Genomic DNA, 61,387 nt, shown 5'->3' on the forward strand with positions numbered 1-61,387 from the left:
GAGGAGAGGGGGCCTAGCTTTTATATATAGAAAATAATTTGAGCCGTCCCATTACGACTAGAATTCTAATTAGAGTTTATTTCCGGCCCACACACTTTAAACTACTACATAAAATTAATTACAACCCGTAACGGGTAAAAGGCCCAATTGATCACTTAATAAATTTGGCCCAAACACAAATATCATTATGAGCTATACATCTAACCCGTAAAATTTGCAATCTAATGTGAAGCCCACATATGAAATAATTAATTATTCCAACAAACTATTCTTGGATTGAGACCTACTTTATTTGTCTCCAGCTAACCTAAAGTGAATTATCCTTCGGGATCAACACTGTCCCAAGGTATATTTGGCAACAGCCCAACAGTAGTTATCAGATTTGATTTGACTCGAACATGTGATGGGTTATTGGTATAGTATTGGTAACGAATGGATGGGAATTTAACTCTGGCTGTTAGGATGGCTTGTCTGATGCCTCAGGGATTACATTTGAAAGATTGTTAAACAACTCTACTCTCACAATTAATTTGATCAACTCATGATCTACACACGACATTCAACCACTCACACCAAATTTAGTGTATTTTATAACCTTGTCACGTTTCACAATATGAAACAAATTATTTCTCATTCTTCTTGTTTTTGGCATGCACCGAGTTGGAAATTTTATGTTGAAAATGGTTTTAGTTAGTGAATTGGGTCAAATTTGAGCTCCAATTTTATTGGGATCCATACTCCAATTTTAACTGGACCAAGCATATTCACATTCTACTCCACGAGGTGATTAATGTGATGTATTTATTTATTGAAAACCACTTAGAATTACATGAAATATTTTATTTTAATGTAACTCACTTGAAACTATAAACTAGTGAGGAATTTGATTTATTGAAAATTGCTAAACATTTATCTTACATAGGAATATTAGGGAAACTTTAATGTGATTTATATAATGGAAGTTTGGCAATCGCATAGGAATATTAGGGAAACTTTAATGTGGTTTATATAATGAAAGTTTGGCAATTGGGTTTGCGCCCCAAAATGCACCAATAGTCTTTGAAAATTGGAGATCTATATCTTATTGGGTTTAACGTCGTCGCCATCCTTCTGGTTCGAACACCACTGCAAAAGTGCCCGTGTTCGAGTCCGAGTCTAGTTAGATTTGTGTTCGGGTGCTGTGGGCCCTTATACCATATATTTTTTGGACAAAATTTATTTAAATTTTGGGCCAAACTGTAAATAATCGAATTCTTGGGTGCTTAATTGAATTAATGACAAATGATAATTTTTTATTTTATTTCTTACAATGGGCTTTTCCCGGGTATTTTTTGGTTTGAGACGACTGTTAACTGACTTAACAGATGCATTGTTTCGTTCTGTACATTGTTGTCTGTACGGGTTTAGAGAGATGTCTAAATAGTGACAATTGTTTTGAAAAGATTTGAAAGATGTTTGAATAGCTACGAATGAATCTACAAATAGCATGCTCTGTTGCAAGAATAATTATACCTTTTTTATTGCAAAAACTTTCTCTACTTTGAATCTCCTTTTTTCTCTCATTTTGGTGTTGTTCTCGAAGTGAAAGTACTTCATGGAGTTTGTTTGAATTCTTGCAGATTGCTATACTATTTCCTTAGGAGACAAAATTTGTTTTACCATGGAAAATGATTGTTGCATCCCTTTAGTATTTTTTAAGGCAGCAAATTCATTTTAAGAAAATATTGTAAAGTTGGTGCCCTCGAATTAACATTCTGAACTTGTTGATAATCTTGTTTAGCTGTTTAAATTACAGTAGGTAATTCTATCATTATATTATTTTCAAATTGTTCGAAGGAGGAACTTATACTCCAAAAACAACAATTTAAACATTATTTTGCATAGAATTAATTCCATTTTAGAAGAGAAATAATAGGAAAAAAAATTAACACTACTTTATTAGTTGGTATTGCTTTATTCCATGTTTGGTTGCCTTTCATTTGAAAAATTATGTTTTGAATAGTATTTGTTGAAGAATGTGAAGTTAAAAAGTATGAAAAAAATTTTAGGTTCAAGTGTAGAATCTCATATTCTATGAATGTGTGGTTAAAAATAAGTATGAGAAATAAATTAAAGTATACCAAACCAAACAAAGACTTAGTTGTTTTGAATCTTCCAACTCATTTCAAAATTTCAAAGTCAAGTCAAAAAAATAATTTATTGGGGTGCCAAAATGTTATGTTTTGAGTCATCCAACCGAAGGACAACCGTCCACTCATATGACTCGGGTATGCAACACCTAGCCCCTTTTCACAATCATTACATAATAGTTTTTTTTTCTTTATTTTTTTTGGGGGAATATGAATTTTAGAATAGTAAAATTTTAGAAGATGTGTAATTAAAAAATAGAAAAAAATTATTAGATTTATATGTAGAATATTTTATTAGGTGAATTTGTGATTGAAAATGAGTTTGAGAAAAAATTAGTTTTGATAGTTGTCAAACAGGGGCTTAATTTGAGGATCCACAATAGGGATGACAATTCGAACTGTCAAAACTGAAAATCGCGGTTAACCGAAACGATGGTGCAATGGGATGGATATAGTATTTAACACTAACAAGCTTCAGACACAGATTTTTCGTTCCTAAAACCTCGATATCCTTTGCTATTATCCTTTACCAACGGAATATTTACAACCACAAATTCGCTGTTAATTTGAGGGTCGCTGATAGTTATCAACGGATCCTACCTTAGGTAAAGAGTAAATATTTTACCAATGAAAAACGCTGATAGTTACCAACGGATCCTACCTTAGGTAAAGAGTAAATATTTTACCAACGAATTTTTCGTTAGTAAAGCGTGAATCTTTTACTAACAAAATTTTCGTTGGTAAAAATTTTAATCAATACTAACAGACTTTTCGTTGGTAAATGTCTACCATTATAATTGGTAAAAATCAATGCTGTAAATAGACACATAGGTGTGAGGCATAGTAAAAAAAATATTTTTTTTTTTATTATTGTTATTATTATTATTTATTTAATAATTCTAAATTTTTAAACTTTTAGTCAACCAAATTAAAATGTCAAAATATTGTTTAACCACTTATTGGACCACGAATTAATTTATAGAGGGCACCTCCAAAGACTTTGTTGTAAACTTTCGATATGGGATAAGTGAATTACTTTTACCAACGGAATATCCGTAGGTAAAATATCAAAATGTTAAACGATTACATGAGGTACGGATTATCAGTTGGTAAAGAGATATCATCGTTATCAATAAAAAATTCGTTGCTAATTATCGTAGTTGAAAGTGAATTACTTTTACCAACGGATAATTCGTTTCTAATTACCAACGAATTGCATCTATTGGTAATATTCGGTACGTCACCTTCGAAATATCTGTAGGTGAAAGATCTAAATGTTAAACAATTACATGAGACACGGAATATCCGTTGGTAAAGAGATATCATTGTTACCAACGAAAAGTTCGTTGCTAGTGATTGTAGCTGAAAGTGAATAATGTTTACCAATGGATAATCCGTTTCTAATTACCAACGGATGCTATTTTTTAGTGGTATAATTTTAATGACCCGGTTCGTGACCAGGAGAAGTGGGTATGGTATATGCCATCGACCCTTCTCGAACCAATTATATTTTTTTATAAGTACTTATTAAAGAAAAAATTAATTGGGCAAACTTTCCATTATTCTTTTTATGAATTAAGATTGTACCTGAGTTGAGGTTGGAGCTTTTGAGTTATTAAGTAAGAATCAAGTTCGATGCATAAGAATCAAAGGACAATGATATTGTTTCATATTGTTATGTTGATAATATTATTTGTTAAATTCTAATTTTGCATTTTGGAATTGGGATATTATTTGCTAAATTAGCTTAGTATTGTGGGTTTTTTTTCATCCACTTTTTTTTTTCATAATTTATTTTTTTCAATTTGACGGATAGACCTATAAAAAATAATTTATTTTCGTGGTCAGGGGTAGAGCTAACACATGACGAGGTGGCGCGATCATGCATGCTAACTCCGTTGGAGTTGAATTTTCAGTGGAGTTTGAGAAGCTGTCGACGCTACGGACAGTTTTGAAGAAAGAGTCACCGAGGAAGACAATCCAGAGAGGAAGAAAGTAAAATGTTTAATTTTGTTAGGCCATTTTTATTTAAAGTTGGGCTTTTCATTTTTCAATTGAATTTGGGCACGTAAAAAAAAAAAATCTAATACAAATTATACATTTGCATCGACAAAATCACTAAAAAATCAAAATAACCCCCAACCCCACACTCAAGTCTCAACCCTTGCCTCCAATCGCAACGTGACTCCCTTGGCTGCTACAGCAGCTTGTATCGACAATGGCTAGTCGTCCTCCGACCCCTTTGCCTTCAATTCTGTCGCCTTCTACCGACAAAACTCTAGGTGAGTCAGCAACTATTTTTTTTAGGTTAGTTTTTGTTGTTTTAAGTATTTAATGCTTTAATAATTTATGAGATATGACTTATGAGTATTGAATTTTTATCTATGTGTTATATGAGAATTTGAGAATATATCAACTGGGAATTATGATATTAAAAATTAATTTGAGTATTGTGAAATGTGATTATGTGATTTGTGAAAATTGAAAATGAGAAATTGGGGAATTTACAATTTGTGATGAATTGGTGTTGGGAATTGAAATTTGAAACTTTAATTATATGTTAAAATAATATTAATTCTAATATAGATTATGAAATTATTTTTTTAATCGATGTGCCAACCTAGTTCTTGTAGTGGTGCATCTAATCCCATAACTACTTCTATTCGAGCAAAGGATTTATTGAGCATTAATAATACAAAGATGTCTCAGGTATCATTTATTTTATATTATTTCTGATTGTATTATATTGTAATTTGATATAAATATATGATTTTTACGTTTTAGTGTATTTACATATAGATAGAATAATTTTTAATATTATTTAATTTGATATTCATAAATGACATCGCTATACGGTAATTGACTATTGATGGTCAAGGATAGCCCTAGTTGGATCGAAGTCCTGAATTTGCCTCTATTTGTGGTTATAAACCGTCCAAATCGAACCGAATCAAACTGACCTACTTGGTTATGGTATGGCCAAAAAATTGGTGGTTCAATGATGGTTTTGAACAAACCAATCCTGAACCGAACCGTTGCCAATCTTAATCCACAATCCGCTCAAGTGTTGAAAGCCTATTTTTAAAGGAAAGTGGTTTAGGTAAAAAAAAAAAAAAAACAAAAACAAAAAAACAAAAACAAAGAAGTAAAAATCCACATGTTGAGTGCAATTTGTGTTGAAAATTTGAGCTAGTTTTAGATTCACTTAGATACAGTGAGGAACCAACCCAAAAGAAGAGTATGCTGATTTTTATTTAATATGAATTCGTGTGTTAGCTCCCATTAAATTAAAATTCATTTTTTCACTTCTTCTTATCAACCACACATTTTTTAATGAAATAATATTACATGTAGATCTAAAAAATGAGGAAATTATAGAAAATCAAGTACTAAAACTTTCAAATTCAAAATTCAGGGGTGAAATTTATTTATGAAAAAATCAGGTATTATATATAATTAACCCACTCAATTCAATTAAAAACCCTAATCACTTTCCCTCTCTCTTCATTTCACTTTCACTCTCCATCTTCCTCTCGTCACTGACTCCTTCTCTTCATCTCCCTGACTCCATCTCATGTCTCTTCTCCGTTAAACGTCGCTACATCGGAGCATGTCGTTGCTGGAGTACCCATCGCTGGTGCTATTGTAATGAAGAAGCACCACGCCGTTGCAATGTTCTCTTCGCGAATCACTACAAGCTGAGGTAGTGAAATGAAATCACGAAGCAGATCTACCACTACGATGGTGAAATGAAATCGTCGGAACACTGTAGCAACCCACGCGAAGTCGAAGTAGTTTGGGTTGGTGGCTATTTTGTAGGTTTGGACGGTGTTTTGTGAGATGGTGGTGATAGTGATTTTATGGTGATAGATCTGGTGGTTTGGGTGGGGTTTAGATGGTGTTTTGTGTGCTGATGGTGATAGTGTTTGTGTGGTAGATGTTTTGTGCTGGTATGTGACTACTAATTGACGTATGTAATCAATCATTTAGTTATCTGTGACCAATTGTTTAAGTGTGACCTAAGAATTTGACAATCTGTTACTAATTAATTTGACTTTGAAATAATATGAGACCTGTAAATTTTGGATCTGTGATATTGAAATAATTTGTGACCTATAAAATTTTAGATTTGTGACCTCAAAATAATCCGTGACCAATTAATTTGATGATATGTGACCAGAAAATAAATCTGGGACCTATAATTATGAATTTGTGACCATTAATCGTATAGTTGTGACTTTATTATATTTAATTAATAAATATTTTCAATTAATTGAATTGGTGTAAACAATACACATGAACTATGAATTTTTCCCAAAAAATATCCTTTGTTTTTAACCTCTCAATTTTCAAATAATTTACTATTCCCTTCATTATAATTTGAAATAATGAAGCCCTAACATGGGCTTAATTTCCGATATGTGTATTTTACATGCTTATCTAGAACTTTAAAATATTTTGATTGTGACACTTTGTATTGTATTTGATGTTTTTAGGAGAATCTCTAAAGGGTTTTGCTGTTTGTGAAAAACAGTCAGAAGAGGTGATCGAAATGATGTGGAATTAAAATATAGAATGAAAAAGTTGATTTTGTTTTAAATTCACAAATGATAGAGTGTCATGTGACATTATGTAAGCATTGATGTGCACGTAACATTGTCCAACTCTAAATTTTAAGATGATTGATGCTTAAGGAAAGAAGTTTCAGCATAAAACGATTGAAACAAGCCAAACAAGGAATTTATGACCAAAGTGTGAGGAAATTAGAGCATAAAGTATAGTACAAAGACCTCCAAAATAAAAATAATATAACAAAGATAATTGAATTTGTAGTTAAAAAAAAAAATGATCACAGTTCGAAGTTATGAATAAAAATTAATGCACATTCACAATCCTGATTTCCTATTTCCAATGGACTGGATAAAAAAAAATTTCGTTGACGTGACAAGAGAATCTTAATTATAGTTCTTTGAAATGGTTATATATTCAGAGAACCACAACTAAGGTTAGCAATGAGTATTTTATCCTATCAACTAGGGGACACACAATCAATTTTATGCACTTAGGTCACTAAAATTGGGAAAAATTGAAGGTTGCAACCTCTTCAAATTCCATTTCAGTTTGAGATTTTGATTTTTTGACTTAAAATTGTGAAAATTTTGTACTTTCAATGCACGACTTCTAAGTCTGGTAATCTGTTGATAAAAATTAATGAAATATGTGGTTAAAAAGTTATGGACCCCATGAAATATGTGATTAAAATTTATTGTTAACTTTAATGTAAATCAAAATATAAATTTTAATTATCACCAAATAGAGGTTATTGGGAGCAAAATTACAAGATTTTTTTCGAGGCTTAGACAATTTTATTTTACTTTTTATGAAGGGGCAATATATAATCTTGCAATTTAAGATTGAGGGCTACCCTTTTTTTAAAAAAAAAAATAATAAAATTATCCAGTTTATGTATTCATTATTTATCTTGTATTTTTGTAATTTAAACATTATAATAGGCTAAACTTTTTGTTGGGAGGTTTTTGATGAAACATTGTTCATTCTTTAATTCAATAAATTACTTATTTTTTTATTTAAATTATTGTTGGTTGATTGGTTACAATTGGAATAATTATCATACTATCATTTGACCAGTATTATGAGTATTTTTTGAATTTGTAATTATATCAAGAGTTATACACACAAACGAGCTTGGTGCCATAGTTATCGAAATCCACTTGAGCGTGGACTCAGACAAATCAGGGGATCATCAGTTCAATCAGTGGGTCGGTGCTAGATTGTAATTCTAATTAGAAATTATTTTTTCAAATAAAGAGTAATACTATTTGCAGTCACTCACTATCGCAGTCGTTTTACGTAGCATACATATGACAGTTAGTGATTTGATATATGAGGTAAAAAAAACTACCATATTAATACATTAAATCACAAAGAATTATGTAAAATGCCATTACTCAAAAGTAAAATATATATATATATATATATATTTTTTGCTCACATAACTTGTAATGGTTTACAAGTGTTATAGTGGTCAAAGTTTGAACCTTCCATGCAAGCTGCAAGGGTTTGAATCTCTCCCTGTGCAAATTTGAAATAAAACTTTTACAGGGACCAATTTCGTAAAAACCAGTTCACATTAAACCAATTCCAATTTCTATGAACATTAAACATTTGAGCGGCTTATTTTTTTAGTAAATTTTGAAATAATTTGATAAAGTGTGTGGTTGACAAGTTGTTGGATCCATAAAATATATAGCTCTCATTTGATAGCAATTTTTCACCCCAAAAATTAATTTTTTGATCGTTATTTCATTATTCGAATCGTCATTTTGACTTATTCACTCACAAGTAGGACTCACTTTTCTCTCTAACGATCAAAAAATCAATTCTCATAATCACTATTTGTTATGTGTGTATGTAACGTAGTAATTGTCTTTTTTTATGGCTATTCACTACTGCAAATTCTCAAATAAACTTCGTCTGGACAATGCCAGACTCTCCTTGCAGAGGAATGGACTGCATTCAAACTAAAGGAATAATTTCAGTCTTATTCTGTAAATATGGCAGGTATCGGCTTCGAAGGTCTTGCAGGAGACTTGTAACTATATTAAGAGCTTACACAGAGAGGTCGATGATCTGAGTAATCGACTATCGTCGCTTTTGGAGTCGACCGACAGCGATAGTGCTCAAGCAGCCATAATTAGAAGCTTGCTAATGTGATAGCAAACTTTAACGTCCCCGAATTTTGTTTCATTCTTGTCTAGGGTTTGGTCACTAGAATAGGCCAGCTTAAGAGTTTTGGGTTGGATCCTTGTTTTATCCTTGCGTATATGTATCATTTCAGGGACTTTGCATTGGCTAAGTCATATCTAATATAAGTATAAACTAAATGAACTTTTCTACCTATAATTAAGCTATAGCTTTGTTGTTTCCAGTTCCATACACATGATATGACTTTGCATTGAGCCACTGTTTGGTTTAAATTAATTGTTGATTTTTATTTTCAGTAATATTATTTGTAATCGCTCACTGTCGTAGTTGTCCTACTTGACATACATGTGACAGCTAGTGATTTAATACATTAATGTGGTAGTTTTTTATTGTCTTATGCATTAAATCGCTAACCACCACATGTTTGCTATGTAGGACGATTGAGTTAAGCCCCTGTTTGGGTTTCATTAATTTCAAAACGTATTTTTTTTTTCAACCAGATATTTTTCAATAAATAATATTATATGTAAACACAAAATTTTTCATTTTTTTAATCACACATTCTTCCAAAAACCACTTTTATAAAATACATTTTTTTTTCCCAAAAAGTAATCATAATGGAGCTCAAACAGGCTGAATGCATTGATAAAAATTTAAGTCAAAATTAACAATTAATTTTAACTATACTCTTAATATTGGACCAACAACTTTTATCAATTTTCAACCCCACATTTCGTAAAAGTTTATCAATATCTACCTAAAATATGATTTTTAGCAAAATAAAAAAATAAGTGATTTATCGATTTGCCATCGTACCTTGAGAAGTAGAAAAAAGTACAAATTTCATCCTAAATCTTTTAGAAATTCTTCGCGTGGGTATTTTATCACAATGCGGGATTTTTTCTTTTCCAGACAGTGAGAAAACGTTCTTATGCGAGCGATTTATCTCTGCAGAACATGTTTTCACTATTGTTTGGTGTCTATTTATTTCTTTTGATATTATAATGACATCAATTTTTGGGATGCGAAGAAAATCAAAATTCTAAGTCTGTTATCATTATTATACTTCGAGAAGTCCACTAAATATTTTTTGTATGACTTTGTATCACCCACAACATTATTTCGTCAGGCTATCCCTCGTTGATCTTGCCTTTTTAACGGGAGGTTCTGTTCTTTTCTCTTGGTCAAAAAGTCAAACTTTAGCAATTATCCTTTTTCATGGATTGAGGCTTTGAACTTTGGATTCTTTTCCAGGAAGCAAATATATTAATGCATGTAGTAACCTAGCCCTGTCCAAAATATATGGTAAACACCCATTTTACCAAAAGTATATTACAAAGCAAGAAGAAAAGATAAAACAAGTTTATGTTTGGCCCTCAACTTTTGTTGTTCAAAATCAAGTGTATGGATGAATTAAAAGAATGAAAAATAAAATAAAATAAGACAAAGGAAGATAGGCCATAAGAATGGCAAGTTTATGTTTGGCCCTCAACTTTTATTTAAAATTTGTTGTTCAAAATCAAGTGTACGGATGAATTAAAAAAACGAATAAAAAGGAGAGCTAGGCCATGAGAATGGCCTATGTGACCGCATAGGCCCTTAAGGCTCGCGGTTGCATAAGGCCATTTAGAGCCAATTGTGGCAACCAGAGCTATAATCATGCGACTGCATGGATATAGTCTATGTGGTCACATGTTTATAGAAACTAGCCGTTGGCCAAGTTCAATTCGAATTTTCTGGTGGTTTTCCTATGAATCTATGCACCTATTCTAATGAGTTGGAATTATTTCGTGTAGGGATGATTGAAAGCTATACATACATGATGTTGTTCTTCCCCAAAAGTATGAGGGATGATTGAAAGCTATATATACATGATGTTGTTCATCCCCAAAAGTATGAAAATTCATTATAAATTTTATCCAATTTCTGAAGAAAATTTTGTTCCTTACATAGTCAAATTCTCCATTGTTTTTCACTTGTTCATTAAGAAGACCACTTTTGCTTTTGGTGCTCTTCTTCAAGGTTTGATCAATCCTACAAACTGTTTGCCATTTTTAATCTTTAAAAGCAAATCGGGAAGAGGCAAATATCGTTTGAGGAAAATGATGTATTCTTCGTGTTTAAGCCTTTGCCGGATTTCCTCATTATCGTCTTCTTGCTTTTTCTATTTTCTACATTGCTGTATTTTCTTAACAATCTTAAACAATAGTTCTCATTTACTACGATGGAGATGGAATCTATGCTCGCTACTATCAAAATGATGAATCAAGACTTAGGCGCCGTTTGATTCCTATTTTTATCAAAATACATTTTTCTCTCTCTTCTTTTTAACTACACATTCTTTATCAAAATAATATTACACGTCAACTAAAAATTTTTCCTTATTTTTCATCCATATATTCTTCATCAATCTACTACTCTAAAATTCATTTTTTTCATAAAAATGGGAATCAAACACCCTTTTAGTATGTTTGGACAGATTTGATGGTGCTAACTTTACAAGATGGCAAGAGAAACTAAAATTCCTCCTAACGGCATTAAAGATCTTCTACACACTTAATCCAAAATTGGAGTCAATTCCCGATGCAACGGACAAGGATACTAATGAAGTCCATGCCAAAAGAAAGAAACAAGAAGAAGACGAATTAATATGTCGTGGACACATCCTAAATATGTTATCGGATCGACTTTATGATCTCTACTCCAACACCACATGAGTAAAAGAGATCTAGTACGCATTTGGAAGTAAATATAAAACTGAGGAGGAAGGCACCAAAAAGTTTCAAATTTCTAAATATTTTTATTTCAAGTTTCTGGATAATATTCTCTTATTACTTCAAGTGCATGAATTACAAATAATTGTAAATAAATTGAAAGCGGTGAAGATTGAACTTTTCGAAACCTTTCAAGTGCGAGCAATTATTGTCAAACTCCCGGGATTTTGGAAAGGATATAGGATAAAGATTCTTTACAATTTTGAAGACTTTTCAAAAACACCTTCGTATAGACAAAGAGTCAAGGGCAAGAGATAAGACAGAAAGTTCTTATGATGGCTCTTCGAAAGCCAATACGGTGGATAATGTGGACAACTTCAACAAATACAAATCAAAGGGAAATATCTTAGTCCTAAAATAGATCAAGGGAAGTTCAATAACAAATCCAAGGGACCTTGATATATTTGTGGAAAATCAAGATACTATGTTAGAGATTGCAGGCATAGGAAACAACAAAAGAAGGAACTACAAATGAATTCTATTGATGAGATAGTGGTATGACACCATGCTACAATCCACATCGGCTTCGAAGGTCTTGCAGGAGACTTGTAACTATATTAAGAGCTTACACAGAGAGGTCGATGATCTGAGTAATCGACTATCGACGCTTTTGGAGTCGACCGACAGCGATAGTGCTCAAGCAGCCATAATTAGAAGCTTGCTAATGTGATAGCAAACCTTAACGTCCCCGAATTTTGTTTCATTCTTGTCTAGGGTTTGGTCACTAGAATAGGCCAGCTTAAGAGTTTTGGGTTGGATCCTTGTTTTATCCTAGCGTATATGTATCATTTCAGGGACTTTGCATTGGCTAAGTCATATCTAATATAAGTATAAACTAAATGAACTTTTCTACCTATAATTAAGCTATAGCTTTGTTGTTTCCAGTTCCATACACATGATATGACTTTGCATTGAGCCACTGTTTGGTTTAGTTAAGCCCCTGTTTGGGTTTCATTAATTTCAAAACGTATTTTTTTTTTCAACCAGATATTTTTCAATAAATAATATTATATGCAAACACAAAATTTTTCATTTTTTTAATCACACATTCTTCCAAAAACCACTTTTATAAAATACATTTTTTTTCCCAAAAAGTAATCATAATGGAGCTCAAACAGGCTGAATGCATTGATAAAAATTTAAGTCAAAATTAACAATTAATTTTAACTATACTCTTAATATTGGACCAACAACTTTTATCAATTTTCAACCCCACATTTCGTAAAAGTTTATCAATATCTACCTAAAATATGATTTTTAGCAAAATAAAAAAATAAGTGATTTATCGATTTGCCATCGTACCTTGAGAAGTAGAAAAAAGTACAAATTTCATCCTAAATCTTTTAGAAATTCTTCGCGTGGGTATTTTATCACAATGCGGGATTTTTTCTTTTCCAGACAGTGAGAAAACGTTCTTATGCGAGCGATTTATCTCTGCAGAACATGTTTTCACTATTGTTTGGTGTCTATTTATTTCTTTTGATATTATAATGACATCAATTTTTGGGATGCGAAGAAAATCAAAATTCTAAGTCTGTTATCATTATTATACTTCGAGAAGTCCACTAAATATTTTTTGTATGACTTTGTATCACCCACAACATTATTTCGTCAGGCTATCCCTCGTTGATCTTGCCTTTTTAACGGGAGGTTCTGTTCTTTTCTCTTGGTCAAAAAGTCAAACTTTAGCAATTATCCTTTTTCATGGATTGAGGCTTTGAACTTTGGATTCTTTTCCAGGAAGCAAATATATTAATGCATGTAGTAACCTAGCCCTGTCCAAAATATATGGTAAACACCCATTTTACCAAAAGTATATTACAAAGCAAGAAGAAAAGATAAAACAAGTTTATGTTTGGCCCTCAACTTTTGTTGTTCAAAATCAAGTGTATGGATGAATTAAAAGAATGAAAAATAAAATAAAATAAGACAAAGGAAGATAGGCCATAAGAATGGCAAGTTTATGTTTGGCCCTCAACTTTTGTTGTTCAAAATCAAGTGTATGGATGAATTAAAAGAATGAAAAATAAAATAAAATAAGACAAAGGAAGATAGGCCATAAGAATGGCAAGTTTATGTTTGGCCCTCAACTTTTATTTAAAATTTGTTGTTCAAAATCAAGTGTACGGATGAATTAAAAAAACGAATAAAAAGGAGAGCTAGGCCATGAGAATGGCCTATGTGACCGCATAGGCCCTTAAGGCTCGCGGTTGCATAAGGCCATTTAGAGCCAATTGTGGCAACCAGAGCTATAATCATGCGACTGCATGGATATAGTCTATGTGGTCACATGTTTATAGAAACTAGCCGTTGGCCAAGTTCAATTCGAATTTTCTGGTGGTTTTCCTATGAATCTATGCACCTATTCTAATGAGTTGGAATTATTTCGTGTAGGGATGATTGAAAGCTATACATACATGATGTTGTTCTTCCCCAAAAGTATGAGGGATGATTGAAAGCTATATATACATGATGTTGTTCATCCCCAAAAGTATGAAAATTCATTATAAATTTTATCCAATTTCTGAAGAAAATTTTGTTCCTTACATAGTCAAATTCTCCATTGTTTTTCACTTGTTCATTAAGAAGACCACTTTTGCTTTTGGTGCTCTTCTTCAAGGTTTGATCAATCCTACAAACTGTTTGCCATTTTTAATCTTTAAAAGCAAATCGGGAAGAGGCAAATATCGTTTGAGGAAAATGATGTATTCTTCGTGTTTAAGCCTTTGCCGGATTTCCTCATTATCGTCTTCTTGCTTTTTCTATTTTCTACATTGCTGTATTTTCTTAACAATCTTAAACAATAGTTCTCATTTACTACGATGGAGATGGAATCTATGCTCGCTACTATCAAAATGATGAATCAAGACTTAGGCGCCGTTTGATTCCTATTTTTATCAAAATACATTTTTCTCTCTCTTCTTTTTAACTACACATTCTTTATCAAAATAATATTACACGTCAACTAAAAATTTTTCCTTATTTTTCATCCATATATTCTTCATCAATCTACTACTCTAAAATTCATTTTTTTCATAAAAATGGGAATCAAACACCCTTTTAGTATGTTTGGACAGATTTGATGGTGCTAACTTTACAAGATGGCAAGAGAAACTAAAATTCCTCCTAACGGCATTAAAGATCTTCTACACACTTAATCCAAAATTGGAGTCAATTCCCTTTTTCCTTATTTTTCATCCATATATTCTTCATCAATCTACTACTCTAAAATTCATTTTTTTCATAAAAATGGGAATCAAACACCCTTTTAGTATGTTTGGACAGATTTGATGGTGCTAACTTTACAAGATGGCAAGAGAAACTAAAATTCCTCCTAACGGCATTAAAGATCTTCTACACACTTAATCCAAAATTGGAGTCAATTCCCGATGCAACGGACAAGGATACTAATGAAGTCCATGCCAAAAGAAAGAAACAAGAAGAAGACGAATTAATATGTCGTGGACACATCCTAAATATGTTATCGGATCGACTTTATGATCTCTACTCCAACACCACATGAGTAAAAGAGATCTAGTACGCATTTGGAAGTAAATATAAAACTGAGGAGGAAGGCACCAAAAAGTTTCAAATTTCTAAATATTTTTATTTCAAGTTTCTGGATAATATTCTCTTATTACTTCAAGTGCATGAATTACAAATAATTGTAAATAAATTGAAAGCGATGAAGATTGAACTTTTCGAAACCTTTCAAGTGCGAGCAATTATTGTCAAACTCCCGGGATTTTGGAAAGGATATAGGATAAAGATTCTTTACAATTTTGAAGACTTTTCAAAAACACCTTCGTATAGACAAAGAGTCAAGGGCAAGAGATAAGACAGAAAGTTCTTATGATGGCTCTTCGAAAGCCAATACGGTGGATAATGTGGACAACTTCAACAAATACAAATCAAAGGGAAATATCTTAGTCCTAAAATAGATCAAGGGAAGTTCAATAACAAATCCAAGGGACCTAGATATATTTGTGGAAAATCAAGATACTATGTTAGAGATTGCAGGCATAGGAAACAACAAAAGAAGGAACTACAAATGAATTCTATTGATGAGATAGTGGTATGACACCATGCTACAATCCACGTTTTATGATAAGACTTTTTTCAAAACTTATCATGACATTGAAGATGTTCAAAAAATCCAAAAGGGAAATGAAGGAAGATCTAAAGTGATTGGCAAAGGCAATGTGGAAATCATTTTCACTTCGGGTAAGAAGATCACTTTGACAAATGTCCTACATGTACCAGAAATTAATAGAAACCTAGTAAGTGGAGTTCTATTCGAACAACCTGGAATTAAATCTGTTTTTGAATCAAAAAAACTTGTACTAACCTATAATGAGCACTTTGTTGGAAATGGCTATTCCTGAAGGATGGTAAAATTATGTACTCTTGAGGACACTTTTAATAAAAACAAATCATTTGCCTATATTGTTGTTTCATTTAATTTATGGCATGGTAGATTAGCATGCATAGGAGTTAGCACTATGAAAAGAATAGTTAAACTTGGATTGATACAATGTGAAATTGATAACTTAAAAAACTGTGAAACATGCATTAAATAAAAAAATGATTAAAAAGCAATTTCATAGTGTAGTAAGATCAACGAACTTACTTAGCCCCCGTTTGGCCTCCATTTTTTGAAAGTGAAAATGGGTGGAATAATTTTTTTTTAATAAAATGAGTGGTTGAAAAAAAAGAATTTTTTTTGGATTTACGTGTAATATTATTTTATGAAAGATTTTATGGTTAAAAATAGGAGAGAGAAAAATGGAATATAATGAAATTTAATGTAATGAGATTCAAACGGGGCCTTAAACTTGTTAATATATGTGAATTGAATGACATGCCAACGAGAGGTGGTGATAGATATTTTGTTACTTTCATCGATGATTGTTCTAGGTATACTTATGTATATTTGTTAAAATATAAGGATGAAACTTTTAGTGCCTTTAAAATGTATAAATTTGAAGTTGAAAATCAATTAGGAAGGAAAATAAAAACTCTAAGAAGTGATAGAGGTGGAGAATATTTCTCTAATGAATTCAATATGTTTTGTGAACAAAATGGAATAATACATCAATGATCTGCACCACGAACCCCGAACAAAATGGTTTAGCAGAAAAAAAAAAGAATAGGGCATTCTTAGAGAGGATAAATATCATATTATTAAATTTTGAATTGCCTTTTAATTTGTGGGGGTGAAGTCTTACTTAGTGCTTGTCATATAGTAAATAGGATTCCTATGAAAAAGAATAAGATCTCCCCATATGAAATATGGAAAGGTAGGAAACCAAATATTAATTATTTCAAGGTGTGGGGGGTCTTGCTTATTATAAGAACACGAATCCCAAGATAACCAAGTTAGGTCCTAGAGGTATCAAATATGCCTTTGTAAGATATTCTCTTAATAGCAAGGCCTATAAGTTATTAAATCTTGAATCTGATGTTATAATAAAATCAAGGGAAGTGGAATTCTTCGAGAATGTATTAGTAATAAGGAAATCTCAAAATAATGAAGTTATTTTGAATCCTAAAAAGCTACATGAAGGGAATCTACTAGAAATGTTGAAAGTGATCCTCGAAGAAGTAAGAGAACTTGAAAAGAAAAAGGTCTAGGATCGGATGAGATAAATTCCCAACTTATTTCTTTTTACTTAGTAGAGGGAGATAGGAAGGATGTTATGAGAACAATATCTTTTGTGCTTAAAGTGGAATGTGATCCTAAAACCTATAAGGTAGCAATGTCATCGAGAGATTGTATATTTTTGAAAGACGCAATAAATAATGAAATGTATTATATTATTTCGAATAATATTTGGAAAATAGTTGATTTACTAGAAGGTTTTAAGGCCATTGGTTGCAAATGGGTACTTGAAAGAAGTATAATTCCGATGAAACACTTAATATCTACAAAGCTAGATTAGTAGCTAAAGGGTATCATCAAAATGAAGGAATAGATTTCTTTGACACGTGCATATGTGGCTAGGATGACCTCGATAAGGATCCTGTCTGTACTAGCATCATTTTATGATTTACATGTTCATCAAATGGATGTCGAGACGACATTCTTAAATGTAGATCTTGAAGAGGAGGTCTATATGAAAAAAATAAGAAGAGTTTGTTCTATCGAGAAATGAACACAAGGTGTGCAAACTAATCAAATCTTTATATGGATTAAAACAAGCGACTAAAAAGTGGCATGAAAATTTTGACTCTAAAATAATATCGAATTGTTTTAATCATAATTCCATAGACAAATGTCTTTACACTAAAGTAAATGATAGTGTAATTACTTTAATATGTCTAGACGTTGATGATATGTTGATTATCAGCAACAATGTAGAAGGGATCAAAGAAACGAAGAGGCTCTATCCTTCAGGTTCAAAATAAAAGATATTGGACGAGTGGATACTATCATTGGTATTAAAGTTAAAAAGGACAATGGGGGGTTTTATGTTGAAACAATCACGTTATATTGAAAATATGATAAATAAGTACAAATAACTGAACATCAAGGAGGCTAATACGCCGTTAGATCCAAGTATCAAGCTGATAAAAAATGATGGAAGAGCAATAGCTCAAATAGAATATGGAAGTGCAATTGGAAGTCTTATGTATGTGGTATAATGTACAAGACTTAATGTAGCATTTGCCGTGAGTAAATTTAGTAGGTTTACTAGCAATCCAAGTTCTGAACATTGGAAAGCCATTGGAAGGATTCTTGGTTGCATAAAGAAAACTAAAAAACTTGGACTACAATATACAAAGTTCTCTAAAATCTTGAAAGGATATACTGACGCCAATTGGATATCGAGTGAGGATAAAAATAAGTTCACTTCAGGTTGGGTATTTATTCTTAGAGGAGGTGCAGTTTTTTGGAAGTCTAAGAAATAAACATGCATTACTCACTCAACAATGGAGTTAGAGATTGTAGCATTGGTCAAAACTGGAAAAGAAGTTGAGTGGATAAGCGATCTATTATATAAAATGCCTTTTGTATAAAGACATCTCTTCAATACCCATGATAATCATGCAACTCTAGCTTGAGCATATAACAAAATATATAATGGAAAGTCTAGACATGAGTATGTAAGGAAATTAATAAAGCATGAAATAATTTCTCTTACACGTATTAAGTCAAGGAGGATGGGGTTGAAACTCTTTAAATACATCTACCAACGATATCAACACTACCAAAAGTATACTGAACGAGTATATTTAAGTTCAAAGGATAATAACAAATCATTTGATAAGTGATAGATTTCAATATTATTAAATTATTAAACCCAATCTTTGGTAAATAGTGTTGGTTGTTACTTTTAGAGGGATGAGTTAAAATTATGAAACTTTTAATGAAATTCAGTATAGGGTACAAGTATCTCTAAAAGTAACAAAAATATTAGAGAAACTTCATTAATGTGAACTTCGAGGTGGTGCCATCTCATTAGAGAGTTGGAGTTTTCTTTCTTTAAAAGTTCAATGAAAAAGGATAAGTGCAAAATCATATTAGCACTAAGAGACTTAGAAGAACTTGTGAAATTTAACATTTGTGTGTGTGATTTTGTCGGAATAACTGGTTCAAATCTTTCTAGCTATCTAGAGTTTCGATAATGTTTTATGAGATTTACATTATGGTTAGATTCAAATCAAAATATATATAATCCTTATGCATAGGTGTTGATATTTAATTATATGATGAACATTGATTTTGAACAAGTGAGAAATTGTTGAAAATTTTGTTGTTCAAAATTAAGTGTATGGATGAATTTAAAAAACGAAAAAAAAGGAGAGTTAGGCCATAAGAATGGCCTATGCGACCGCATAGCCCTTTAAGGCTCGCGGTCACATTAGGCCATTTAGAGCTCATTGTGGTGACCGGTACTATAACCATGTGACTGCATGGATATAGCTATGCGGTCGCACGGTTATAGAAACTAGTCATTGGCCAAGTTTAATTCAAATTTTCTGGTGGTTTTCCTATGAATCTATGCACCTATTCAAAATGAGTTGGAACCATTTTGTGTAAGGATGATTTAAAGCTATATATACATGATGTTGTTCATCCCCAAAAATATGAAAATTCATTATAAAGTTCATCTAATTTCTAAAGAAAATTGTGTTCCTTGCAAAGTCAAATTCTACATTGTTTTTCACTCGTTCATTAATAAAATCACTTTTTCTTTTGGTGCTCTTCTTCAAGGCTTGATTAATCCTAAAAATTATTTACCATTTTTTATCCTTAAAAGCAAATCAGGATGAGACAAATATCGTTTGAGGACAATGATATATTCTACGTGTTTAAGTCTTTGCCGGATTTCCTTATCATCATCCTCTCCATTTTTTGTTCTCCATTGCTACATTGTATATAACAACTTTTCCACGATATATTTCACCAACATTTTATCAAAACGTGCTAGTAATCTAATTTTTTTATCCAAAATTCAAACTAAATATGTCTCTGTTTGATGGGAATTAAATTCATTGTTATCAAACTCGAGTCGGACCGACAGGTTGAGCCAGGAACCTGTGAAGTAGTGAAATATCCCGTTCAATTTAATCATAAAACCCACTCAATTTGAAACTAGTAAAAAATCGATCAACTGGACAATTTGTCCACTAACCGAAAGACTCGATAAGTAAAAAGTCTCAGCAGGATGCTTATTAAGATATTGGCCCACCCCTTTCATACAATGACTTTCCTATAGTTTTTTAATGGGTAATTAGCACAAATCGTTTTTATCTTTCAATGTTATTGTGCAAAACATTCATATCTTATTTTTTTTCATTTTTTGACATTTTCACTCCTATTTTCACACTTCATTGTAAAAAAGGTTATTTTCATCCAATTTCTCAATAAAAATATAAAATGATAAATATACTCTCATATTTAAATAAAACAAAAAAAGAAATGAAAAATTAAAGAATAAATTGCAATTACACTCCTAAACTTTAAAAAAATTACAAATAAATCCAAATAAATTATTAAAAAGGTAATTAGTACAAAACGTTCATATTTTTCAATATTATTATGTAAAACATCTCTATCTTCTATTTTTTTAAAATTTTCACTCTTAATTTCCCATTTCATTGCGAAAATTATCATTTTCATCCTTTTTTTTAGTTAAAAGTGTAAAATAACAAATATACCCTCCTATTTAAATAAAACAAAAATAAAGAAAAGAAAAATAAAGAACAAGTTAAATTTTTCAAAAAAGTACAAATAAATTTCTAGTAGATAATTAAAAATTAAAATAAAATAAATTTCTTTTCTTAATTATTTATTTGAATTTTTGTTTTTACTTTTTGAAAATCTTGGGAGTATAGTCACAATTTGTTCTTTATTTTTCATTTCTTTATTTTTTTTATTTAAATAGGATCGTATATCCGTCATTTTATAGCTTTTAATTGAGAAAATGGATGAAAATAATAATTTTCATAATATAATGTGAAAATGTCAAAAAAAAATGAAAGATAGGAATGTTTTGTACAATAATATTGAAAGGTAGAAAATTTTGTGCTAATTACCCTTTTAATAATTTATGTGGACTCATTTACAGTTTATTAAAAAGCCTGTGAATATAATTGCAATTTTTTCTTTCTTTTTTCTTTTCTTTTTTCGTTTTATTTAAATAAGAGGATATATTTATCATTTTACATTTTTTTTAATGAAAAAATGGACGAAAATGACCTTTTTCCTCAATGAAATGTGAAAAAGGGGATGGAATGTCAAAAAATATAAGGTAAGAATATTTTGTGCAATAATATTAAATGTAAGGACGTTCTGTGTTAATTATCCTTTTCTAATGTGCATTTGATGTGGGTCAAGCCAAACCAATTTATAAAATGACTTTTCGATGGCTATCAGTACAATTTCGATGTGGGATAAATCAAGTAGCACATGCCTTCGGCTTTGGCTACAGACAAATCTCACTTTATTTTTTATTTTTATTTTTATTTTTGTAATCATTAACTTTATTTTATTATTTATTTTATTGAGTTAGTTAATTATTTTTCTATCTTATTTTAATTAATGAAATTAGAGACTTCTTCAAATATTTTAATTAACAATATTTTACTATTATTATTTTTCATTTGAAAATATATTTATCTATCAATTTTAGCTTCCGGTTCAACCCTAGTTCAACTTCAATTTGACTATTTAACCCTTGACCCTTTCACTTTTTCGGGTATTAATACCCTGTCTAGGTTTTAAAACATTGTTAAAATCAGATTTTATTAAATTTTGATAAAAGTTGATGAAATGTGCAGTTGAAAGTTGTGAGTTCCATAAAATATGTGATTAAAATTAATTATGACTTTGACTTAAATTAAAATAAAAATTTTAATTCATACCAAACAAGGGTTATATATGACATGAACGCTACACGTATTCATATCAAACATGATAGCTACGAGTCACTAACAAATGGTTTGACATCAATATCTCAAGTAGTTAGTAGACAAATCCACTATTTTAGCCTTTTAACTTGTAGAAGAATGAACTCCATGAACACGTGAATACTTTAAGTTTTTAAGTAATGTAGTTTAAAAAAAATATATGAAAAGAACTTTAAAAATGAATAAAAGATTTGATTGTAACATTATGGTACATTTATTCTTATTTATAATAGAATAAGCTCAACAACTCTCCATTATTATTGTAGCTAGTGTTTATCCAAAAAATAAATGAGAACTATCAAATAACAAATTAACAACTTTGTATTTATCATTTGGTTTGAATTTAACAATCGTATCACTCCAAAATTTTCTGGGCTCCTTATCATTCCTTTGGTTCTCATCATTTTTGCTACCAAGTTGTATGACATTTCTAACATCCTCTTGCAAATTGTGTTGGGCTGAAGGCACAATTTGGTTTAAAAAATTGAGAGCTGCTATGGACATTGGGTTAATGAAGAAGCCAACAATGATTTTTATCATCATTCTTACAAAGATATTTCACCTGTATATATGAGCATTTGAAGTGTTTACCATACTGTATGAGTTGTGTCTAAGCCTATAATGAGTTCAAGGATTTCTTCAAACTGTTGTGATGATTCAATCATGAATGAGAGGATTGGACTTTAACCAAGCAATAAATTCACTTGTTAATTTTGGTGTGACCTTTTTTTTCTTTTTCTTTTTTTTTGTGTGTATTGTTTAGTTTTGATGTGATGTATTTGGTGGGGGACAAGGTCTTAATTGGTGAAATGAACAACCTGATCTTGAACTCATTTGTTAATTTTGGTATGAAATTTTTTATTTAGGTTGTTTGTTTGAATTTAGCTGGATGTATTTAATGGACGAGAATTAATGTGAGATGGGTATAAAGAAGTTGTCAACATTTATGAATTGTAAAATGACAGTGTAAGAGAAGACTTGTGGTATGTTGAGTGCACATAATGGCTTTGATACCAAAAAGAAAATATTAGAAAAACATTGAAAATGAATAAAAGACTTGATTATAACATTATTAACTGATGACCATAAGCCATGAGCATCTACCACACATTTATTTTTATTTATAATAATATAAGTTTAACAACTCTCCATTATTATTGTAGATAGTGTTTATTCAAAAATATATAACAACTATCAAATAACAAATTAAAAACTTTGCATTTATCATTTGGTTTGAATTTGACAATCTTATCACTCCAAGATTTTCTGGTCTCTTAATAATTCCTTTGATCCTTATCATTTCTATTGTCAAGTTGTGTGACATTTCTAACAATTTAATTACAATGTCACTAATATAGGTTTAACATCTTTTTATCTATGTTACTTATAGTGCTTGTGGATCAAATATGCTTTTTATTCACATATTTCTTATAGCTCACAACTACTACTTATAATTCATACATCTTTTAGGATTCACAATTTATAAATGCTTAAAAACACTTTTAGGAAACTAGATTCAATGATGCCGTTAGTATTGCTAAAGAAAAATTGCCATTGAAATGAAAATTGAATGCGTGTATCAGTAAAATGAATAACTCGTAGGAAGAAACATTATGATTAAAATGCCATCAGACATACAATTTCCTCAATATTCTTTTAGAGCCAATTATTCCATTTATATGGTAGATCAAGCAATTGGATCGCTCGAGTGAATGTTTGATTAATTCTTTGTGCGTGTATGTGTATATAAACTTTAGGTCTCTATTTTGTTTTGCAAAATTAAATTTATTGGATGATATTAATTTGAAAACATATTGAGATATTATTGAGATGGTTCTAAATCATGGAATTTTTTGTGATCTTGATGGCCGAGATTTGTTTGGAGAGCAAAAACTTTTATGATTTTTTTTGAAAAAAAAAAATAATAATAATAATAATAATAATAATAACTCTTAAGATATTGACTTATTTGCAAAGATTTCATTGTCTTACAAATTTCATTTATTGCTTATAGGATATTGTTGACAATACATGCTATAACTTCATCAGCTCAAAGAAGGCTTTTTAACCTGAAGTTAAAATATTACTTGCGATCAATCATGTCATAAAGCTAAGTTTGATATTTTATTGATCATGATTTCCAAGAAAATATTGATTGCAAAAGTTTAATTAGTGCTTTTGCTTCTAGAAATGCAAGAAGTATTTTGAATGATTTGATGCCTTTCAATATTTACTCATGGTAGCTTCAGGTACTTTATTTTTTATTTTTTTTGGACGTGCTCATATCGAATTTTTTGAAGATGTTACCAGTTTAAGAAATGATATTACTTTATGTAGAATATGAGAGTTTTTGGATGTTTTAAAAGGTGCTTTCAAGCATAAATAAGCATTTTTTATTGTACTTTTTCTTTTATGATATAAAAAAACAAATAGTAAATAGCACAAAATGTCCCTACCTTTTAATGTCAATGTGCAAAACATCCCTACTTTATATATATATATATATATATATAAACAAAAAGAAATGAAATGAAAGGATAAAAAACTAATTGCAACAATGGTCCCAAATTTTTAAAAAATTACAAATTAATCACAAATATATAATTAAAAATCAAAACTAAAAAAAAAAAAACAAAAAACAAAACAAAAATCATTCATCTTCTTCCTTGTATGTTGCAAAAATCCCTCTCATTCTCTTTCAAATCCTTTATAAACAAACAAGAACACAATCAATCATTCCCAAATTAACTTCAGACACTAAACAATGGGTTATTTATAATATCAAAATGAATTCTAAGAGTATTTGATAATGATTCTGGATCTATTATTCTTATTTTGAATAGTGAAGTTAGTGTCACCATATTTTGAATAGTAAAGTTAGTGTCACCATAATCTATCCATCGAAAAGTTGGGGATAATTAGAGAAGAAGGAAATTGGGGTCGCCTAAAAGTTGTGCTAGCATCCTGGGAAAGACAAAGCTTATTAGACACGGGCATTTGCTCAACGGTGAATTGTGTAAGATTAGAGAGTGAATCGAATATCGACTGAATGGTGCTCTTTTTAGGTATGAAAATAAATTTGTCCACATCAAGGAATAGCTCCATTTGGTTGCAAATCTGTATCTATGCAAGCAATCATTAACTATGAGGAATTGATTGTGATAGTACTCGTCAAATCTCTCTTGCTCCCTAATATCTTGTAGTGTCATGAACCATTTTTTCCACCCATGGTTTCAGAACTTCTGTTACTCGACGATGTACATCATTAGTGTCGTGTATCATAAAATGGGACTTGCTTCTGAGGAGTTTTTCATGATAAGCCAGCCACTCTCGTTCTCTATGAGGACTCAAGTTCTCGTATAGAGATGACCCACAATATAGATAATCATACTTGGGTTGTGAATTGAATTATAACGTGAAGTTTATGAATTCTTCGACAGTTTTGTTCAGCACCACAATAGTGTAGATGGTGTTGAAACTACCGTTACCATTGTCGTTGGTGGTGGCGTAGATGAGCAGCTTCTCATCTTTACCTTGTATCTGACCTGGGTTGGGAAAGTGCAGTTCACAACAATGAAGGTATAAATACGGCCATAGCCCCAATCAAGGAGGATCTTCTGGCCAACGTCAGTGATGGTAGAATTGGGATCCTAATCCAAGATCCACTGGCATTGGTAGCTAGGCTTGCCGAGGACGTGTAGGAACTCGAAACAAGAAGATGGAGGAAGAAGATGAGTGATTTTTTTTTTTCTGATTTTGATTTTTAATTATATATTTTTTATTAATTTGTAATTTTTTTAAAAATTAGGGACTATTGTTGTAATTAGTTTTTTCATCATTTCATTTCATTCATTTCTATTTTATTTGAATAGGAGGGTAAAATCATCTTTTTATTGGAAAAATGAATGAAAATGACATTTTGTGCAATCGAAAGTGGAAATAGGGGTGAAAATACAAAAAAAGAAAAGAAAAGAAAGGTATGAACATTTTGTACAGTGACATTGAAAGGTAATGATATGATCCAAGAGTTAAGCTCGAAGATGACAAGTGTGGAGCAAGACCCGTTGATAATCGAAGGCGGGCTGATGACGCGATCGAGGGCAAAACGAGTAAAACAAGCGATGAGATTATTCGTTCAAGAAACAATTGACAAAATATTGTTCGAGATGCAAAACGAGGCAACTTTCATGTTGGGGTCGAAAGTCGAAGTGAATTGAATCAAATGATACAAGCAACAAAAGTCGAAGACCAAAATGACAACTATGCGGTCGTATAGTTGCTCCAAATTTTCCTTTTTTGCGCGAACTTTCCTTATTTCATTAGAATTCTATTATAGACAATATTCTTGTAATCTTTAGTTCCGTTTTAAGTTAGGATTAGAGTTTTATTCCTTTTAGAATTAGTTTCTAGATTTTCATTAGAGTTTTATTTCTATTAGAATTAGTTTCTAGATTTTCTACATATAAATAGGTTTAATTTCATTGTAAAACATTACACAACATTATTTGGAGAGAAGTAATAAAGAGAGGCAATTTGCTTTCTTCACATCGTTCTTCATCGAACAATTGGAACTTATCAAGAATTACAATCTTGTAGTGTTCTACAATCTGAGTGTGGGTCTTTAATTTTGTAATCAAAGGGTCTTTCAAATTTTGATCTTGTTAGGTTTTTTGGTTAATTGATTTTGGGTTCAAACTCTTAAACCTCTTAATTGGCTTTTTGGGTTTCTAACATTCTAGTTATAAGTTTCGTAGTCAACGTTGCTACGGGATTTGCATCAATTGGTATCAAAGCACAGGGTCCAATTTAACAGGTTATATCCTTAGTTTTCTTCGTTGAGTCTTTGTTCTTTGTTTTTCTGTGTTTTTGTTCCTTTCCATTCTTGTGTTCTTCATTTCTTCGTTGTTCAAGTCTTCAATCCGTCAAACTATCATCAAATTTTGTCAAAGTTGTTTTTGGAGCTATTCTAGCATCCAATACCATCTTATTTATTTTGTTGGTAGTTTAATTCATTAATTTTTGTTTCAAAAAAATTAAAAGGTAAAAAAAAAAGTTACTGTTCACGTATAGTTAAGAAGAAGGAGAAAAAAGGGGAGAAAAAGGGTTATTGTTCACTGTACTGTTAAAGCAAAATTTAATATTGCTATTTTTATTGTTCAAGTTACTACCAGCAATCATTTTTTCGTTTATTTTAAAGTCTATCGAGTCATACTAGTTTCTTTCATTCAATCAAAGTCCGGGTTTACTCCATCAAAATTTCTTCGCGTCCTTTTGTTTCACCATCTTTGGTTCACATTCGATTGGGAGTTCCATGGGTTTAAAATTCTTTGAGTTCACTTTGTTCTTTGAAGCGCTTGGAAGAAAGCACTGAGTGGTAAAAGGCAGAGTGGTGAAATTAATGGAGGGAAAAAGCCAGATTGCGTGATATTCGAGTGAATATCGATGAGGCAGATAAAATTTCTAGTTTTAGGATGTCTGAACGAGAATATTCTAATTCAAGCCGACACGGAAATCATAACAATGCATCGGAAAATTTGATACAGCGGTTTGAAAGTGTGTTTGGGGATGTGGAACTTATAGAGAAATTAAATTTAATGCGGTTGAGGCACCCTAGGCCATATAAATTGCAATGGTTAAACAAAAGTGGAGAAGTTAGGATTAATCGAAGGCTGTAAATTAATCTTTCAATTAGAAGTTACCGGGATGAGATAGTGTGTGATATAGTACCAATGCAAGTGAGACATATTTTGTTTGGGAGACCTTGTCAATATGATAGGAAGGTAATACATTAAGAATCACTACAGTTTCGTCAAGAAAAGGAAGACCATTACCCTTGTGCCATTAACATCGGCATAAGTATATGAGGACCAAATCAAGTTGAGGAATGAGGAAGAGAGAAGAGTAAAAGACTTAGAGAAGAGGAGAGAAAATAGTGAGGTAGTGAATAAGAGAGAACGGTGAGGTGGCTACCAGAGAGAAAAAGAGAGAGGAGCCACAAGAGAGAAAAGAAAGAGAGTTCTCCGAGAAAAAAAGAAAAATCACGAGCGAATTTCTTTGCAAAAGGGAGTGAAGTGAAGAGGTGGTAGTTGAGAGAAAATAAATGATCTTGTAATTGTATAAGGAATCACTCCTTAATTTTGAGGAAATTAACTCACCCCTCCCTAGTTTGGCTAAGTCTTTATTGCAGAAATTCGAAAATATATTTTCAGAGGACATGCCTTGTGAGTTACCACCCATTCGAGGTATTGAATATCAGATTGACTTTATACCTGGAGCTGTCATTCCAAATCGACCAACTTACCGAAACAATCCTGAGAAGATAAAGGAACTTCAGAGGCAGGTAGAGGAGTTGACGAACAAGGGTTATGTAAGGGAGAGCATGAGTCCATGTGTAGTACCAGTATTACTTGTGTCAAAGAAAGATGGGTCATGGAGAATGTGCGTGAATTGTAGAGCCATCATAACATAACGATAAAGTATCGTCACCCAATTCCTAGGTTAGATGACATGTTGGATGAATTGCACGGTGCATGTATTTTTAGCAAAATTGATCTTACAATGGGCTCCATCAAATTCGCATGAGAAAAGGTGATGAGTGGAAAACTGCATTCAAAACTAAATATGGATTATATGAACGGTTGGTTATGTCGTTTGGACTCACTAATACACCAAGCACTTTTATACGTCTAATGAATCATGTTTTGCGTGCTTTTATATGAAAATTTGTTGTGGTTTATTTTGATGATATTTTAATCTATAGCAAAAACTTTAATGAGCATATGGAACACTTGAGATGTATGCTTGTAGTGTTAAAGAAAGAAAAACTGTATGCCAATTTCAAGAAATGTACGTTTTGTAAGGAAAATGTTGTCTTTCTAGATTTTGTATTTAGTGTTAACGGGGTAGAAATAGATGAAGAAAAGATTAAAGCTATTAAAGATTGGCTTATACCTAAAACTATAATAGATGTTAGGCGTTTTCAAGGTTTGGCTAGTTTTTATAGTCGATTTGTAAAAGATTTTAAAACAATCGCTACATCCCTTACTGAAGTCGTTAAGAAAAGTGTGGGTTTTCCTTAGGGCGATGAACAGGAGCATGCTTTTAATACTATTAAGGATAATTTGTGTAAAGCGCTTGTTTTAGCATTACCTGATTTTAACAAAATTTTCGAGATTGAGTGTGATGCATCACGAATGGGTATTGGAGCAGTTTTAATACAGGAAAGAAGACGAATAGCCTATTTCAGTGAAAAGCTGGGTGGGGCTGCACTAAACTACCCAACATATGACAAAGAGTTATACTCTCTTGTTTAGGCGTTGGAGACATGGCATCACTACTTGTGGTTGAAGGAGTTCGTTATTCATATCGATCATGAATCATTGAAGTACTTGCGAGATCAAGGAAAGTTGAAGAAGAGACATGCCAGATGGATGGAATTCATTGAGACATTTTCCTACGTCATCAAGTACAAGCAAGGTAAAGAAAATATAGTGGCGGATGCGTTATCTCGAAGGTATGCCTTGATAACTTCTTTAAGTGCTAGATTGCTTGCTTTTGAACATATTAAGAGCATGTATGAAACTGACTTAGATTTTTTCGATATTTAAAATCTTTTGAAAAATGGGGGTTGTTGATAAGTTCTTTAGGCATGATGATTATTTATTTCGGGAAAATAGGTTATGTGTTCCTAATTATTCAATGCGAGAGTTGTTGGTGAGAGAAGCACATAGTGGTGGACTGATTAGACATTTTAGGGGTAGAAAAGACTTTGGAGTTGTTATGGGAGCATTTTTATTGGCCTAAGATGAAAGTTGATGTTGGGAGAATTTGTAGTTGATGCATAACTTGTAAAAAGGCTAAGTCTAAAGTTTTACTTCAAAGATTATACACGCCATTACCTACATCTAGTGAACCATGGGTTGACATTTCAATGGATTTTATTTTGAGTTTACCTAAGACTAAGAAAGGATGGGATTAAATTTTTGTGATGGTAGATAGGTTTAGTAAAATGACACACTTTATACCATGTCACAAAATCGATGATGTCACACATATAGCTTATTTGTTCTTTAAAGAGGTTGTGTGTTTGCATGGAGTTCCAAAGAGTATAGTGTCAGATAGGGACGTGAAGTTCTTGAGTCATTTTTGGCGAGTTTTGAGGGCTAAGTTAGGAACAAAATTGTTATTTTTCACAACTTGTCACCTCCAAACCAATGGACAAACTAAGGTAGTCAATAGGACTATAATTCAACTCTTGTGCACAATGATCAATAAAAACTTGAAAAATTGGGAGGAGTGTTTACCTTTCATTGAATTTGCTTACAATCGTGTTGTTCATTCTACTATTTCATTTTTACCTTTCGGAGTTGTTTATGGCTTTAATCCATTAACCCTTTTGGATTTAATTTCGTTATCTGTGAATGGGCATAGCAGTTCACATGGTAAAAGAAAAGCAGAGTTGATAAAATTACTCTATGAAAGGGTTAAGTTGCAGATCGAAAATAAAAGCAAACTTATTGCAACACGGGCAAATAAAGTCAGAAAAATGGTAACCTTCGAACTCAGAGATTGGGTTTGGGTTCATTTCAGAAAGGAACGCTTTCCAGAGAAAAGGAAGTTAAAATTGCAAACGTGGGAAGACGGTCCATTTCAAGTCATCGAGAAGATCAACGACAATGCATATAACTTGGACCTTCCAGGTGAATATAATGTTTCAGAAACTTTTAATATGTGATCTAAGAGTTAAGCTCGAAGAAGACAAGTGTGGAGCGAGACCTGTTGATAATCGAAGGTGGGCTGATGACGTGATCAAGGGCAAAACGAGTAAAAGAAGCGAAGAGATTGTTCCTTCAAGAAACAATTGACAAAACATTGTTCTGAATGTAAAGCGAGGCAACTTTCATGTTGAGGTCGAGAGTCGAAGTGAATTGGATTAACATGATACAAGCAACAAAATTCGAAGACCAAAATAACAACTATGCGGTCGCATAGTTGCTTAGAATTTTCCTTTTTCGCGCGAACTTTCCTTATTTCATTAGAATTCTATTATAGACAATATTCTTGTAATCTTTAATTTCGTTTTAAGCTAGGATTAGAGTTTTATTCCTATTAGAATTAGTTTCTAGATTTTCCAAATATAAATATGTTTAATTTCATTGTAAAACATTATACAACATTATTTGAAGAGAATTCAATAAAAAGAGTCAATTTGCTTTCTTCACATCGTTTTTCATTGAACAATTAGAACTTATCAAGAATCACAATCTTGTGGCGTTCTACAATCCGGGTGCGGGTCTTTAATCGTGTAATCAAGGGGTCTTTCAAACTTTGATCTTGTCGGATTTTTTGGTTCATTAATTTTGTGTTCAAACTATCAAACCTCTTAATTGGCTTTTCTGGTGTTCTAATAATCTAGTTGTGAATTTCGTAGTCAATGTTGCTACGGGATTTGAATCAGGTAGAGATATTTTGTGCTATTTACCCAAAAACAAACATTAAAAGGTAATATTTTGACCATATGATAGTTTAATAGATACCTTGGTGGTGAAATGGTAAATACATGAGACTTAAAATCTCGTGCTAAAGAGCGTGGAGATACACTCTGACAAATACGGATACGCTCCCATGAGCTTTGACAATATTGTTAATAAATTCTTTTTCAATTGAGATGGGGTAATACTTTGTATCAAAGAATGATCAATAATATTAAGGTACATTGTTTCTTGCTTAGACCATTCAATTTATTATCGTATAACTTTATTTTTTTTCTTCGTGCATTTTTGTAAAATTAAAGATGGGCACTCTTTTAAATTTTGTATCGAGCATTCAAAATCTCACAGCAGACCGCTACGAATTACAGGTTGAAGTATTTTTCGAATTGTTAGATATTTAACAAATAGCCCCATTTAGACTAGAGGAAGTAGTGGAGGTGGCCGATTGACCCGGCCATCTTTCGAAAAATGCCTTTGACTATTTTGTACCTATCGAATGGCAATTTATGCCCTCACATCATTTTGAAGATAGAGACGTCTAGAAAATAATGTAGAATAACCACCGACCCATACTACTGAGAAATCGATGTCAAAGACCGGAAATCGCCATTTCTCTGAAGAAAGTGAGTTTTGAAACTTTAGATACCATTAACTGAATAAATAATGGATGTTGTATATTTATTTGTTGAACAATCTTTGTAGGAATTATTGTTATTGCATAAAAATTGAGGATGTTGCATTGAAAAAAGTGAACTTTAGGAGATCTCCACAAATGGCGATCTCTGCCATTAGCACCCCAGACGTCTGGATCCAATCGTTTGACTCCAGGCGGCCCAGTCTAATTTTTTTAAAATTACTTATCTTATTTATTTAAATATTTAGTTATGTTTTTTCTTTAATTTTTAATTTTGTTTACCAAAAAATTTAATTATTTACTGAACATATAATTATTTATTTAATAAGTAATTACTTTTGTGATTATTTATTTTAATTATTTATTATAATTGTTTATTTAATTTTTAATTGTTTTCATAATTATTTATTTTAATTTTTTTATTTAATATGTAATTGTTATTGTAGTAATTGTTTATTTAAATTATTTATTTAATATTTAATGATTTATTTCAAATTTTTATCTAATATTTAATTGTTTTTGTAATTATTTATTTTAATTGTCTCCTTAATAGTTAATGAATTTTTCAATTATTTATTTAATATTTAATTATTTAATATGTAATTGTTTTTGTCATTATTTATTTTAATTTTTTATTTAATATTTTTGAATTGATTACTTAATATGTAATTTTTTATGTTAATTTTCGTTTAATTGTTTATTTAATATGAAATTGATTTTTTAATTATTTATTAAAATATCTATTTAATATTTAAATTTTTATCTTAATTACTTATTCAAATTATTTATTTAATTTGTAATTATTTATTTTAATTGTTTATTTAGTATGTAATTGTTGTTGTAATTATTTATTTAATTTTTAATTGTTTTTTAATCATTTATTTTAATTTTTTAATATGCAATTGTTTTTGTAATTATTTATTTCAATTATTTATTTGTTATTTAATTGTTGACAATGATTTTTTATTTAAATTATTTATTTAATATTTAATTATTTATTTTAATTATTTAGTATTTAATTTTTTGTGTTTATTTATTTTAATGGTTTATTTTATATTTTTTATTTTTTATTTAATATCATTTTTATATTAATTTTTATTTAATTATTTATTTAATTGTATATTTAATGCTAATTATTTATCTTAATTGTTTATGTAAATTACTTATTTTAATTGTTTATTTAATATGTAATTGTTTTTGTAATAATTACTTTAATTGTTTATTTAGTATGTAATCGTTGTTGTAATTATTTATTTTAATTGTTTAATTAATTTTTTTAATTTTTTAGTTATTTATTTTAATTTTAAATTAATATTTAATTATTTTGTGAATGCTTTATGTAATATTTAGTTATTTTTGTAATTGTTCATTTAACATTTGATTGTAATTTCTTTTTTAATTTACCATCTAATATTAAATGTAGTTTAATTGTTTCTTTAATTTTCAATGTTGTTGACAAAAAAAAATATATTTTCACTTTTTATAATTTTTTTGTTTAATTTTCATTTACCTTCATTTTCCTTTTTTCCATTATCTGTTAATTTTTGCATATAGTAGTTACAGTTAATTAGTTTAATTTTCTAATATTATGCTTTATCCATTATTTCTTGCAAAAGGTTCTAATATTTGAAATTCTGTATGATGGAATAGCACTTGGACATGACCATTAGACAGATTTTCGACAAAGTTATAGTTCGACGTGACTTTGCTAGCTTTGCATCGGTACTGGAGTTGCCAGATGAGGAGCAAGCAGACATATTACGTCGATCTTACTTATGGCCTCTATATTCATTGCTCGTCGTAAAGTTTTCTAGATAGTTACTCAATGCATTACTATATCGGTTGCTTAAGTCAATTGATAGAGATGCCCTCCATTTTGATCTGGGGGCAAGGTAGCTACATTCTTTATATTTGAGTTTGCCATCATCATCAAATTGAGATGTAAGGACGAAGGAGCAGCAATGGCTTGAATTCTGAGAAACTGAAGATACTGAAAATACTTTCATAGACAAATGACAGTAACTCTGATCAGTTGGAAGATGCATTCAGGGAATGCGACTAGATGTCAAACAAGTTGAAGCTAGGCTTAGTGCTTATCCTCGAAAGCGTTCTCAAGTGTCATCACAAGAAGACGTCGATTGGCATTTTCCATTCGAAAGTTGTTGGTGACATTGATATGTTAAAAAATTATCCATGGGGCAAAGATGTTGTATGGATACTTTTCACATCTTTCGGAGGGGATATTCGATGCCTATGGGGTAGGCCCAAGGCCAAGTACAATACATATGGTGTGTCGTTAGCTTTGTAGGAAAATATTTAACATAATAAATTATCTATTTTTAATTAAAATTTATATATAATAATTATAATTGTTGCAGAAATAGGAGTACGAGGCTGTCCGCATCTTGGCTAACCAGTATGCAAGGAAATAGGAAACATGTTGTCCTTGAATGCATTATTGATGAGTACAAGACAAGTCACTTGCCAAACAATTATGATCTCCCATTGACGATCCTGAGGTACATAGTGTACATTTACAATTTATATTATATGTCATTTCAAAATCTCGATACATGGTCATTAACTCGATAAAATGTCGATATGTTAGCTTGAAGTCCTTACGGAGTTAACATGAAGGCCTTTTCGAGTTAACACCATCGATTGAGGAAGAGGGTCAAAATTATCTGCATGAGCTGTCTGTCCCAATTGTGCCAAAGGATCAGATGACTGAGGTCATCGTAGATTGAGATAGGGTGTGTCAATTGATTATAATTTGTAAATTATCATTTTGATTTTTTAATTAAATTATTCATTTGTAATGTTCATTTTTTTGGGGCGATGTTCAACATCTCTTCTGCTGAGGAGATCCTTTAGTCGAGGATATCACCTTTCCCGATGAGGTCACCTCCCACGTAGATATGCACGTAGTCGTGGTACTTCTACTGATGATTTGTTCGAATTTTTTATTACATTTATGAGAGAGATGAAAGGTGAAGTAGTGGAGTTATGACATGATGTCTTTGATGGTACGAGCCGAGTTAGGATACCTTCATTCTAAGGTCGCAACGATACGATGTGACATAATAAGCCTACAAGGGACTGTCGATTTTCAGGATAGAGTGGGTGATGGAGGGACTGGCGGTTCTCGGGATGGAGGAGGTAACGGAGGGACAGGAGGTTTTCAAGGGCGAAGGGTGACGGAGGAAATGGTCATATGAGGTATGATGATTCGACATGGCCATTAAATGTTGCATTCGAGTTATTTTTTCATACACGATAGAGGGTGTGGCCTCGGTGGAGGCGGTGGAGGGGTACTATTAGAGACGATGGAGAGGAGGGAGATGTGGCGAAGGAGGAGAGGACACAATACATATGAGGTGTGATTATTCATTTGTGTCTAAGGGGGTGACGGAGGTGAGGAAGGGAAATAAGCGTGCTGCTGATGTGTTGGAGCTACTGGTCGAGATTGTTGTCATAGAACATCGTTTTTCCTTTCACGGTCCAAGCTAAGAGAAGGATATTCGTGGATGGGATGTTCACCAATCTCTTCTGCGAGCTCGGCTCAATTAAGCACAAAGCATTAAATGAATGGTTCAAATCTTTTAAGATCTAGTAAGTATTTTTATGATTTTACTAAAGTATATGTGGGATCATCTATACTTTTTGTAACATTTCACGTTTTTATTTTTCAGAGATAAATACAAAATCGAGGAGAAGACGATTTCAAACGCTTAAAAGTGGTCCGAAGGTGTACTAACGAAGTTAGCTTGGCTTGCATATGATGTAAGTGTATTTTTGTTGTTATTTTATATTTATGTAATTTGTTATTTTATTTAATTAAATGACCCCCTCTCTTTTTATTGGTATTTTTGTTTCAGCATATTGACATAGCTATGGAAATGTTGCACTATCAGGCTCGGAAACACCGAAACTTTTTGACATTTCTGGCTGAGTCATCCTGAGCTCCGGATTTGCACATACCATTGATATTGAGCATAGAACGCTCATACTCTAAAGGAATGGATATGTGGTGCCTGAGTAAATGCTGGAGTGGGTCATTGGACTAGAGCCTACGTGTGAAAAAATATGGACAGATTGTACACATATGTACATTCCAATGATCGCGAACTCATATTGCTTTGCAGTTGAGATCACATTAGCTAATTCTACTATATATGTGTATGACTTCAATAATAACTTTTGATACAAGTTTAACTGGAGCAAATACTGGAGTTGATGACGGTAATCGTTCCCATGATAGCTACACATGCAATAGTTTGTATAGATGATAGATTAGATATTGTGCATGCATGACGACAGCGAGACAAGGAGAATCATAAGGATTTACGAGTTTTTAATTTAAAAATTTATGTTTTGCTATGTGTTTCAAACTAATAAATTATTATTTACTTGTAGGGAAGATTGTGATATATTTACAATAAAATATATAGAATTTTTGAGTATTAATCACAAGTTTGATATAATAAATGAATCTTAGATAAATATGTGGAGGTTGAAATTAGCATGTGATTTGTATGAATACAACTGTGATCCTTAGCACGTTGTTTATTATTTTATTAAAAAATATAAATATTATTTATTTCATTGTGATTCATGTTGTAATGAAACAATTATATGTATAATTTTGAGAATATTTGACTGTGTAAGTAAACAAATAGCTAAAATTTATTTTTATAATTTTATTTTTATGATAATAAACTTGAGGTGTTATCAAATAAAAATCTTGAAATACTACAATTTCAAACCATCAATTTATATTTAACATGTGACGTCAAATGCTCGAACACAAAAAAACTATTAAATAACAGACATAATGTGAAAATAGTAAAAAAAAGAAATAAATTTTATTAAATAACAGACGGAATAATGGACTATTCCATTAAATAACCAATGTTAAATTTAGAACCATGTGAAAATTGTAAATAAAAATTCAGGATGTTACATTATACATTCGTTGAATTGTTATGTAGAGAAATCTGACTTATATAAAATTGACGAGTATGTCCTGTTGAGTCGCACTTGCTGTACTTGCGAGATTGGAAAAAATTTTCTGTACTTGGTATTCTAGACGTACGTCTACGTCCAGGAGTACATGGTCTGACTTCGGGTGGCAACAAATTATTAAGAGGGAGAATGTGGTCGAGAACTTTCCACTTTGCTTCATTTGTTACAGGATATATCATTTCGAAGTACGATGCTCTCCAATAATCAGCCATATAATAATAATTGTAGAAGGTGTGTACTGAAAATTCTCTATTCATAGCCATTGCCACTGCATGTGTATATAAAAAACTCTCCAACAGAAAATTTCTACACGTGCACGTGTTATCATTTAAGTCCACGGTATATTTGGTATTACCTCCACATCTCATGAAGAAGCGAAACTGATCTAGTGGTTCCACATTTATCTTTCTCGTCACTTCTTGAGTCTTGAAGTATTTATTTTCCTAGGTCAGGGTTAGCACAATTGTGCAAATCTGTGATTCTCCACATCAGTTATGAAATTACTGCTGTAGATTATTACAATATACTCAATCATTGCGAGAATTGGTAACTCTCTATCTTTCTTGAATAATGTATTGAGCAACTTCACATTTTTCGACGTCATCATGTTGTATCAACATCTTAGAAAATGTGATTGTACCCAATGTTCAATCTCTATCTCTATTATATAATTTCATGCAGCATGTGATTTACTTGTCATTTTGATCATGAACTTATCAAACTCTTCAAAACTGTAAACTTTTGCAGATCTCCTAAACAATGCAACAACGCTAGTGTCCCCTGATACTTAGTCGTCAAGTTGCCCTGTATATAGTACATACAATAACCATGATGTGCCTTGGAAAAGATTTTGATGATACCAACTCCCCTCGATTAATTATGAATACAATGTTCTCGATATTCCTAATTACTTTGCTCAACTCGTGAAGAACCAACGTATCGCTAGATCATTCTCTTCTTCGACTATGTCACATACAAGAGGGTAAATTTGGACATTAACATCTTGACATATTGCAATAATCGATTTGTCTTCATATCTAATATTAAGAGTTGTACTATCGATTAGAATTAGGGGTCGTATCGCATTTTGAAATTCTTGAATGCATTGTCCAAATGGCATGAAGAAATACTTGAAGTGATTTTCGCCCTTTGTGTCAAAAATAAAATTGTCGTTCCAGAATTAGTTTTCCCCATGTTATAGTAATACCTGTCCAATTTAGCATAACTCTCATCAGCCAACCCTATTAAGTCCCCCAATGCGCATTTTTTAGTCTTCCAGACTTTCTGATAGCTCATGACTATCTCATACTCTCAACAGGTGTTATTAATGATGTCTGAATGTCTATAAATTGTTTGTGGGTCTTGAAACTTATGCATTATTTGTTGACCAATAAACCATGCGCTGGCTTGCCCGTGATCATTTCGATGAATACTAACTTCATAAGTATGTTTCCGTGCATACTTACGAATTATAAATGACTCCTTCGTGTCTATCTTCATTGCTCGCAATCGCCAAAGGCAACTGTCATCAAAGTAGATAACTATGTACATCGACTTGTTTAATTTTTTCACTTTAAACTCAAAATTGTCTTTCAAAAAAATTTGGTGCACAATTTCCTATAAATCTTTCCTTGTTTACAGTTGCTCAACAACAAATCTTATCATCGAGAACTATACGAACAATTAGAAGATCATATACTTGTTCTAGCCTGTAAGTTTCCACCCAACTTATGTCTCTAATGGGATAAAACAATCAAATCCTCATTTGTAAATTTATTTTCATTCTCGTTGTCTTAAAGCATTAGTTACAGTTAATTAGTTTAATTTTCTAATATTATGCTTTATCCATTATTTCTTGCAAAAGGTTCTAATATTTGAAATTCTGTAGGATGGAATAGCACTTGGACATGACCATTAGACAGATTTTCAACAAAGTTATAGTTCGACGTGACTTTGCTAGCTTTGCATCGGTACTGGAGTTGCCAGATGAGGAGCAAGTAGACATATTACGTCGATCTTACTTATGGCCTCTATATTCATTGCTCGTCGTAAAGTTTTCTAGATAGTTACTCAATGCATTACTATATCGGTTGCTTAAGTCAATTGATAGAGATGCCCTCCATTTTGATCTGGGGGCAAGGTAGCTACATTCTTTATATTTGAGTTTGCCATCATCATCAAATTGAGATGTAAGGACGAAGGAGCAGCAATGGCTTGAATTCTGAGAAACTGAAGATACTGAAAATACTTTCATAGACAAATGACAGTAACTCTGATCAGTTGGAAGATGCATTCAGGGAATGCGACTAGATGTCAAACATCAAGGGAATTCTGTATAATAGTGAGATATGGTGAGGAACAACTATCTCGAAAATAGTCACATCATCCTCATGAACTATCTCCATCGTATCCCAAAAATAATTTACATTATGATCCCCTCATCGGAATCTCTGTATTCATTCTCGAGGACATTTTTTTTAACTAATTTATGCAAATAAGAGTCGTGTAATTTTGGTTCAATTTAATTAAAACCTTCATTTCAGTTTCGGAGTAACCATTACAGGTAGAATTGAAATGGATGTATGCTTGCTGAATAGAAATCTTAATTTCATATCGTACTGATAGTGATCGATGTTGAGCTTGTTCTATAAATCTTGGTACATTTTTCGCATATGATGTATTTGATCTTATCACAATTGTAGTAGCACCAAGTCTTTCATTCGTCTATTTTCACACTCATCGATTATTTTCATTTATTTCAAATTCACAAAAGTAACAAACCGAAATTGCTGCTGATCCCATATCTGCATTAGAAAACATAATTTGTTAACAAATATAATTAGAAGATGAAAAGGAAGAAGATCCAGCCGGCCTAACCATCTGGAAATCGACGGCCTAGACAGTCGGGACGTCTGTTTTCGACTTGCTAGATCTAATCGGTTGGAAAATAGATGGCTCAACTGCTTGGGCCGTTGATTTTTTAGCCGGGCCAGTGGTGGGCCGACTGTTCCCAACTGGCTGTTAGTTTATGTAGATTTTGAGGTAGAAGCGGATAAAAAATGAAATAATTTTTATCTTTGTTTAAGTAAACAGATAAAGAAAGTGGCTTGATTTTAAAATTTTAATTGTGAAGTGTTTGAAATTTTTTGTAACTTAAAAGGATATTATTGTTTTTTAAAACATTCCATAGATTTGTAATTATATAACATATAAAAAGATAATTTTGTCTTTTACGCATAAAAAGGCAATTGTGGTGAATGGTAAAAAATTTTGGTCAAAGTAAAAATACCATGTTGACATGACCATTTTAAAAAGTGCACCTTTCACACCATCAACAACTTCTTAACTAGTTTTGATATAAAAAAAAAAAAAAAAAAAAAAAAAAAAAATTAAGCCCATGGTGGTAGGAAATAAAAATAAGATTTTAATCTTAATTAAAGTCAATAATTAATTTTAACTATATATTTCATGTTATCCGCAAATTTTCAATCACATATTTCATTAACTTTAATTAAAATCTACTAAAATTTTGATTTTAATTTTCAACAGACATGGGCTAGATTTTAATAAAAGTTAATAGAATTTGTGATTAAAAAACTGTAAATCTCATGAAATGTATAGTTTTGTATAATCGCTTCGATTTTAATTCACTTTCTAAGTTGAACCAAATAGGAATTCTATATATAAAAGTAAAATTGTGCATGTGTCAATACTTAAAAATATTTTTTAAGGGTAATTTCATTTTTTAAATATGTTTCAAAAAATCATTAGTTACTTAAAAAGTAGGATTATTCTTGTTTAACATGCCCACGTGGCCCTGTTGAAACAAGAGGGTAAATATAGCAGGGCTCTAAAAAGTAATTTATTTATTTTTGATGTTAACCGACAAAAAAATTATTTAAATAGTCCCGTACATCTAATAAGCAAAATTTGCTAAAATGGAAATTCTACTTTTATAGATTAGATAGAAAAATTAGATAAGATCAAATGAGAGTGTAGCCGTTATTTTTGCACCCAAAAAAAATGAAAAAGAAAAAGAAATGGAGAGTTAATTTCACGCATGGCCATTGAACTTTAATTTGGTTCAAAAATGTCATTAAACTTTACAAAATGTTATATTCAAACAAGTGACTCAGTTTAACATCTATTTTTTAGTTGAAAATTTCGTGTTCATGTCCTAGGTTGTACGCTTTAATTTAAAAATTTATTAAATTGATGACTTGGCAACAGACAAAGAATTTTATGTTAAAAATAGGAACCTTACTAGATGTACAAGTAGGGGTTCACATCGACACCTCATGGAGGGATGAGTTATTTTTTGACCATTTTTTAATTAAATAGGTCCAACGCACTGTGAGTTATCTGACAGAACATTGCTTCTATACAAATGGAAAAATCCTATAAATAGACGTCAACTGAAGCAGTAGTCTATATGAGATATTTTGTAAAGTTTGGTGATGAGGCTGAAATAAATTAAAGATTGAGGGGCCAAGTTGACACTAAGTGAAAAGCTCAATACCCATTATTTAAATTAACCCGAAATGAAAATATATAAATTCACCACCTCATTTGACGGGTCTACGGACCGGATCTTGATATCCCCTGTAAGTTACCTCCCAGATTACTGTGAGAGGAGAGATTTTTCACCCGCCCAAATTTTCTGTATTATTCAATTTTCTTAATAAAAAACCTAATAATCGGATCGGATCTTTGTTCAATTCAATCACTTCAGACCCCATATGTGAATAATTTCACAGTTTCACAAACAAAGAATAAGTAAAAAATGGATGCGGTGTCGATCCGGGTGCCGTATAAGAATTTGAGGCAAGAAGTAGAATTGGTGGGCGTGGATGAATCGGAACTGCGTCGCTTACAGACCCATTCGTTTAATTCCTCATCGTCACCGTCCAGGATATCCGACAGCGGAGAGACGCCACCGGATTCAAATCAGAGCCGGAATGTTGAGCCTCCGAAGAATTGTAGCTTGATTACGTTGATCTTGAGTTGTACGGTCGCTGCTGGAGTTCAATTTGGCTGGGCATTGCAGCTCTCCCTTCTCACTCCTTACATTCAGGTATTATTATCTTATACATACGTACTTTTGTTTCATTGTACTGTTAAGAAGCGTAGCTTAATCTAATGTACGTGTGTATTTATGTATTATTTTGGTGGATTGATTAGTGAGTATGGGTGTTCTTAGTTTTTATTTTTTGGACTTTTGTAGCCTGTATCTTTAGTGGGATTTTGGGAATGTGTAGATATTGATTTCGGTTCATTGGAAAATTGGGATTTTTCATTTTCTTCCCTTGAGTGGATATAAAATAATGATCTGAAAAACGAAATAATTATTTTTTTCTTTCTTTTCAGTTAATTGTATAGAAAGTACGACGCTCCGTGTATATGGCTTTCATTGTTTTTGGTGGGGAACGATATAAACAATTATAGACACAAATGCTGAAAGTATGGTTACTTCGTCTAATGAAATCCGTTGGTTGAGGTTTAGAAATGTGTTATAGAAATGCTAAACGCAGAATCCACCAGAGGATTTGATGTAAGATGTGAAAGATGGAGGCAGTAACACAAGCAACTTTATTTTTGTATTTCCATATGCCATCTACTTGAGCAAATTATGAACAATGAATTTAACTAATTTCAGAGTGATATTTTTATATGCATTTCAATGAAATAAATCAAAATCAAGCAGCCAACGAATTAACAAGATATAGAAAACTAGATAAAAATTAATGGTTTTGATAATACTGAGGCCGAAGAATAAATTAAAGATTTCCTCATTTCTTTTTTGTATTTATTTTGTGGTTCTTCTCTTGCCATTATGCTCTTTTCCTAGTTTTTTCATTTCAACACTAAAAGCCACTAATATCTTGCCCAGGGGCACTTTTGACAACTATGTGCAGTTACAAATCCCATTTGCTTTTCTTCATTTCTTTCCTAGAGATGACAAAAAGACCCAGTCGATCCGAAACCTGTGGGCCCCGAGCCAAATGGGCATGAATTCCATGCCATGTTGGGTTGGTCGGTGGGTTCAGGGCAAGTCTTTCTTGGACTTGATTTTGGAGTGGGGCAGGTTTTCCCCTCCCCCATCTTGTTTAGTATTATTTATAAAATTAAATTTCAAATATTTATATATCTATATATTAAATTATTGAATGGAGCAATAAATTGGACAAATGACTGTCCGACCCGTCTTAAGTGGAGCAAGGGTTGAAATCCCCAACAAGGCTAGGCTTGGAGTGGCTGCCCTGTCCCGAACCCTTCCCATTGTCATCCCTATTTCTTTTAGCTATTAATTGAGTGGCTAGTGTAGCATATTAGCTGCTTGTCAATGATATTTGAGTATTACAACTGCTTATTTTCTTTAGTACCATTTCTTTTCCACTCTGGCATCACACTACTAATTGGAGGTGGCACAAATCGAGAATAAATTAAGAGAATGATGACTAGGGTTTCCCAGTATGTCTGACCTAAAGAAGCTCTCGTACACAGAAGCAGTGCAGTTCAAAATATAATAAGATACAACAGTGGAGGTAGACCAAAATCAACATGAGGACATGGGTTTAAAGGATTTAGATTGTGGTAGATATCTGAATGGATCGCACGGAGTTGTGAAAAATGATTTGTGTAGTTTGCTCAAAAGTTAATAAGAATTATACCTAGTTTGTGATGTAATGTATGTATTTATTTACCTTATATGTGAGACGAAAGCATTAATTTATGAAGGAACAGGATAAACTTTGGAGAGTAAGTTTTTCTTTTATAAGAAAAGAAAGACATGGAATCCCCATTTGTAAACATTAATGTTGAAGAAAGTTCTGTTGTTTCACTGTATGTTTGGGAAGTGATTATATTCTGGTTAAATTATAAATAGATAGCAGTTAATGGTGGAACTTATAGTTCCAACGAGATATGTGGATAAAAAGTATGTTTGACCAAAAGTGATCATGAAAAATCACTTCCCAAATAAGCTTATTATTGGGCATTCTGTTTGTTTCTTGTTTGGTTAACATTCTATTTTTACCTTCTGCTGCAGACACTTGGTATAGGACATGCATTTGCTTCATTTATCTGGCTTTGTGGTCCCATAACAGGCCTTGTGGTACGTGGTGACACAATTTTGTTTCAACTATTTAAGTTTTTTTCTAATTGTAGGGTATTCAACTGGATGGCATTAATTTATTTCATGAAGCTCAATGGTAGTGAAATACTTATGTAATTTAGTTGAGTTTTTACAAGATCATGATAGTACTAATTGTAAGAAGTCTGTGATAGTCAATTATGAAAGCTCATCACTTGCTTCGTTACTGAATTGTGGTAAGCTCCTGCAAAGTGAGGTTAACTGTGCCTGATATTTCAAATCACTCATAAAAATCCTTCTTTTTTGGGGGAAATATGTACGTTTTGGATGTATGCAATACAAATGATATTGGTAAAACCTGCAAATTTGTTTACTTGTCTAATAAAGTACATGTAACCATGTATTTTTATTTATTTTTTTCGTTGAGTTTATTAGCTTCGTACATTCTGAAATTATGCAAGTCATCTTTCTTCTCGGGTTCCTCCTGACTTCGAAACACATACAAAACTTATCACTAATATGGAATAAAAAAATTACATTTCCTCAAATGTTTTCTGGAAAAGTATTTTGTACTTTCAACTCAACAACTGTAATAGTAACATTGGCTTTACTGATAGCATCAGATCTTGATCATCACTAGTCACATGAAAAGTCACTTTGTAAATTTTATTTTGTCATGATTCGGAATGAAATCTAGTTTCTGAAGAAGGCAGAGTTTGGAATATTTACAAAACAAATGATATTGGCAGACCTTGCAAATTTGGTTGCTTGTCTAATAAATATTTTTGTATATACATGTATAAATTTTCGTTGAGTTTGTTTCCTTCATTCATTCTGAAATCATTCAAGTTATCATTCTTCCTCTTTTCCTTGTGTCTTCATAACTAGCAAAAGTGATACAAGACTTATCGTTGATTTAGAAATAAAAGATTTAGAATTTCCTCAGGTTTCTTCTGGAAAAGTGCTTTGTACTTTAAACTGTAAAAATATATTAGTAACATCTATTGTGGAGTTTAGTAGTAAAATTAAATCTTGACCATCACTATTCACACGGATAGTAATGTTGGCAAATTGGTTTTTCTGGTGATTGGAAATGGAATCTAGTTTCTGAAGGTTGGTTTGGGATGTGAATTTTCATTTTACTTTGAATAAGCAACTTTGAAGTCCAATACGTTTGGTGGTATGAACTGTTGCTAAATTTCTCTGTTCAACTATGTAAATATTCACCCCCATGTTAACCTAAGAATTTTATTTTATTTTTCTTTATATTATTTCCGTCTTTCAGGTTCAACCTTTTGTTGGCATATGGAGTGATAAGTGCTCTTCAAAATATGGTAGAAGAAGGCCATTCATTTTTGTTGGATCTCTGATGATCTCAGTTGCTGTATGTTGTGAAACTCGTATTTGCCTTTCAGTAATTGGTGTTTTATCTTCATATCGGTTAAACTAAATCTTGTAATACAGGTGATAATAATTGGGTTTTCTGCAGACATTGGTTACCTTTTGGGAGATACAAAAGAACACTGCAGGTATTCTTGACCCCTTGATAATACATCTTTTTCGTTTTTCTTGCTTTTGAATGTCAGTATGTGTTTAACCAACTCATGCAATTGCAGCACATTTAAAGGTACTCGCTCGAGGGCAGCTATTATCTTCATAATCGGGTTTTGGATGCTGGACCTTGCAAACAACACAGTGCAGGTGTATTCTAAAAGAGCAAATTTATGTGCACCCACATGGTGGAAAATTCTTGTTTTTGTCTCAAGTTCAATAATTTTTAATATTATAAATAGAGAAGTGACTTCTGAATTATTACAGGGTCCAGCTCGAGCTCTCCTGGCCGATTTATCTGGTAATCCTTCTCTGCCTACTGAATCTGATGAAAAATGAAAAGTAGTATAAATTATATTTTTGGCCATTGAACTCTTAATAGCGAACAGATGTCATTCTACTCTTTGTGCATTATCTTTTGCACTATAAGATAAGTTCAATTTGAGCATTGAACTCTTAATAGCGAACAGATGTCATTCTACTCTTCATGCATTATCTTTTGCACTATAAGATAAGTTCAATTTGAGCATTCGTTATCTGGTAATTTATCTACTGCTAAAGCCTGGGAGTTGGTAAATAGCGTGGCCCATACGTTCAATTTGGAATAAACCCCGATGAAGATATCATTCTTTGCCTGGCGCTTGCTTAATAATTGGCTTCCAGTGGATGATATAAATTTATCTCAAACAATTCCCCATATATTTTGCACTTTTTTGATGAAAAAATGAATCATGCAACTGATTTTGCCACTTCAGTTTATTTTATTTTATCATTTTTATCTTGTTTTGCAATTTTTGAAGTTTAAAGCTGAGAAACATTTGTTTTCAGCAATCTCCCCCTTCCCTTCCCCAGACTTGAACCAGTGATGGAATGATCAGTCTAGCCATAATTCCATACAGTGCTTCCCTACCCCTTCTGCCCTTCCCTCTTCTCCAGATGTAATCTACCACCCTATCACATTGTTTATTGGCATGAGCCTTACATCAATGGAAGCCCTCAAATTATAAAAGTGCAACGTACAAAAATACCCCTAAAATTAGGGATCTTTTGAAGACTCATATGAAAAGTATTTTGGAAGTAAAAAATATTGTGTAAAATTAATTGTCACTTTTTTTTTTTTAGTAAAAAGTGATGCAATATCTCTTTTTAAAGTTAAATGTCACTTTTATTAAAAAAATCATGTTTGTCACTTGAAAAAGTCACAAAAAAAATTGACAAATACTAAAAAAGGTACTGAAATTTAAAAAAAGTGACAAAAACTTAAAAAGTGACAAAAAATTCAAAATGTTACCACCAATTAAAACATTAGAATCAGTTCAGTAAAGTAACTGAAAAATTGACACAACCATTGTCCTCCCTCTTTCTCCATTCGCTGTTAAGCATCTTTAAGTTAATTCATCAACAAAACACAAATCAAAGCGTCAAGCGTCTTTAGGATGCTGTTTGACCCTCATTAAAATTATAATCCATTTCTCCATCTTCTTTTTAACCACACATTCTCCAATAAAATGATATACGTAATCTTAGAACCTTTTTTTTTTTTTAACCACATATTTTTAAAAAAAATACTATTCCAAATATTATAATCTCAAATAATGGGGGCCAAACGGGCGCTAAGTCAAACTCTGCCAACCCATTAATCATATAAAAAGTTTTTGGAAATAAAAATAATGTATAAAGTTATGTTTCACTTTTTAATAAGAAAGTGACATATAATGTCACTTTTATTAAGAAAGTAATATTTGTCACTCAAAAAAGTGACAAAATAAAAAAATGACAAACATTTTATTCAAAAAAGTGACAATAACTTAAAAAAGTAACAAAACACAAATTAAAACATTTGAATCAGTTAAATAAAATGATAGAAATAAAAAAAGTGACACAAATACCATCTCCCTATTTCTCCGTTCAATGCCAAGCATCTTTAGGTCAGTTCAACAACAAAACACCAATCAAAACGCTAAGCATCTTTTAAGTCAATTTACTGCTACAGTCATCTACTAACTAAACAAACCCATTGACCTCCACTTAAGTCAATCTTATACAATTTCGATGCTTAATCAAGAGAGAGTGAAATCCAGTACTAGAAACAAGTTGTTGAAATCTTAGAAACACAAGATCGATAGAGTAGTATTTCCCCATTTCCAATAAGTAAGAACTTCTCTCTACAATTCATCAATTACATATATGTATATATCGCGGGGGAAAAAAAAAAGGATTGGGGGGGGGGGGGGGGGGGGGGGGGGGAGTGAACTTAATAAAACACGGTCTAATCATGTGAATCCCATTAACTTGCTCTTTTTCAATACTGCCCCTGCCTCACATACATAGCCCACAACGCACATCATTTACATGAAAATTAATGTATTAACTTTAAAGAAAATCCGGGTATGCAATGGAATCTTGACAAAACACTAATAAAGTTAAATCTTGGAAGATCTTGGAAGGGGGGAAAAGCAAAATTAGAAATCAGATCCTAATTTGGAATAGAACTCCAAAGTTGAGCAAAATCAACAAAAATTATTAACAATTAGACAAGATCTATTACAGATGTAGTGATGAGAACTAGTGTGATGAGAACTGAACATCAATTGGATTGATGTAAAATTTTGTTGTTTAATTCATAACTAACAAATATATCAAAATAAAGAAGCTCTCAACAATACAAAAATTCACAATTGAAATTGTTAATTGCTTACAATAATTATATAAGCATTTGCTCATGGAAAGAACCAACACTTGGTCACTTTAACAATGGTGTCGAAATTAAGGAACTGCTTACTATGAATTTGAAATAATCTTCTTTGCTTCATTATCATATGTACAAGAGAAATCAACAAAAGGTCAACAGAAATCACATATTTACAATGTATAAGTCGATTAAAATCGTAAAAATCATCGAAAATTGACATAGAGAATAATAGATATAGGGTTTTGTACAAAAAAACAACGAGTATCAATGATGATTGACAGAGTGACGGTGCGCTGTGATGAGTAGGTTAGGGTTTGGTTGGGATGAATCTCATTTGGGTTTTTTCTTGACGTAGAATATACGGTTAGTTAATGTATTAAAGAATAATAATTTAAAAGTCGAAGTGTATTAATCAATATTTTAACTAATGGGCCGTACTTAGCCCAATAACTTCATTATAAAAAGCCCCAGTCCTAAGATCATTTAGTGACATCATTAAGTCAAAGTAAAGTGGAAGAACTCGTAAAATTGCCCCGCCAACATCTCAGTGGCATCCCTTGCCCCTTTCTTCTCTGTAAAACTTTTGTACACACAGAGACTTGTATAAATCTAAGAATAAAAATGCAAGACTGTAATTCCTGTGGCATTACTACCCGTACCATCCTCTGCAGCCACCGCTGCATATTCTCTTCACTAACGTTGGCATCATTAGTCAATCACCGAACTCCATTACCAATCCAACTTCAGAGACTATTTTTTATGTAGGAATAATGCTATCTATCGCAATTGCTGATGATCAACTGTCTAGGTAGCAATTAAGTGACATTAATTGATATGTCATCTTAAATTCAGGATTTGGATCTCATTTAAAAATGACATATTAATAAATGCCACTTAATTACCATCTAAACTGCTGATAATCAGCAATTATGATAGAGAACATTATTCCTTATGTATACCTGAGAGATAACATGTAAATATGGGACAGACAGAAATTTCCAGTTGGGTTGACTGGAAGAGAAGAGAAGATCTGATAGAGGACAGAAAAAGGTTGGGATGTGGAATGGGATAATGCAGTGGAAGAGCCTTTCACCTTCTTCTTACGGTTTCTGTTTCTTTTGGGGCCTACAGCTGAAGTTCTACTTCTATCCCCACCGTATTGCATGGACAGATCACGTAGGACATTTTTCTGTTATGTTTATTTGCAGATCTTGGTGGAAGGGGTGCATTGAGCCTGCTGTTGTAGTTGAATGGTTAAGGTGAGACAGATTGTTGGGTGCAAATTGAAACCGAAGACAAATTTAGTTGTTAAAGACTTATTTTTCCCCCAAAGGAAAACAAAGGGAAAATTATCTGTCCCCTCTTTTTCTCTCTTTTTGTAACATTTTTGAGTCGGAGGTTAATAGTTTTCTATAATATATAGTTCTAGCACATTTTATATTTTTATAAATATTTAACTTATATTAATTACCTAATGGTAGGTCCTGATCAAAGAAACTCAGCAAATGCTATATTTTGCTCCTGGATGGCAGTTGGGAACATTCTTGGATTTTCTGCTGGGGCTAGTGGAAATTGGCACAGGTTAGGTATTTGTGTATTCTGCAGTAATGTTCTCTATATTATGAAATGCTTATTTGATCTGTATTATCGGGAGCATTATGATTCTCAAAAAATTATTATAGGACTAGAAACAATTACATTTCAAGTGGTACACTCTGCTTCCCCATTCTTTTCAATAAAATATGTGACATTAAGTGTTTGTTGATAAATCCTTGGAGCATGTTTAATTATGCTTCTTTCTAAAAATGAAGCCATGGGATGTGGCTTCGTTTTTAGTGTCTTAATGTATAGAAGGAAGCACACCTGAACATGCTATTATTAAACCCTTTATTTTTTTATTTTTTTTTCTCTGAATGATTGATGAATTTAATATGTTCTGAACAGATGGTTTCCATTTTTGACGAATAGAGCTTGTTGTGAACCATGTGGGAATCTGAAAGCAGCATTTTTGGTCGCAGTGGTGAGTTATTAGTTTAACAGGGGATAGGCTTTCTTTGTACAGTTGGAGATATCTTTATGTGACTACTCAATTCTTGAGATTATGGATTTTTTAGTGTTGAATAAACGGTTTAAATTGAACAGTGATATATCATTGCAATTGCCGGCTTATTGTTTGATCAAACTGCTCTGTTTCCATTTCATGTGCATCATATGACATCGAGTGGAATAATCTTAGAATTTTATGAAAATAATTTATCTTTTTGTAGATTTTGCATCTGACCTTTTCTTGCCGATAAGAGGTACTTTATTATATAAATTATGCCCCTGTTTGGTTTTGCTAAAATTAAGATTTTTAGTAGATTCTATTAAATGTTGATGAAATGCATGATTGAAAAGTTTATAAAAGCTGTGGATAACGTGAAATGTGTGGTTGAAAATGAATTTGAAGAAAAATGAATTTTAGAAAATGGGGGCCAAACAGTGTATCTCAGTATATTTCTGTTCATATGCACACCTTTGATGGTGTACCTATGCTATGACTGCTGACAATATATAAGTAATTGTGATCAAGTGTAGGTATATTTCTGTTCGTATGCAGAATGTGTGGCAATTTTTCTGTAGCTTTCGTTATTTTACAATTTTTCACCTTCACTTATGAATTATCTTGTAAGTTTACTGTTATAGATTGTATCTACCTGCTACCAAACGTTGTTTGCACTTTGTCCAATTCTAAATTCTGATGTGCAGGTGTTCCTGACACTTTGCACGCTTGTGACTCTCTACTTTGCAAAGGAAGTTCCATTGGTACCAAAGCAACATCACCGTCCATCAGACTCTGCTCCTCTTTTGAATGATCCTGAAGAAAACGGTTCTGACATTTTAAAATCAAAAACTGATACCAAGTCAATGGATAATAGCCCTGGGAGTAAGGCTGTTCGGGATTATGCAATGGATAACAATTTTAGGAACCAAGGGCTAAAAGATGGGGAGGATCACGATGAAAATTTCAATGATAGTCCTAGTGCAGTTTTGGTCAATTTACTGACTAGCTTACGCCATTTACCTCCAGCAATGCATTCAGTCCTAATAGTCATGGCATTGACTTGGGTAAGTGCTTTCTGATGGGTTGTTTCCCAAGTGGGGTTCCATGGCTAGGTTGCAAATAGCCTGTTGGTTACTAATTATGTTTACTGATGTCTTTAATTCTTTTATCTCTGACCTTTTCCTTAATAATTCGTGATCAGACGTCCTGGTTTCCTTTTTTTCTCTTTGACACGGATTGGATGGGGAGAGAAGTTTTTCATGGGGACCCAAAGGGAGACGTCTCTGAAGTTCAAGCTTATAATGAAGGTGTCAGAGAAGGTGCATTCGGTTTAATATTGAATTCCGTAAGAACTCAATTGATATCCATTCGTTTTTCTTTTTATGCATCAACAAAAATTCCATTTAGCAACTGCAGGGTGTACCATTGTAATTGTACTAGCATCCCAAGTCCCTTTCTTTATGTTTTCTGTTTGTTTGTTTGGCAGGTTGTTCTTGGCATTAGCTCCTTCTTTATTGAGCCAATGTGTCAGTGGATGGGAGCAAGATTAGTTTGGGCTGCGAGCAATTTTATCGTGTTTGCCTGCATGGCAGGCACTGCTCTTATTGGTTTTGTATCTGTGAGACAATCCTCAGAAGGGGTTCAACATGTCATTGGGGCAAATGGAGCTACTAAGATTGCCTCTTTAGTTGTTTTTGCCCTTCTTGGTCTTCCTCTTTCTGTAAGTATTCTGATGCTTGACTTTCACCCTCCCAGTCTCTAAATAGTGTGGATATGCACAGAAATGTGCATCTCCATTTTTTATTTGAAATCATTTTTCCTGATCTTTTCTTTTGATGCTTTTCTCTGTATTGTAGGTCACGTACAGTGTGCCTTTCTCTGTTACTGCCGAGTTGACTGCTGATTCAGGAGGCGGCCAAGGTACTTCTAGAGTCTTCTTTGTTCTATCTCTGCTATTTGATGAAGCTATATATTTAATTTAAAGTTTTTGCACCACTGATCAGGGCTGGCTATCGGAGTACTAAATCTTGCTATAGTCTTACCTCAGGTAGTTTTCTGTCTTCTTTGCCGGTTGACTGTTTTGCTTGATTATGAATGTTGAATATAGGCTTTGGCCGACTAATGTAGATGATAATTTTCCTAAAACAAAATATAGCCATTTTATTTGAGTTGGCTTCATTGTTTGTGCTGTGGATGATTTTCTGATATGCTATAGTTTCTTTTTCTCATTAGATGATTGTGTCCCTTGGTGCGGGTCCGTGGGACCAATTATTTGGTGGTGGAAATATACCGGCTTTTGTCCTGGCATCAGTATCTGCCATGGCAGCTGGTGTCATTGCAATTAACAGGCTTCCAACTCTTGATAGCAGTTCCTACAAGTCAACAGGCTTCCACTTTGGTTGATCAAATATTCTTGGACGAGACAATTAGCTCTTGTATATGACACTGCTAGCCAGATAGACCAGTATCGAGCGCACAAATCTTCGGAGTTTACTCGTATCATTTCTCTTCAGGGAGACGAGTATTCCACACCCAAGTTTTATTCATTTTTTTACCCCAGTGGGCAATTCTAGTGCTAGTATATATATACACATTACTACTGTAAGAAGCATATAAACCAGGAAAAAAAGCATAGATATGATATAGCTTAAAGCCATCCTGGGATATCTTGTAATTCTTTTATTTGATATATAGCAGAGCTGACATTTTCAATCATACGTCACTGATAGTTTTCGAACATTACAGGGGTGTAATAGAAATGAGTTTGAATAGTATGTAGACATCGAAGACCCCATGCTTTCGAATGTTAAGAAATTTTGTTATTTTCTCTTAAGATATTTGTCGTGCTGGTGTCGCAATTGTATGCTTTGGGCTTGATACTCTTACGAATTTCATGCGTGTGGTGTCAATATGTGTCAAGTCTTCTAGGCTGCATGTGAAGAGCCAGGCCAACAACAATCTTTTCTGGGCTCCAGGTGAAATGTGTACTAGGAATATTGAGGTGGGGTACAAGTTTAGCAGAGAGTAGGAATCTTGATGTCTGTTGTTTGTAGTGAATTTCCCAGGGAAAAGGCAAATTATACATGATACAAGTTTTAACAAGCCAATTTAAGATTATTGATTGATTGTTGGTGATAAAATAGAAATTTGGGTCGGGTGTAGCAGTTCAATTGATGATGAAATAGAATTCTTGATTCAGGTTTTTGCTTTATTGATATAAAGTTCAATTAAGCTTCGATAAGCTAGATTCAATATAAAGCATCACGATATTTGTTTATTATATTGTGTAGTAGTGTATAAATAGATAATACGGTCAAATCCTAACAGAAAAATTCAACTAAACAGGTTATACAAACAGATCTGGAAACAGGGTTAAAAACAGGGGGCTGAGGTAAAGCCCCCTCAATCCCCTATTTTTAACCCTGTTTGTTGGTCTGTTTCAGCAGCATTAATGAAATTCAACCAACCCACTGTAGAAATATAAAATTGTAGCCTTGTGGAGCCAATAGTTGACAAATCATTTTCAAGAGGAAAGGGGGAGGGGGGGGGGGGGGTAAAAAGGGGGGGGGGGGGGGGGGGGGGGGGGGGGGGGAGACTTCCAAGATAGAAGGGCACATGCAGATCAGGTTTTGCAAGAAGTCATGAGGAAGAGTAGATTCAGCCACTTTTTATCCAAAAAAAAAAAAAAAAAAACTTTTATATGTTTATATCTTACAGAATTTTATCAATATTATAGCATTATGTATGTAATAGAGTTTTGTAAATATAGAATATACAAATATATGAGCATAAAGAAAATGGATCCACCCCCATTCCAATGGGGAAGGCTTTCAGCTTCCAACTAATAAATTCGTGTGATGAAGTGACCCTATTTTACCCCCCTTTTTTTGCCAATATATAAATTTGCATGGTGGTCCCTTTTCTCCATTACCACCCATTTCAAAAGTTGTGGATCTCATCATTCATGTATATACGTAAAAAAAAATTCAAAATGTGATACTTAAATAATATTGTAGGATATAATAAATAAACTTCGTACTTCTTTCTTTTCATGAGTGCCCGGGTCTAGCTTAAATTTATTGATATCGAAATTTAATTTTTGTTGTTGCTAATGGGGTGCTTATTTTTCTGATCTTGCATATATATAAAACTATGCACGAAGAAAGAAAAAAGATGGTCAAAATGAAACTATAAGCGTTAGCCATTGCTTGTACTTAAAATTGTTGAACCATTCTATTTAGAAGTCTACATTTTTTAGAGATAAGAAACGCCCGATATAATTCTTGTTATTGGTTAACATTGAAAATTGGATTAGCTCTCATATCGTGAGGCATGCCCCTGATTATGTTGATTAGAAGAAAAGCAAACTAACGACTGTGAGAGATAATTTCGTTGATGAAAGGCATTTTCTAATTTTAAATAAGATGAGATAGATTTGACGATCTAGTAAAAGAGTAGTCGCCACCTTTTAATTCCAAATGAGAAAAATCAGGATTTGTTGATTCAAAGCAAGCTCCTTATGACGCACCCTAGGATCTCACAAATTCATAAACTATTTAAAATAAGATATTTAAAAAATTTATAAATAGATGACAAATGTAGTCTCTATACTAGTCTATTTGATGTAATTTCTGGATAACCAATGACATCTACATTAAAGAAAAAAATGCCATCCCTTTCTATCTATTAAAAAAGGAAAGGTCCAAATAAATTGTTCTTATATTTTTAAGGAAAAAAATAAAAATCTATTCTAGAGTACATAATATTGGAATGGAAAATGGCTTCTTCACTGTACATGATACTTGTTGGTAGTTTAGGTGGCAACCCCCCCCCCCCCCCCCCCTCCCTCAATTCTTCTATTTTCTTCGAGAAATCTTAATGTCATGGTGGTTGATGAAAATTTGCACTAGTGTTGGATCAATATTTTCATTTTTATAAGCTCATATTGTTGACGATTCAATCTCTTTGTTAGTAGAATAAACCAAATTTGTTGTCTAAATCTTCACATACAACATGTTAGAATGCTGAGAATGCACCTAGCTTCTCTAGAAGGTAATGAAAAAAGTAATAATGGTACAAGTTACACCCAACAATGAAAAGTCTACTAGGATATCGTGCTACTAATATTTTAGTATCATTACATATTCTTGCTAGTGCATGCATTATATTATTACTGCCAAGCACGCATGCCACATCACTGCTAGCATGCTTCATGAACCAAGACAATATTTTCATTACTGTTAGTAGGTTTAGTCTATATTACAGAGGAGATGTTGTAGAAATTTTGACAAATCATATGCGATATTTATCTTTCGAGACAATTTGTAAATCCTCACTTATTCAGACTCGCATAGATTTTTTCAAGGTAGTTCATAAGTTCTCACACATTAGATCTACTCATATTTCTGGGACAAATTTTAAGACCTTGCCTAGTTGATTACTTATATTTCAAAGTTCGACTCGCACAATGTACAATTCATACTTGGGAACTTTTGTTACACCTATAAATTACGTGGCATACGTATGATGGAGGGGCCCCGTATTGGTTGACGTGACATCGACTATTTAATTGATTGGACTCATTTAATTAAAAAATTGTATTTTGGGCTTAAACTTGGGCCCATTTCACTACCCCATTTGGCCCACTTCCACATACATACATACATACATACATATATATATATATATATATAGTCACGATTCTGTTGGTACAATTTTTTGTGTCAACAAATTTTTATTTTTGTTTGCAGTTACATACATAGGTTGGTTTTCTAGGGAAAGATCTTTAATTACAATGAAGTTAGCTTTCTACGGCATTTATTTATGGCATGCATTAAAGGCAAACCATAAAAATAGATTATTTATGGGGTGTGCCATAAATGTATGCCGTAAATGACAAATTATTCTTTTGATATATATCATATCATAGGATGTTACTTCAAATGATTCTCAATGTCCTCAGAAGTGATAAGATCAATAAAGGAAATCGGCCAAAAATAGCCTTTGTAATCCATGATTTTCTCTCTCAAAGTTACCTTTCTTTCATTCCATGTGGATGACAAATTAGATGCAATCATTGAGGTATTTTGTTTTCATTTATGTAGCGCAATTTGTTTTCAAGTAAGTTTTATTCCCAAATACTTTAATTTTGACACCATAAGTTGCTTTCTAAGATATATCACGAAATGGACATTACAGCGTGCATAAAAGTGTACTGTTAAAAATAGCGTCTTTTTTAGTCATGCAAGCTCACACTATTTGGGGCATGCCGTAAAATGTGAATGGATTTATAGTGCGCAGTTGCACGCCATAACAACTACGTTAACAGAAAGATTTTCATTTTTTAACAGCATGCAATGGATAATGTGAAAAGATATGTGTATTTGCGGCATGACTTTATACGACATTCACTTGCATGAATACATTGAATTTCTACCCATCATCTTTCTTTGGCCTGATAACTATGTTATAGATACTGTTGCTCCCTCAATAATCATATCATTCCAATAAAGCATTCAAAAAATTAATAATTCTAAAACATATACAATAATAAATTGTTTACAAAGAAAACATTGAATTTCTACCCACCATCTTTCTTTGTTCTTGAAATGCCAGTGAGAAGCAACTTATGATAGATTTTGTTTCAAGATCACAAGTTTCTAATTAATATGTTTTCACTTACCACAAAATACTCAACTGTATACAAAATGATGTGTGAACTTGCAGGACATAGAACCACTATCTTAATTCAAGTGCTACGGTTCAATGTGGCTCCAAATTAATATACAATAAGCTCGTCGTGGTAACTCGTACTTTATGATGACCACATCGAGAAGTCAAACATGCCTTCTTGTTGCCGAAAATATTATGACATACAAAATATATGTATTGTAGTACACTTGTATTCACTTTTCATTTGTATATTAATAAAGTCTTTTATCAATACTTAATGTGATAACCTTGTAATTTTGGCCGGTTTAATCGAATAGAATGATCCTTATTATAGTGGGTATTATACCTGTGTAATCTACGAAGTTATAGAAAGTTACTATTTAGCCATAGCGATTTAGAATTTAAGAGCCTCATAACTTTGGTATGAATTTAGGAATTAAATTAAAAAGAATAATTTTAGTTTGACAGAAATAATAAATTAACAAAAATTAGAAGATTGCTAGTATATTCTCAACTTATAGAAAATTTTGAATGTTTAGTCCTAGCCATTGATTGGGATCTATCTCCACCATCCATTGCAATGAAGTGATAGTATAAATAGAGGCAGTGGTCAATTAGAAATGAATCCAAGAGTGCTTGAGAGTGATAGAGAGTATTGAGTGTCCACAATGTTCGAGAGAATTATATTGATCTTTTAAAGTCCTCACAAGCCTGTAGTTTGTCGGCCTACATTTTTGGCTAGTTGTTGTGCCTAGTGTAGTTATTATCATAGAGGAGAGTTTGAGATTATAGTGCCAACTTAATTTCATTCATTACTGTGTAGAAGAATATATACACAATAAATTGGCGAAACCTTGACAAGCTAAAATATAATGACTCACATTTCAACTAAACTACAACAGTTCAGGAAGATAATAGATTAGAGCTAGTAATTCTAAATGTGAGAATATTAAAGATATATACACTTAGGAGATAAACATAAGTGGTTGTAAAGTTATGTTTTTTCTCAAACATATTCTCAAAATATGCTAGAGCGGCCAGCAAAATCAATATTGGACCAAAATAGTTGAAGTCATGCGTCCATGGTGGATAAATGAGTGATGCAAAGTTCATCATTATATAAAGGATCACGAAAAAAGTGGAAATCAAATTCAATATATATCATGTGAGAGTGAAACATCAAGTAACACTAGAGATAGGTGGTGCCCATATCGTCACTGCAGACAACATGAGCAGTCAACATGTAGATAGAGTTCTCCTTGAACAAATTCTATACATAAGATGTCAAAGGCTTCAACTTCAATGGAGTGACCAACAATTGAGTGTTGCTTGCGAGAGTTTTAGGCAATGGAATTATGGCCAAGGAGTACTAAATGGTCTGTAGTGGAGGTACGATCATTTGCATTACTTGTCTAGCGTGAAATAGTAAATACATGGAGAGTTATAGAAAAAGCATGTGGAAAATAAGTGTTATGATTAAAAGTGCTACAAAGATATTACATTAGGCATATAACTAAAGCATAACGATAGGTTTTTTGACAACAAATAAATTAAGACAATTTGTTGACAGTGAAAGCGATGTTAGATGAATCAGAAAGTAATATTTAAGATCATCAACAACCTATAGAAATTTAATATTATTCCAAAAAGATGTCCTATCAAGCTCAAAGAGGTAGATAGGGACATAAGTGTTTGAACCAGTTGGGAGTCATTCATATTTGTTTGATGTCAAAACCATGAATATAATGTTGCTGAAAGATGAATAGGTTATTGAACGAACTGATAACTCCCATGCTTAAAAAGAAAAAAAGAGGATCAATATTATTTAGGGAAAATTAAAAGCCAAGTTAAGAAATAAACTCATTGATGAATGGAACTACACTGTCAATAAATGTCATCAATGTAGACAAGAATATAAGGAGTATAATAATCATGATTATAAATAAATAATTATGTTTTAGAGTTGGAATTTACGAATCTCATTTGAAGAATGAAGTCACGGAGTTCATGGTACCATGCTCGATGAGCCTACTTAGGATTATATATGGCCTTGTGTAGGCAATGGATATGAGTTGAATAAGATTCGTGAGTGAATTCGGTAGGTTAAGTCATTCAATCAAGTGACTTGAAGGAACACATTCTTGACATTGAGTTAATAAATAGACCAATTTCGAACAAAGGCATGACTAAAGACTAGGCGAGTGTTAGTGGATTTAATAAATGGAATTAAGTCTTGTTGGTGAAAATGTTTTGCAATGATTCGAGCTTTGTATATGTCAATGGTACCTTTAGATATTCGTTTTGTTAAGAATACTCATTTGTAGCCTACCATGTTTGTTTTGAGATTAAGTAAGAGTGACAAGTGACTACATGTCATTACGAACTAAAACATCAAACTCAGCTGACATATCTTGGTGCCAGACAAGATTTTATAGAGCAAGAGAGAAGCAAGTAAATTAAGCGTTTGAATGAGAAACAAGAGTGTTGCTCAAATTAAGTTTTATAGATTTATGAATATTAGCTTTGGCACGAGTGAGATTGGGTATGTATTGTTGGCGTGAGTTGTTAGAAATCTTTTTCTAGAAACATAAATCATATATAATTGTATCATTTTAAGGGAATAGAATTAGGCAATTATGTGTAGAATCAATTAATTAGCTACAGATTTGTGATTATCCAAAATTAGAAGTTTTTTTTCCTATATAAACTCTGTAACCCACCGATTGAATGTATGAATGAAAATTACCTCTTGTGTGTATTGTGACATGGTATCAGAGCAGGACACACGGTCCTGGTTCCTCTTCTCCAAGTTACCTGTAGCCCGGTTCTTGTGAACATTTTCACAAACACATGGAAGACCCCAACTTCATCACCGATCCCAGCCAATCTTCACCTAATTCTGATGCTATACTTACAGATATTTCCACCAAAATTTCTGAAGCCTTAACCAAGACACACATATCAACCCCACTCACTGAAAATTCGCCCCAGATTGGTATCAAACTGAATGATACAAACTATGGCCTATGGTCCCAGGTTATGGAAATGTATATTTTCGGGAAAGATAAACTGGGTTACATTAATGGAGATACACCTCCACCCCTACCAACTAATCCCTCATTCCGAAAATGGCGAACTGAGAATGCCATTGTCAAGGGATGGATTATCAATTCGTTGGACCCTGTTCTGATTGGCAATTTCATTCGTTTCCACACTGCTAAGGAAGTTTGGGATGCTATTGCCACTACATACTTTGATGGGAATGATAAATCCCAAGTCTATGATCTTCGACGAAGGGTGAGTCACCTAAGACAAGCAGGCGGATCTGTGGAGAAATATTACACTGAACTACAGGGGTTGTGGCGCGAAATTGACTTACGTCGCCCAAATCCAATGAAGTGTGCTGCTGACATCCGCCGCTTCAATAATTTGACCCAGGAAGACAGAGTTTACACCTTCCTTGATGGGCTCAATGAACGTCTCGATAGCATCCGTAGTGAAGTTTTGCAGATAGACCCATTTCCTATCGTTGACAGGCGTATGCGTACGTCCGTCGTGAGGCACTGCGATAAGCAGTCATGGTTTCTACAGACTCTGACAATGGTCTTTTTGGAGCGATCTAGGCAACCAAAGGCGTGAAGATGGGATCATTTGCTATTGCTAGAATAAATTCTTTAAAGGAAAACCCAAATAAAAGTGGTAGAGGCCCAAATAAAAGTGGGCCAAATAAGTTAAAGGGTTTTGATGAGGAAACTAAGTGTTCATACTGTGGAAATAACAAGCACGCACGAGAAAACTGCTTTAAACTTAATGGATACCCCGATTGGTGGCATGAGTTGCAGGAAAAAAAGAACAAAAATGGGACGGGCACCAATAAGCGAATAGGCAAGGCGGCCGTGGCAACATCTGACTCTCAACTATCTTTGATTCCTGAAAATGATTATTTTCAGGATACGGACCCCTCATCAGAACCAGGTAATTTTGGTTCAGCTTGTGTTACATCCTCCAGTGACAAGAATAATAATTTATGGATATTTGACTACGGAGCAACTGACCATATGACTTATGATGAAAGAGATTTTATTCAAAGGACCTCACCTCGACGCAAAAGGGTTGCGAATGCAAATGGAGTTATTTCCC

The 61,387-nt window shown here is 32.4% G+C and overlaps 2 protein-coding genes and 1 pseudogene across 3 annotated transcripts in view; 2 read left to right on the forward strand and 1 right to left on the reverse strand.

Moving 5' to 3' along the window:
• LOC111405039 (transcription factor PRE6-like) overlaps positions 1-9,042 on the forward strand; it is a 21,414-nt gene extending 12,372 nt beyond the window's left edge. The window contains exon 2 of the mRNA XM_023033732.1: positions 8,712-9,042. Coding sequence (XP_022889500.1) covers positions 8,712-8,864 — 153 coding nt within the window. The 3' untranslated portion in view covers positions 8,865-9,042. The remainder of the gene's footprint in view (positions 1-8,711) is intronic.
• Positions 9,043-24,928: 15,886 nt separating this feature from the next.
• On the reverse strand, positions 24,929-27,358 carry LOC111405048 (annotated as a pseudogene).
• Positions 27,359-41,769: 14,411 nt separating this feature from the next.
• Positions 41,770-53,397, forward strand: LOC111395605 (sucrose transport protein SUC3). Of its 2 annotated transcripts, XM_023021681.1 has the most exons (14): positions 41,771-42,269; positions 44,244-44,309; positions 45,574-45,672; positions 45,753-45,817; positions 45,905-45,989; positions 46,107-46,140; positions 50,013-50,112; positions 50,476-50,551; positions 51,280-51,639; positions 51,777-51,920; positions 52,062-52,295; positions 52,432-52,495; positions 52,579-52,622; positions 52,808-53,397. In XM_023021681.1, exons 1-14 carry the CDS (start codon positions 41,979-41,981, stop codon positions 52,976-52,978), a joined length of 1,833 nt encoding a protein of 610 aa, XP_022877449.1. In that variant the 5' UTR covers positions 41,771-41,978; the 3' UTR covers positions 52,979-53,397. The 2 variants fall into 2 exon arrangements, with proteins under 2 accessions (XP_022877456.1, XP_022877449.1); XM_023021688.1 differs by lacking the exon at positions 44,244-44,309 and having other exon boundaries at positions 41,770-42,269.
• Positions 53,398-61,387: the final 7,990 nt, after the last annotated feature.

The sequence above is a fragment of the Olea europaea genome, chromosome 1 (genome assembly GCF_002742605.1).
Source record: "Olea europaea var. sylvestris chromosome 1, O_europaea_v1, whole genome shotgun sequence".
In the NCBI taxonomy this organism is placed as follows: Eukaryota; Viridiplantae; Streptophyta; class Magnoliopsida; order Lamiales; family Oleaceae; genus Olea; species Olea europaea.

What these genes read in the sequence shown, in the direction of transcription:
- LOC111395605 (XM_023021681.1), top strand. Translation starts at nt 41,979, where the DNA reads ATGGATGCGGTGTCGATCCGGGTGCCGTATAAGAATTTGAGGCAAGAA. An exon ending in GTCCCATAACAGGCCTTGTG is followed by an intron (nt 44,310 to 45,573) that starts GTACGTGGTGAC and finishes TCCGTCTTTCAG; the next exon opens with GTTCAACCTTTTGTTGGCAT. An exon ending in TAGTCATGGCATTGACTTGG is followed by an intron (nt 51,640 to 51,776) that starts GTAAGTGCTTTC and finishes ATTCGTGATCAG; the next exon opens with ACGTCCTGGTTTCCTTTTTT.